General features: G+C 38.1%; 1 protein-coding gene across 2 annotated transcripts; it reads left to right on the top strand.

Annotated features, from left to right (window-relative positions):
- The first annotated feature begins 43,235 nt into the window (after positions 1-43,235).
- On the top strand, positions 43,236-63,270 carry LOC131247983 (probable UDP-arabinose 4-epimerase 3). 2 transcript variants are annotated; one of them, XM_058248008.1, is made up of 11 exons: positions 43,236-43,388; positions 44,941-45,079; positions 46,231-46,355; positions 49,010-49,123; positions 49,657-49,764; positions 49,872-49,963; positions 52,158-52,299; positions 52,747-52,841; positions 60,442-60,571; positions 61,037-61,181; positions 62,770-63,270. In XM_058248008.1, the coding sequence occupies exons 2-11, from the start codon at positions 45,019-45,021 to the stop codon at positions 63,009-63,011; spliced, it is 1,254 nt and encodes a 417-aa protein (XP_058103991.1). In that variant the 5' UTR covers positions 43,236-43,388; positions 44,941-45,018; the 3' UTR covers positions 63,012-63,270. The 2 variants fall into 2 exon arrangements, with proteins under 2 accessions (XP_058103991.1, XP_058103999.1); XM_058248016.1 differs by having other exon boundaries at positions 43,274-43,407.
- The last annotated feature ends 8,819 nt before the right edge of the window (positions 63,271-72,089 follow it).

The following is a 72,089-nucleotide window of genomic DNA, read 5'->3' as shown; positions in this document are numbered from 1 at the left end:
GGTCCTTAGGGTTTTATTTCCTAGACTTGGGCCCATTGGCCTTAAGTTTCAACACTTACCCTTAATGGCCTTGTGGGGGCCCCTTTTTAGCTTTGGGGAAGCCTTATCACCCCCTTGGCCACCAAATTTGGTGTGCAGATGTCTCGTAACCTGATGAGGGGCCATGCAAAATTTGAAGACAAATGGACATGGGATTTTATCATACGGTTCCGATCTTTAAATGGCCCTGTGGGGTCCATTCTAGTGATTGGGGTGGTTCTAATGCCCCCTTGGACACCAAATTTACAAGATAAGTGCCCTATAGCCCGATGAAGGGCTGTACAAAGTTTGAAGGCAAACGAATGCGGAGTTTTACCGTGCGGGGCTAATTTGCGATCAACAGTCACCGTCACATGATCGGGTTCCAAAATTTATGAACGGGCATAGAAAAATACTTTAGGCCCTCACTGTAAATATAGAAGAGATCCGACGGCTGTAAAGCCTGGTATCTCAGTTTCATTTAGAGGTGTTAGATTTAAGTTATGGCTCTTGGGTCAAAGTTGAGTCGCGTTTGGTAAGTGCCGTTGGGACGGCGTGGACAATTAATTTCTAGGTGTCTACTGAGTCCATGGTCTACGATGGACCACAAGCCCAGTGAGATCTACGGTTTCCCTAAATTTTAGATTTTTCTGACTTTCCTGGGCGGTTGCACGGCCCGCACAGGCTGTTGCCAAGCACAAACATGTTATCTGTCTTGACAGGCCGCACACGGTCTGATCACAACCAGACTGGTCCACCCCAATGGATTGTACCTCACACATGAGCGGTTTAAGTGAACGGTCCTGCGATAAATCCTACGTGGATGCCTTGGGACATTGTTCTGGTTGGACAAGACGTTACAGATTCCATCTCGAATCTATTGTCTGACATAATCATGTCGAAGACTGATATGTCTAGACTTACCATTATATGTGCCACTATAGGCTTTAGCTAATATGGTTTCACTATCACAATGTAGTGACACAGCTGATATAGGCTTTACATAGAAAGGAATTTCTAATAGAAGATCCCTTAGCCACTCAGCCTCTTTGCCTGTTGCAGCTAAGGCTATAAATTCAAACTCCATAGTCGAGTACGTTATGCAAATCTATTTTTTATATCCCTAAGATACAGTTGCACCTCCTAGGGTGAATACCCACCCTGTAGTAGAGTTGTTATCCCCTGCACTCGATACCTAGCTCGCATCGGTATATACTTCCAATACGGCAGGAAATTCTGAATAAAATAGTCCTAAGTCTTTAGTTACTTTTAAGTAACCAAGGACTCTACTAATTGCATTCTAATGTTCAGTATTGGGGTTACTAGTAAATCTACTGAGTTTACTCACAGCATATGCGATATCAGGTCTAATGCATTGCATAGTATACATAAGACTCCCTATAGCACTGGCATAAGACTTTTGATATTTTCTTTTAGTATGATACTTGGATCAAATAGGGTTTTTGCTTTCAAATGGTTAAAATTGTTTAGTATCTTCTCAATACAATGAGATTGACACAAAGCATAACCCCCACAATGTTTTTTAACTTTGATACCTAAAATGTATCAACTTGTCCAAGATCCTTCATTTTGAATACAGAAGATAGAAATCTCTTTGTTTCAGTCATACCTTCCGTTTTATTACTTATTATTGACATGTCATCAACATACAGACAAATAAGAATGATACAACTACCATCTACTTTAGAATATATGCATTTGTCAGCTACATTATGCATAAAACCATGAAATAGTATTTTGGAATTAAACTTCTCATGCCATTGTTTTGGTGCTTGTTTTAATCCATACAAAAATTTGACTAATCTACATGCTTTGTTTTCATTTTCCGGTTGAACGAATCCTTCAGGTTGTTCCATGTATACCTCCTCATTGAGGTCACTATTCAGGAATGCGATCTTTACATCCATTTGGTGGATGTGAAAATGATGTATGGAAGCTAGCATAAATAATATCATAATGGATGTTATCTTAGCTACAAGAGAGTATGTGTTAAAGTAATCTATCCCTTCTTTTTGTCTAAAACCCGTAGCTACTAGTAGAGCTTTAAAAGTTTGGATAGCCTCATCATGTGATATTTCTTTCTAAATACCCACTTACAACCTATGGGTCTAGAACCTGGAGGTAAGTTAACTAGTTCCCATGTTTGATTTGACATTATAGATTCCATTTCATCATTTATAGATTCTTTTCAAAAAGCTGAGTCACTAGAGGATACAACCTCTTTAGTCATTACTATTAGTATTTTTCTTATAACATTTTCTCTATCTCCTTCGACAAGATAGAAAATGATGCGTTGTAAGTCTATGTAGTCATCTTCTAGACTCTTCTCTATTCTTGTCCTTTGACTCCTACGAGGTTCAATAGGAGCTTGTACTATTTGTGGAGCTGTGCTATCTGGTTCTCTATTAGGAGTTTGGACTTCATTATCCTTTGACTCTAAGGATAGTGAGTTCTCAAAGAACTCAACGTCTCTTGATTCTATTATTGTATTAGACTCTATGTCCAGAAGTCTATAGGCTTTACTATTTTGTGCATACTCTACGAAGGCGCACTTAATAGCTTTTGGTCCTAACTTAGTTCTTTTTGGTTTAGGGGTTCTGCAATATGTAAGACACCTCCACACTTTTAGATATCCTAGGTTAGGTTTTCTACCTCTCCATGTTTCATATAGAGATATTTTATATTTTTTAGATGGAATTCTGTTTAGTATATGACATGCTGAAAGCAGTGCCTCACCCCATAAACTTAGTGACAACTTTGCTCTTATCAGCATTGAGTTGACCATCTCTACTAATGTTCTATTCTTCCTTTCAGTTATTTCGTTTTGTTGAGGTGTGTATGGCATAGTACATTAATGATTAGTCCATGTTCTTCACAGAAGTTATCGAATTTATTGGAGAAGTATTCTCCTCCTCTATTGTTACGGAGAATTTTTATCTTCTTATTTAGTTGATTCTCTACTTCTGCTTTATATATTTTAAACATGTTTAATATTTCATCTTTGCTCTTTAACAGATAAACATACACATATCTAGAGCAATCATTTATAAAGGTTATGAAGTACCGTTTACCTCCACGAGTAAGAATGTCGTTTAACTCACAAATATCACTGTGCACAAAATCCAATAGTTGAGACGATCTTTCAACACTTGGAAATTATTTTTTCGTTATTTTGGATCATATGCACACTTCACATTTATCGATTTCATTATCTGTGTATGAGATTAAATCATTCTTAGCCATGAACTTCAAAATACTATACCTTATATGGGTAAGTCTATCATGCCACAATCCAGCGGATTTAACCATATACGCAGAAATGCTACTTTCATTTAGAGAAAACTTGACCATCCCGTTACAAGCATATCCCTTTTCGAAAAAAATTTCATTCTTTGATAGAATCAGTTTCCCTGACTCATACACCACTCTTATGCCTGGTTTACCCAGGAGATCCCCAGAAACTAAGTTTCGCCTCATGCCTGGGACGTGTAGTATATTAGTCAGAATCACTTTCTTCCCAGAGGTGAATATCAGTTCGATAGTTCATTTACCGACGACCTTCGATCGGACTTCATTATCCATTTGGACTTCTTGACCATCGGTCAATTCCTCATAGGTTTTGAAGGCTGATTTGTCGTAGCACACATGTACTGTAGCGGCAGTATCATACCACCAACCTGAAACTTTACCTTGGATGGTATTCACCTCAGTGATCATAGCCACAATATTGCCTTCTTCTACTACACTTACCTCTTTTTTAGATTTGCGATATTGGCATACTCGAGCATAATGCCCAGTTTTTTCACAGATATGACATAGGCCTTTGAACTTTTCGTTCTTCTTTTAGGTGTTTTTCTTAAATTTCCCTTTATTGGGTTTCAGGGAATCGTCCTTCACGGGATTCTTGTTATTAGTGTTCTCTACTGCATGTACCTTGAACGAGATATTCCCATGATCATTCTTTCTGTCACAGTTACGGGATTCTTCCTCAATTCTGAGGTGTTTTTGGATTTGGTCTAGTGTGTAATCCTCAGTTTTATCCAACAACTTCTTTCTATAGTCTTTCCACATCGGTGGCAATTTAGCGATTATAGCCCCGACTTGGAATGATTCAGGAAGATCAATTTTGATGGCTTAATTTTGTTACTATTAGCTGCAGTTCTTGGATTTAGGGCAGTAGCGATTTGTTATCTACCATGTTGAAGTCAAAATACCTGGTGATGAGGAATTTGTTGGTACCTTCTTCTTTAGCCTTGTATTTGAACTCTAGAGCGGCCTAGATCTCCTTTGCTGATGACATTTGTTGGTACAGATCATACAGGCGATCGGAGAGCGCGTTCGGAATGTATCCTCGACACAAGAATTCGTCTTCAGCTCGTTTGGTGCGGGCAGCCACCTGTTCAGGTGTGTCTTTGTCAAATGCCTCAAGTAATGCTTGCAGATTTTGATATAATATGTAAAGATCTTTAGCGCCGTCAGAAGAAATTTCAGCTTGTCTTGCCATCTCGTAAAATTAGTTCCATCGAACCGATCAAGACGTATTAAGTCCTGATTCATCAACTTGATGGATGAAACACTGTCGGCTTCCATCGAAAATAACGCTTTAAGATTGTTGGAATTTATACAGATTAATATTATTTCTGTATAATGTGGAAACTGAAAATAAAAAATTATCTGAACTAAGGACAGGCTGAAGCACGTCTGGGACGTTGTCCTTAAAGCGTTATTTGTCCCTACTCATGTGAATTGAGTATGCTGATAGGTTACAGGCAAACCACTTCTAGGATACGACGAGCCTGGTGGGTCTGCGTTCAGCAAACATGAAGGCCCACCAAATGGAACTCTGTTACACTCAGTCTAGCAAAAATACAATAAAAGAGAAAAATTCCAAAAGGAAAAAGAGAGAAGAAGATGTATGTAAATGAGACCACTACACTGGTCTATTCTTCTTGTTCTTCAACTATTGGTTCAATTGAACCGTTCTAGACCACACCACTAATCTATTCTTCAAGCAAAGGTTTAACCCTTACTGTCTTGCTGAAATCACTGGAGTATAGGAGAGGAGTGGTTGGTTGTCTTAGTTCGTATGGGTCTACTGGAGTGGGTTGAGAGATGGTTTGGAAACCTATCTAGGCCCTCTTTTTATAGGCTATGGTGGCTGGGGATTATGGTCCAGGGAAATAAATCCCATGACCGTTTTCTAGTTGTTGGAGAAAACTAGCCGTTTTATGGCTGTTTTCTAACTGTTGTGCATGGGCCATTAAGCTGCTACATGCTGACTGTTATGAGACAGTAGCTAGCCATTTTCTAACTGTTGGGCTTGCCATGCAGCAGTTACTGCTGGACCCTGCACTAATGGCACAGCTGTTACAGATCTACTGCAACTGATCTTTTTTTAGCTCTCTATATATACTAGAGGACTCTCATTCAGTCCTCTAGCCATCCGCCTTAGCCACTTAGTCGCACCGCGACTCGCACATGTCTTGCTCCGGTTCGCGAAGGAGCAACCCTCTGCAACACGATGCAGACGTGCGAAGTACAAAGTACACCATTAGCACCTCTATAGCCACACTACCTCACATGCCCACACCCTCGCACTGAGCCCGAGACCGAGACCGTGACCGTGCTCAAGCCCGAGCGCGAGCGCACACGCGGGTGTTCCAGTGTGCAAGTCCCATGGTCCTCGGACTAGGTAAGCAAATATTATAGTACTCTGACACTTTCATTTAAACCCAAAAAACTTCTCCTCTTTTTCCAATGTGGGACTATTCCCAAAAAACCCACAAAAAAGTGTTTTTCAAACACTTTTTATAATATATATATATATATTATTTATTATTATTAAAATATATATTAAAATCAATATTTTGCAACAATGCATGATCCAAAGAATGAGGCAGATCCAAATCTTGAGTGGACCCACCACAAAAAACAGTGGAAGATTGAATTCCTTTAAAAACTTCAAAGGGCCACATAAGTTTTCTATCAAGTTGATATTTGTGTTTTCCCTTATTCTATGTTTGTGTTAACTTATAAATCGGTTGGATCTCAAATAAACATTTTGGTGGGCCTTAGGAAGGTTTCAACGATGGGCATCACTCTCCCCACTGTTTTATGTGATAGGGTTCAACTCAAGCTTTGGATCCGCCTCATTCTTTGGCTTACGTTATAAAATGATCTCTCTAGGGGGATAGACAGGTGGATGTAGAACACATACATCATAATAGGGCCACAAAACTTGGTGACATTACCTTCGTAGCGAATCTGGCTACTCAACATGTGAGTAGATAATCTGTGTATGCTACAGTGGATTCCCCCTTGACTCGGTCGATGAATTCCTTATTGTGGGGCCACCATGATATATTTGCCTGATATACATGTCGTTCATTGTTTTGACTTCTCATTTTAGGGGCATGATTCCAAAAATGAAGCAGATCTAAATCTTAAAGGGACTGTGTCACATGAAACAGTGGTGATTGAATACCCACCATTAAGAATTTCTTGGGACACCCGAATGTTTATTTGTCATCCAACCTATTGACAAGGTGAGACCTGAATGAAGGGACCATACAAATATTAGCTTGATCCAAAACTTTTTGTGGCCCATAAGAAGTTTTTAATGACTAATCACCACCATTTCCGTGGTTCGGTCCACCTGAGATTTGGATCTACTTTATTTTTTGGTTTATACCCTAAAATGAGCTATCAAAACATATGAACAACATAGATGTAAGGAACATATGTCGTGGTGGACCCCATAGTTGGGGAACCACCAACTTTGATGTTATCCTCTTTTTTTTATTATTATTATCCTAATTTATGAGAATATTGTGACAGATCTAGATTTACTTAATTTGAGATGTGGTCAAATAAACTTAGAAAACATCTTGTTAGCATAACTAGTGGCGGTGATAATCATAAGTCAATGTGGAAATATGATAAGGTAACCATTCATTAAATAATTAATAGTATAATTTAACTCATGAATAACTTAATTTATAATTATTTGTACATCTTCAATAGGTATACATATCATTAAATGCTTACAATAATCATTAAATAGTAGCCATTGTCCACCAATCTAAACAAAGAGATTGTTTGTATTGGTGTAATGTGGGCCTAATTGATCAACGGTCTTGATCTCCCTAAGGGTTAGATATGATGATCAGGCATATTGATGGACCTCACTAAAGTTGTGATTAATCTAAAATCATATAGGGGTGGCACACTATAAATTTGTTACAGGCATAGTATTTTGGTTGGACTAGGAATGTTAAATTAGTTAGAGACTAAAGGGGAGGAGTTTTGATGGGTTTCAAACTCCTCACCCTCAATAATTATAAAAATAAGAATGGGTCCCCAATCCTACATATCTAAGGTTATTTTTCCATCCTTATGCTTCTATAAGGATGTAAGGTATGGAAGACTGCGACAATCGGTTTACAATAATGGCATCTCAACCAGGTACGAATTTCGGGTTTCGATTACTCGATCCCCATATCCGATGCACTGTTCGATCCTCTTTCAAATTTGTAAATTAGTTAACAGCTGGTATCAGAGACAACTATACATCAGCTATGGTGGATCGGTATAGATAATTAACTATATTTAGGAATCCTTAGGGTTGGACCTCTGCGTTCCTTTTTGGCCATTGCGCATGATTATGCACCTTTTCCAGCATCTAGCGATGACAGCGGCATGAACCTTCATTGTTGCTAGGTTTTTTTTTTCTTTAAATATGTCATTGAGCTATTACTGAAAACTGCATCTAGAACCATTTATTGAATGAATTGTGGACAATCAAGGATAGATCTAAACTATTAGTTGTTCAGTTCATTGGTTCTGCCGCACAGACCACCATTAATGACTGCTTTAGGGTCCAATTTTTTTACCCTTTTGGCATTGCTGGAATATGTATGGAAACCCATCACCAATTTTGTCAATCAAAGATTCAAAAAAAAAAAAAAAAACTAGGGTTTTAAAACCCTATTTGGGTGTGGCCTGTACCCCAACCCTCTTGCCGACATCCAAAACCGTCAAAATTCATGGGTTTGCTTAGCTAAGATGGCCATAATGGGCAAAGGATTTCCTTATCGTTGAAAGTTGGAAGTAGTCATTAATGGGAACCTTTTGTAAGGGGATCTGAGATGGGCTTAGCTGTTTTTGAGATTCCACCTCATAGCTGTCAAATCTGGTTATTATCTATCCTTGAAATTTGTCTCGTCAGCATCCCTATTTCACATTGGTGTTGTTGGATTTATCAGGGGAAAAGGTAGAATCGCATTCATTTGGATATTCCTTTCTTTTGTTGTGTGTGGTGGTTAGACTCCATGGTCGATGGTGTTCGACCATAGTTTTTGGGGATTTCTTCTCCAGTTGATAGTCGATGACGTCATTCTTTCCAGCGACATCAACGGCGACATTAACTGTTCTAAAAAAGCAACTCATCCCTTCCATTGCTGGCCACCCATCATGTGGAAGTTGTTAGAGAGAGAGAGAGAGGGCAACGACGGCTATGGGCTAGGGTTAGGGTTCCAAGTTTCCTTTGAAACCCCTTTTGTTGGAATGAGAGGGTAGCCACCTTCCCTGTTGATATGCTATTAGGACATGGAGTGCATCCGGCTTACAGGCCTTGTGCCCGAACTTAGTTCAACATTTTATTTTATTTTTTTATTTGGGTTTTGGGCCCGACTGTGAGCCTATTTGACTATGCATCTATTGGCCTTTTTTGGGGTTGTTTCACTCAGTTTTGGGACTATTTTAGGCCCGTTAGCATGTCTAAAGCCCATGTTGTTACATACCCTTTAAGGTTTAGTTATAGGCCTCCTTTAATTGAGTTTAGGCCAATAGTGAGCTTATTTGCCCATTCTCCTTTGGGTCACCTCATGGACCCACTTTGGTTACTATTGGGCCCAATTAAGGTAATAAGGTTGACTAGATAAATGTCTCTGCTTTTGGCCTATATCCTTTTTTTAATTCAGCCCAATTTTTATGGCATGTTGGATACCTAATTTAAATTTTATGCATGGGTTTTTCCATTTCTAGATTGTTTATGGGATTTTATCATAGATCTGGACTATCTATTCAGTTTACAATGAGTGTTCACTCTGCTACATTCACTAGATGAATGATTAATCATATGGACTTTCTTTACGTGGACCTTTAGTATCACTTTTGACCCGACCATTGCATGGTCCCTAATGTAATAATCAGACCGTCCATCTAACCAGGTTAAAACATTTCATCTGGACTGTCCATCTTGTGAATATTTAGGGCCAGACTTAGGATACTCATTGATGATGTTTAGATCATAAAGAGTCTTAATTGGGCTTAGTTGTGGGCCCATTACCCATACTCTGGAAGTAGACATAGACCGTTGATTTAATAGGAAAAAGGAGAGAAATATAATCATTTGTTTCCTTTTAAGATCTCTTGTGCTTCATCAATCAATGTCAATTACTTTTTTAGCCAAATTAGACTATTTAGTTGAAATTCGTTGAGGGCAGGATTATATTTGCAATCCTAGAGTCTAAGTTCATGGGAACTGAATTGGTTGTGTTAGCCATCACAGTGATCTCAATCAGTGAAAATTTTACAAATTTTAACTCTTAAGAGCAGGATACAATGGTATGATTGCATATAGTTGTGTTTGCAACCAATGTAGATAGTGACGAAAACACAAATGATCACTATTCAACATGGATGTAAGCGGTGTAGAGTAAACAATGATGGTGGTGTAAAGCTGAGAGACTCATTTCACCTGCAGCTGATGATTGTTTTAGATTTACATGATAGACATTGCTTAGCTTCATGTTTAGGAGAGTCACTTGCATGTCATGACTACATCCCATAGGAGTGATGATGGTGTGATTGATTCTCATAAGGATTGACTGGTTGTGCTCATCTTTATCATGGGCAATTCAATTTAAAGTTGCAATCAATTGAATTTATAATTTTACCTGATATTCAATTTTATTCATCAATTTTTTAAGGTAAATATATTGGCTAATGTGAGTATTACATTATAAAATTAGCATTCCAATTCAATGCAATTCGGTTCCCCTTTTAACTGGGTCAAATTATTCCAAAAAAGAAAGAGTCCATAGAGAAAACCTAGGGAGCATGGCAAATGACCTTACCTAAAGAAAGGAGGAAAGGTCTACTAAGAAAGATAAGGTTCATGGTGCTTATCTAGTAACATTGGAACATGGACATTATTGAAAAAGAAAAAGAAAACATAGTTCTATTGAGAGATCTTTAGGTTCTATGGCCAACAATCAACCTAACGATCTGTCGATTAATAAATGAGCTAAGAAGGATAATTGCTTCTTCTGCAAGAAGCTGAGCCATCAGGAGATAGAATGTATTAAGTTCAAGTAGTAGCTCGCAGAGAAGGGTAAAGATCAGGTCTTGGTCTATTTTAAGTCCAATCTTACCAATGTGTTAAAAGATTCTTAGCGGATAGATTATGGTACAACTTTCACATTTGTAATTTCATGTAGAATATGCTACAGACCCAGCCACCAACTGATATAAAGAAATCAGTATATATAGCCAATGGCATTAAAGTGGACGTAAAGGCGGTCAAAGTCTACAAGATTAGGTTAGAGTCGGGACATATATTAGATCTAGTAAATACATTTTATATGCATTCCATAAAGCTTAATCTAATCTCAATTTCTCTTTTAGACAAATATGGTTATATGTATAGATTGGAGAATCAAAAGTTTAATATTTACTATGATTCAAATGTGATTGGTACTAGCACACATGATTAATAACTTGTACTAATTGAATTTGAATGCCTCACACGTTTATAGTGCGAATGCTCAGCATGAAAATAAAGTAAGATATAAGAAAAGACTAAAGTATGAAAATTCCTCTATGTTGTGGAAGAGGCAATTAGACCATATCTCTCATAAAAGATTATAAATGTTAGTGCATGAAGGAATTCTTTATTATCTAGACTTCTCTAATTATAAAGCATGCACAAATTGTATTAAGGGTAAACAGACTATAATAAGCAAGAAAGGTGCAAGTAGGAGTATATGACTTTTAAAAGTGATACATATGGACATTTGTGGTCCATTCCCTATAGCATTTTGGAGTGGACATAAATATTTTATTACTTTTATACATGACTATTCTCATTTTGGGTATCTTTATCTTATAAATGAAAACTTATATGCCCTAGATGCTTTTAAAATATATAAGTTTGAAGTTGAAAATAAACTCGATAAGAAGATTAAAGTCGTCAGGTCTGACCTTTGTGATAAATATTATGACAGATACAACGAATCAGGTTACAATCTAGGACCCTTTGTTAGATACCTACAAGATTGTGGCATTATCACCCAATATACCATGTCTGAAATTCCAAAGCAGAATGGTGTAGCTGAAAGTTACAATTGCATCCTTATGGACATATTACATTGCACAATGAGAGATTCAATATTGTCAAAATCTCCGTGATGTGATGCGATTAAAATTGTACTTCATATCTTTAATAGGGTCTCAACAAATTTGTAATGAAAATCCCTTTTAAGTTGTAGAATTGGAGAAAAATAAGTTTCCGATACCTCCACGTTTGGGAATGTCCTACTAAGGTTAAAGCGTATAATCCGCATGAAAGAAAGCTCGATCCTAAAATCATAAGTTGTTTCTTTATACAATACTCGGAAACGTCAAAAGGTTATCAATTCGACTGTCCTTCCCACTCCATTAGGATTATTGAGACTGGAAATGCCAGATTCATCGAGGACACTGAAAATAGTGGGAGTTGTATTCGAGTAAGAGCAGACTATGACCCTTGTCACGGTCATTCCAAACCACTTGGATATTAGTCTTGCAGTTGAGCCTGTAATCATAGCAGATCACCACATTGAACCTCATATACAACTCATTGAAAAATAAATCAAAATCAAACTTAAGAGGGTGAGCCATCATGAAAATCACGGAGAGAAAGGAGGCATGTGATTCCAGATGACTGCATTTTATACTTGTAGGAGTATGAGTTTGACATAGGGGTGAAAAAAGATCATGAATCCTTTACACATATCTACTTTTGCGCCATGACAATCTCACTCGAATTATGGGGACCTACACATATTAGTACAGTATACTGGGGTCCCCGACCAGAACCACACGTGCAAGTTTCCCTACATGTGGCTCGTCCGTGCTTTCTAAGGCGCTGCCTGTGACTCAACATGGGAGAAGAGAAGGGGGCTGAACTGCAAACTTTCGTGTTCAGAGCATTGTCCAAGTGAGTAGGCAGCGCCTACCAAGCAAAGCTTTCTGGAAGAGGCTGCGCTGGTTCCTTTTCAGCGCCCGCCCGTCTATTTAGATGATGGGGCAAGGCAAGCCCAAGGAAAGTATAGGTTGGCTCCCAGCTCCATCTCGGCTGGCATCCCGCTCTCGAGGGGGTGGGGTCCTGGAGCGAACTACTCTTTAATCAAATCTTGAGTTCAAATATTGATATGATGGATGGTATTCAAGAGAATAGTGACATCGACATGTCAACTCAAGGATAAGGCCCCCCCTCCAGGGGAGGCCAGGTTACCAGCTCTGTTCACCTCCGGGATACTAGGGAAACTGTTGCTTTGCGCGTGTGCGCACACGCGTAACAGCACATTTGTTGAGTTACAACTATTTTTAGAACAAATAAAATGTTGAAAAGCAAGCATAGGGCTTCCCGGAGAGAGAAGCCTGAGCGCAGCGCCTAGTAAGAGCATGTGTAAGTGAGCCGTAGCGAGCGTTAACCAGCGGCCTCTGGGTTTTAAATAAATCCCCTCCGGCCGGCTGGGTTTCCGTAGCTCAGTTCACCGAAGGCACTTCCCAATCATACGCACACGCGGGGGTGTATACATGCGCTCGCGTAGATAGTACGTGCGCATACACGCTCACGCGCCAGTGCACATGCCAACGCGCGTATATAGTACACGCGCCAGTCAACAAAAAAAATTAAAAAAAATTTATTTGTTTTCTTATTTGTTGACAATCAGTCATAACCCACGCAAAAAGTAACTGTTTCCCTAGTAAATTTGTATCCCGTATGGAGCCACGTCGCAGTATAACCGCAGTCGGGAGTCCCACCTAGACCTTGTCCGGCAGATGGTCAACCCCCTAGAACTAGGTATTCTCCGTAGCTTTCGGAATTGCTCTAGCCCATCATAGCCTTTGTGTACAAAAAGTCCCGCGTTTGTATCGGAATTCGTTCCAAGAGGTTAACCGCTCCATGGTAGCCGCCCCAGGGGAGTTCCTCGTACGAAGTTAGATGATCTTAAAATCTCCTTTGCTACTCGAACCCCCTTCAGAATGGTTACTGGACAAGGGTAAGGTTAGCTCAACCTTTCGTACACGGCAGGGTTTCGAAGATTCCCATGCCTGCGGCCGTCGTGGCAATGCAGTACCAGTGCATGCTATCCGTTGGTACGCCGAGTTGGAGATAAAATGCTGAGTTCGAAGCGGTCCAGCTACGCCTCTCTTAGCAACGGAGACACATCCTCTCTAATTACCATTGACTTCTTAGCCAATTCCAGCTAACTATCGAGAAAGGGGGAACATCCTGTGATATTCCCCGCTGTAGTCAGCTTTATTTCACCGGGAGTGAAGTATCCCATCCCTGCTGTAGCTACAGTGTCTTCGAACTCAAGGAACCGGAAACGAGTTCACAGTTCTGGGTTGGATCACCAAACAGTAAGTGTTCTATGATCATATACGATCAAACTTGGATTAAAATCTAGAACCAAATGTAACCTAAAAAGATGAAAATAAATGCATTTAGTGTTTCATTTTCAAGGCATTTAGGAATTCGATGAGGAATTGAGTAAGGGCGGACTCAAGAATCATATCCGAGGGAAGCTCATATCGAAGGAAAGCTAAGATCGAAGGGCAGCTCAGATAAGGAGCCGAAAGCATCTTTGATTTAGGAAAGGTACGGCCTGAAAGGCCACTTTTCTTTAATCAAATCTTGAGTTCAAATATTAATATGATGGATGGTATTCAAGAGAATCTTATCTTAAGATTCTCTTTAGTGATATCGACATGTCAACTCAAGGACAAGGCCCCCCCTCGGGGGGAGGGCGGGTTACCAGCTCTATTCACCTCTGAGATACTAGGGAAACTGTTGCTTTGCGCGTGTGCACACGTGTGTAACAGCGCATTTGTTGAGTTACAATCGTTTTTGGAACAAATAAAATGTTGAGAAGCAAGCGTAGGGCTTCTCGGAGAGAGAAGCCTGAGCACAGCGCCTAACAAGAGCATGTGCAAGTGAGCCATAGCGAGCGCTAACCAATGGCCTTCGGATTTTAAATAAATCCCCTCTGGCTGGCAGGCTTTCTGTAGCTCAGTCCATCGAAGGCACTTCCCAATCATACGTGCGCATGCAGGCGTATACGTGCGCGCGCGTAGATAGTACGCGCTCATACACACTCACGCGTCAGCACACATGCTCGCGCGCATATATAGTTCGCATGCCAGTCAACAAAAAATTTTAAAAAAAAATTATTTGTTTTGTTATTTGTCGACAACCAGTCATAACCCACGCAAAAAACAACCGTTTCCTTGGTAATTTGTATCCCGTATGGAGCCACATTGCAGTATAACCGCTGTCAGGAGTCCCACCTACCCGGCTTTAAGTTTCGGCAAGGCGGTAAACCCTTGACGACTAGGTATTCTCCTTAGCTTTAGGAATTGTGCTAGCCAATCATAGCCGTTTCGTACAAAGAGTCCCTCTGGCTAAATAAAGTGCTAACTCTTCTCGATGGATTGATGTTATAAAGGATGAGTTGAAATCCATGAAGGATAATAAAGTTTGGGATCTTCTTAAACTATCCCTAAGAATAAAGTCGATTGGTTGTAAATGGGTGTTTAAAACCAAATGGGGCTCGAAGGGTAATATCGAAAAATATAATGCCAAACTTATTATCAAGAGTTTTAACCAACATGAATGCATTGATTTTCAGGAGTCTTTGTCATCAATATCTAATAAAGATTCATTCATGATTATAATGAATCTTGCAGCTTATATGGATCTGGAGTTACACCAGATAGACATAAACACTACGTTTCTCAATGGAGATCTGAATGAGAATGTATATATGATTCAACTAGAAAAGTTTTACAGTCAATGACTCAAAATATATGGTGTACAAACTTAAGAAATTCATACATGGGTTGAAACAAGCATCACGACAGTGGTACCTAAAGTTTCATGAAGTTATTTTTTCATAGGTTTTATAAAAAAATATTGCAGATGAGTGTATCTACATTAAGATCAGTGAGGGCAAGTTCGTTGTTTTGGTTTTGTATGTGGATGACATTTTGTTGGCTATCAATGACATTAGGATGATGTGCGATACTAAAAAATTCTTGTCTTAAACATTTGAGATGAAGGATCTTAATGACTCTTCTTTTATCATCGGCATTGAGATATGCCATGATAGATCACGCGAACTGCTTAGTCTATCATAGAGGATCTATATTGATAGGGTACTTGAAAAGTATGGCATGCAAAACTGTGATACTGGACAATCACCTATTGTAAAGGGTAATAAATTCGGCCAGTTCCAGTGTCTTAAAAAAGATTTGGAAAAGAATCGTATCAAGGATTTTCTATATACGTTAGTAGTAAGGAGCATCATGTATACTCAAGTCTGTATGTGACCAGACATTATTTTTATAGCTAAAATGTTAGGCAGGTATCTCTCTAATCCGGGATTACAGTATTGAATAGCTATAAAAAAAGTGTTGCGCTACCTGTAAAGGACAAAGGACTTTGGATTCACATACAGAAGGTCTGACCATTTAGAGTTGGTTGGATGCTCAAACATAGATTATGCTGGCTATGTTGATATAAAGAGGTCCACCTCAGGCTATATCTTTATTAGGGTTTGTGGGGCTAAGTCTTAGAAGAGCGTGGAATAGTCGACGATAGCCTCATCCACCATGGAGTCTAAGTTTATTACTTATCATGAAGCATTAAATCAAGCATTATGGTTAACACGTTTAATCTCATGTTTGCAGGTATTGGAGTAAATCCCAAAACGATTGAAAATCCTTTGTAATAAATCAACTACGGTTTCCTTCTCAAGCAACAATAAGTACTCATCAATGTGAAAGCATATCAACATCAAGTATCTTATTATGAAGGAAAAAGTTCAGAATCATCTAGTGTCTATAGAGTTGATAGGCACTAAGCAAATGATTGCAGATCTTCTCATAAAAGGGCTCCCCATCACATTATTTCAGGAGTATGTAACATCCGTGGGAGTTATTGATCCCACATGTGTATTCATTTATTATGAGTTGAGAGTGATTTATTGTAAGACCCGTATCCTAAAAGATTATTTAAGCACCTAATTTTTAGTATCGACACACTTTGGATAGACCAGATCAACGAGTTCCGATCAGACACTCTGTTTTAATACATTAATGATTCGAGACCTATACCCAATTGACCACACTGACACTTTGATTCCAACACCGCGCGACACGTTCCATTTTGACGATTAGATCGAAGGATGTATGCCCCATTAGAATCAATGCATGGCATGCACCGTACATTTGTGCACACGTGACGTGGGGCCTACTTTGTATAAAATATCTGGAATAATAAAAAGTCACTTTCAAATATAAAAAAAAATATCTAACACATTTACACCTCACCCTTACCACGTCATGCCTATCCCACGTCTCCTCTATATTCAATGATGACCATGTCGTCCTCGTGTATAAAATCATCTCCCGTCCATCTCAATGACTGCGTGAAAGAAATCGAAAGGAAAAAAGAAACAATACAGAGAAAGAAAATATATAATCAAATGAGAGATTATAGGAGATTAGGAAGAAGGAAAGGCAAACGGTTTAAACAAGAGATTATAGGAGATTAGGAAGAAGGAAAGGCAATCTCAACCGTTCATATACATCCAATGTCCAAATCAATCGTTGAGGTGAGTGCATGGGTTGTTTACCCATTATCTTGATGTCGGGCCCATCAAATGGACTCCATCTTGACGTATATGTTAATATTCATGTCATTTTTCCATTTTACCAGAAGGAGGAACCACCTGTCCATATTACCTAGCGTGGCCAACGTGTGGTCCACTTAGATATGCATATTATTTGTATATATGGGTTCCATAGTGGTGGAAGTTCATTCGATGGCTGGAATTTCATGTTTTCTTTTCCCTCTCTATTTATATATTCTTGGGTTTTAATTAGAGTTGTACATGAGTTAAGCCGAGCCGAGTATTGCCCAGCTCGTGCTCGGCTCGCACTACTCGAGTCCCAGCTCATACTCGGCTCGGCTCAGGCTTCGAGCTCGGATGCCCAACTTGTGCTCGTGCTCGGCTCGTCCAAGTTCGAGCCGAGTTTGAGCAGATGTCTAGCCGAGTCGAGTTCGAGTTTTTTCGAGTCGAGTAAGAGCTTTGAGCCGAGTTCGAGTAGAGTTTTTGAGCCGAGTATCGAGTTACGAGTTCGAGCTTTGAGCCGAGTTTGAGTTATAAATTGAGATTCATTTGAATTTCAATTCGATTATCAATTGAAATTCAAAGTTGAACAAAACAATAATATATATAAAATGCATAATTTACGATTAAAAAACTTTAACAATTACATATTTACATTGTTCAAATTTCAAAATAACAATTTACAACTAATAACCTCCATAAGAGGAATGCCTTCTTGTATTATCATCTGATTCATTCGAACTACTATCTATTTTTTCATATACATATTGGTTCACTTCCTTTGAGTCATAAGGTGAAGAGATATTTCCTTTGTGTTCTTTTATACTTTGAACTAGACTTTTCAAACTTTCTTTATGTGAAGAATTATATGTAGTACGCAGTGCCTTATAAAATTCACCGAGATGGGTTAGGAATTTGAATTTGTTACTCTTCTTCTTCTTCTTATTTGTCGTACTCGATCTTGCTTCAACATAGTGTTGTCTTTGACTCGAATATCACTGAAGTCTAGAAACTTCTTCCATACTGTGTTTTAAGGTGAGTTGAAATTGTTCTTTTTCCAAAGTTTTTAATCTGACTTCCTCATCTGCATCTTTTGTGGATGTCATTCATTTACTAGATCAAGAAGCAGAAGGTTTTAATGGAGTGGAAGGTTTTCTATTCGAATCTAACAGGGCCTAAAAAAGAATTTGGACATCCTTAGGGGCATTAGGGCATGGTTTTGCATCATCACCTCGACATGATAAGTGTAACCGAAACTGATTAGTCTTGTTCATAAAATTTTTACCACACAAACCACACTTAATCTTTTATTTTTCCAAACCTTGGTAGTGATTCAACTAGGGAAGTATAATCTCAAATGTTTGTCGATGGGTCAGATGACGACGTCAACATATCTACAGACTACACTTAATTTTTAATATACCAAAAATCAGAATATTGATAAATAATTTGAACTTGATATATGAACAAAATAAAAGCAATATAAATGTATCAAAAATAAAAGTAAATGAACAGGCATATCATATGTAAATAAATATCAAAGATTCAAAGTCTTACAAACACATTCCAACACTTTCATGTTTGAAGTGAAATAATATTACAAATCATTCAACTTTCAACTAAAAAGAATTGAAAAACTGAAAATAATTACTGATCTGTAGGTAGAGACTCGTCACGAATCTTAATCTCTTCTTCTTCATCATCATTTATATCTCCTCCCCATATTGGGCGCAACCAATCTTCCGTACAAATCTACGCCTCAACTGTATTTGGCGAAAGTAAGCTTCGATATTTGCTCACAACCCTACTCCTTGTGCTGAATACGGATTCTGATGTCACTATTAAAATTGGTATTGATAATATGTCTCATGCCATCACAGATAATATATTGTATTTTGATTCACTAATCCTCATCTTCCACCATTCCAACACATCAAATTCGGATCACACTAGGATTGGCTCATTGAGGTAAATTTCTAGATCTGATTCCTTAGTCTTAACTCCCATTCGTTCTTGTGCTGAGTATGATTTATATTCATTTAGCACATCCGGATTACTAGGTACAGAAATATCCGCATCTCTACTTTCTTCAACACTCGCTGCAGGTAAAGTAGTAACATACGAATTATACAAATCTTCAATGGCTTGATGAACTTTGGATGTCTTTGTTGCCGCTCTTTCAGTAGGATAAATCTTCATGAAAATAAACTTAACCAACCCCATATTACAATGAGGATCAAGAACAACTGCCAAGGACATCAACAGATGACATTCGTCTCAGTATTTATCAAACTTCGTTTTCATACTAACTGTTATCTAGAGTATGAAATCTGGACCTGCAATGACATTTTTCTGTAGAGCATCCTTAATCTTCCAAAGAGACGGAAGAAACAGATTCGCGGTTGGATACTAATTCTCAGAAAAAATCTTCGTGCAATTGTAGAAAACTTTGAAAAATGCTTGAACTTGTTTTGCTTTAGCCCAATCATTTGTGCTCAGCAACTAAGAATACGTTTTATCACGCGCCGCATATTCAAAAAATATAAATTGTAATTCCATTGCTATATTTAACATTTCATAAGTCGAGTTCCAATGTGTACACACATCCAACTTCAATATTTTTTTAGATGGCACCTTCAAATGTTGGATGATGTCATTCCATACACTCAGTCTCAATGGCGAATCCCTTATATATTTCACAATTTTTCTTATGTTCTCTATAATATTGTCAATTTCTTTCAGCCCTTCTTGTACAATTAAATTTACAATATGGGCACAACATCTGACTTAGAATATTTTTCCTTCAAAAAATAAATTTCCTGTAGCCTTGAACTAGTTACATAAGTATGAAATAACACTATCATTTGCTGAAGCATTGTCTAAAGTTATTGCTAAAATTTTCTTCTCATTGCCTTAGCCTTCTAGACAACTGTAGATGCAATCTGAAATAAGTAAACCAGTATGTGGAGGAGGAAGGTTGCGAAAGTTCAAAATTCTCTTGCAGAGTTTCCAATCCTTATCGACATAGTGAGTGGTTAATAAAATGTATCCTTTTCTTTAATTAGACGTCGTCCATAAATCAGACGTCAAACCTATTCTGGACACTGAAGCCAAAACTTTTTTAGTTCCATCTTCTCCTTTACGTACATCTTCATGCACTCTCCTACACTGTGATGCGGGAGACATTCTCGGCTCAAGGGCTAAGGAATTGACAGAAAGCCCTAAACCCTTTACTTTCTATTATTCTAAAAGATTTTTCTTCCAGAATCACTAATTAAGCATACCGGTCATTTAGCTTCTCTTTGTCAAACTTATGAGTGAACACTATGCCTTGTGAGTCATTCCCTTCTGACTTTGTAAATGGCAGCAATTGTTGGCCGGTAGGAGGGAGTCTTGGTCTCTTAAGAAACGTCTTCAAATGTCTATTTAGATGTGTCGTAGTTCATCCTGGAATCTTACTATAAACCCATTGCAGTGATTACATTTTATCTTTTATACACCGTTAACTGTCACTTCTTTAAGTCATCCCACATTACTGATCTCTTCTTCTTCCACCTGCAGTTGACGTGTCTCCTTTTTACGATTAGAGGAGATGTGGCTGATGCACCCATTCCGAGGGTATTTGGGCTTTCGTCTTGACTAATCATCTATAAAATAAAGTTCTTGATATGTTATATGGTTATACCTAGACCACTAGATGGGCATACTTACTTAACTGTCCAAATCAGTCACCCATTCAAGGTTGGATAGATTGTAATGCCTTCATTTTTCAATTTAAATTCTATGCCGAAATTCCGGCAACATCTCCCCTTATCTCTATTAATCATGTATTTGATTCACATGTCAATAATCAACACAAAGTGTAGACATTTGACGACGGACATAAATACAGGAAATATATCCGTTTAGAAAAAAGAGAGATGAAACCGGAACAGGCATATGCATTTAAATTGGAATAAATGACGACATTACAATCTATCTAACCCTGAACTGTCCAAAAATGGATAATTTGAGAATTTCTATGCATCCAAGAATACACTGAATCTATGTCTAGCAACGTAGAAATCCTCAAATGGGCAACTGATTATCCTATATTACAAGTAGAACAATAAAAATAATTAATATCTATACAAACAAATGAGCGAGCTGAAAGAATAACTATTAAAAACATTTATAAAAATAAAAGTCATCCATGTTAATTTAAAAACATGTAAAATGAAAAACAAAAGGCATCTTAAAGTGGTAGCATTCAACACTAATGGTGGGATCCAGAAATCACATCCCACACATTAATGAATGTTAAAGGATGGAGCGTTTTGCGAACATACCCTAGTCCTGCATGTGTGCATATGATAATCTAGGGCCATTAATTGTTGGAATTTGGAATCTACTCATATAACATGCACAGGCCCAAAATTCAAACGAGTCCACTCATCAAGTGGTGTGAATATCATGTGTTCTAGGCTTCTAGCCTCATTAGGTTTGCTTGTAGTCCAATAGTTTTTCGGGAAAAAAAACTTGTCCATAGAGAGTGGAGAGGAGAGGGCGGCCAAGTAGGTAGATATGGAATTCTATAAAAAAAAAATCAGATAAATTCAATTTTCTTGAATATCCAAAGTATGTCTAAATGTTACAATTTGGTGTTTAGTGGATGATAATGATGTGATTCAATTTTTTGGGTTTCAATCCATATTTGTATATAAATTTACTTTTGTGTAAAATGTGAGGGAAGATTGGTCAACTTGTAACAAGTTAGATAAAAGAATCAACTTGTAAGATTGGGACAGTGATGATTTTGGATTTAGATAGGTACTTCACAACCTAGTCATGCATCCTGTCATAGTTCATTAGCTGTTCGATCGCGGTGCCAATGATAAGCCATGTCTTAGGGCCTTGTCTGTTCCTTTGGGCCCATCGATGGATCAAAACCCATGATAAAAATAGGTAGACAAGTATATGTGTATATTTATATGTATAATTAGTGCATCTATTAATGTTTGCATATAGGTAGACAAGTATATGTATATTTATATGTATAATTATGATAAAATCTCTCTTGAACCCTTCTCTTTCTACAAAGGACTCCTCTATATATGTATGCACCACTCCATCCACATCTTCGAACATGTGCATTTCTATACAGAAGGATTGGAAATATTTGTAAATAAATATGTATCATGTATATTTTATCACCTAAATGAGTGAAACCAAATAGTTTCATTTTTCATTGTCTATTTCTTTAGGCATGTGTGGCCCACCTTCTAAAATAGGATTTTATCAATTTTCATGTGGGACAGAGCCTGGCCCAACAATTTCTTTTCAAGCTCTAGCCAAACCTGGTCCATTGCCACACCTAATTGTTGGTTTGGTGTAGACCATCTGCACTTTGGACCCGCTCAAATGGATGGTTGACAACTGATGTGCATTGATCACAAATAAAGCATGCTGGGCCACAAGGATCTAGGGTGGTATACGTATTACACAATCTCAAGTGTAAAATAAGCTTTTCACATCCCAAACAATTAGCTGAACAATCCAAATAAAATAGACAATAAAATAAAATAAAAATAAAAAATGAATTGTTGTAATATATGTAATCAAAGGTACTTACCGGGTGAACTGCTGTAGGAACGATCGGCACCGTGCAGGGCAGGGATAAGCGGCAGGGATTACTGGCATTGGACAGGGGAATGAGAGAGAGAGAGAGAGAGAGAGAGAGAGAGGAGAAGAAGAAGAAGAGGGATGGGCCAGACGACTAATGGGAGAGGGGACGGCCAATGGGAGAGAGCCAGAAAGGGGACAACCAATTGCAGAGAACGTTGGACGTCGATCGAGCGCTGAGATGGGGTTTTTGGTTTTGAATGGGTGTTGGGAAGGAAGCGGCTGAAGGGACGTAGGGTTTTTTTAAACGGGTTGGCAGACAGTGACTGCTGAGAGAGGGACAAAGGGTCGCTATCGCTAGTAGGGAGTTAGGGTTTTTTGTTTTGGGGTATATTATATATACCCCTGGTCGAGTATCGAGTCGAGTACGAGTCGAGCTGAGTCGAGTCGATTCTGAGTAGCAATCGAGTCGAGCCGAGTCGAGCAGCGTCAAGCTCGTGCTCGACTCGAACTCAATTCGAGCACCAAAAATCAGGTCATGCTCGGCTCGAACTCATTTCGAGCCGAGTTGAGTCAAGCAAGTAACCGAGTCAACTCTGCTCGTGTACAGCCCTAGTTTTAATGGATATACAAAGCTCAGTAGGCCGACTATGAGCTGGCCAACTTTATAGATGGAGTTGATCACTTACCTGGAACCTAATTATGTATTTACAAAGAATATAAAAAAATAAACCAAGTAGTCACTGTCTAAGACATGCAAAAGGTCTCTACGTCAATAGGGTGAATGAAGTTTTTCACTTGTATCCCCACCTTAAAGCAGATAGTTAATCTAAACCTTTCATCTTCTTTTCCTAATCATTTTATGGCCGAAAGCCAAATATGGGGTAGATTCAGACCTCAAGTGGGACACACCTTAGGAAACGGTGGTGACAGTAATGCACACCATTGAAACCTTCCTAGAGATGTACCATGGGATTTATTTCCATGCTCATATGGTCCCTGTGCATGGTGAAAACACAAAACCAATATAGGTGACCTCACTCATAAGACCCACTTGTTGTATGTGTGGCATCCGAACCATCTATCAGTTTTGCTTGGCCATTTTATGCCTTGCTACCAATAATGGGCCTGACCTTGATCTCGAATGGGCCACACTACAGGATTTAATTAGTACAAGGATGTAAACCGTTGAAAACTAACTACTATGGCATTTATTGCCACATGCTATTTTCATGAGATGATGTAAGCTTGAAAGTGACATCCCAAACAATAGGTGGTCCACTCATGGAACTTATCTGGATATATACGTTTGATCCATACCATCCATACTTTTTACCAGATAACTCTAATCTTAGGAACTGAACTCTTAGACAGATCCCTAGAATAGGCAAACCACACTATAGAAAAATAGTGGTGAGACTGATGGCCACCATCAAAACCTCCCTGGATGTTCAGCTATGCAGTGACTTGCGTGTTTGACCCAAAATTTTCGTGGACTTCACATTTAGTGTCAACTTTGGTGCATCTATACCACCCATCTATTTCTCCATGTTATTTTAGAGTATAGTCCCTAAGCTGAGGCAGATCCAAATCTAAGGTGGGCTACACCACATAACCCAAATAGACAGGAACGTCCACCCTTAAGCCCTTTTTGTCCTTTATGTATATATATAAATGCTAATATAATAGTATATATAGTATATGTTACATAATATATTATTTTATATAAAGTAAAGGGAGAGAGGAATGTCCAGTTCCTTATTTATGCAATGGGATGTGGGACCTGGTTTGGCCCCACCATGATATATATGTTCTTTCCAAGCCGTTCATTCATTTTGGACTGGCCGTCTTAGGCATTGGGATCAAGAATGGGATAGATCCAAGCCTCATATATAGGCCACACCGACAGGAACTGCAATATCTCATATAGGCCACACAAGCAGGAAAGGTAATATTGAAAGTCCATAAGTGCCACCTTGTTCACACAACCCACACATATGAGGTCACACGTGACCTGTAGATGAAAGGAATACACAAATATCATCTTGATACCGTACTCCTATAAGCCCCATGCACCTTTACATCAGTGGCAATTAAATGGCTACGTTGAATATTCTCAAGGGCTGTAGTGTGGTCTGACATCCATCCTGTTCAGTAGGTGACACCGACTTGTATGAGTGGAAATCACATATATTACCACATTTTCAACTGGTGTATGTGTTTCTATCTACATTGATTTACCATGGAACCCATGTAACATGTGTAATATCCACACCGTCCATCCCTTTTGCCCTATCATTGTAAGATTGGAGCCCGAAATTAGAATAGAACCAGATCTTTGGTGGACCACATCAAAGAAAATAGTGGGAACAATGATGTTCACCGTTGAAATTTCCCAAGGGCTCTAAGATGATGATTGATTGTCATTCAACCCGGTGACAAGGTCACCCAGGTATGGACATGACCAAACCCTGAATCCAGGGAAGATCTAAGGCTCTAGTAGAACCTACTCCCTGTTGATAAGTCAGAGAGACCTGTATAGAAGAAAATCACAAAGGTTAGCTTGATTCAAAACATGACCATTGGTCACTGGAATCCACGGTGATGTATACGTTGTTTTTTTTTTAAAATCATACAACTATTTTACCAGCTCATTTTATGCACACATACCCAAGTAGGGTGCCAATGCAAGTCTTAAGTGGGCCACGCCACATGAATATTTAAAATTGTACATCCACGCTCTTTATCTTAAGCTATTTAATGTTAATTATCACATATACTATGCAACCTCCATGAATTAGAATATGTGTTTACCAAAATTTGGTAACATGCTATTATACCTGGCACTGATAAGGTCGACACCAATAATATGCTTACTATAAGGCATATCATGCTCATTCATATGCTACACACATCATCTGTATGTCTATTATGGATTCCGATTAATCATAGCATACGCCTTTCAGATTGATATACTTAGGGGACCTGTATGAGACAAGGTCGCCCGCATGATCATCATATGACTTAATGCATGACTTGAAAGTATGATTCATGCATAACGCATTATGTGTGGCACGTTGCATCTACTTCTTAACGACACCAGGGAAGTAGTTCTGCAATCGGGATATGGCTGGTGTATATAAGTAAGGACACCAGAAACTATTGAGGTTATAGGGCGTCATAAGCATTCCTAGGTGAAAATCCCTAAACCCTATGGTACCAGTAGGATGCTCCAATGTCTAGACCGAGTGGAGTCATGAGCGCATGATGACTGGATACTGGTAAGCCGCGTCTCCCACTGTGTCGAGGTCGATTGGAAGGGGGTTTGACCTTACCCGCCCGAGTGAAAAGGGTTATAAGCTAGGTTGAGTTTGACCAGCTCGTGAAATGGGTTCGCTATCGGCGAGCCAAGTGTGTTTTCGTATACCACTGATGAGGCGGATAGTGAGGTCTCTTGCACTCGCTTGGTCTCCGGCGAGATGGGTGGCAACTAGTGTTGAAAGTGTATTAAACCCCAGTAATGATCCAATTGTAAACTGTTATGAGATGTGGACTAAACATCAGAATTGACAGGTGACATATGGTAACCATACATTCATGTAGCACTTGAGATTGTAGATGTGTAAATATATGTTATAAAATCATGGGCCCTATCCCCAATAGGTATGGGACTATTCGGGATTAAGAGTCTATCATTCTGAAATTACTTTACATGTTAGGTATGGAACTAACATGTGTTATAACCTTGGGTGTGAAGCCCCTACCGACATACGACATTACTCACTATGACTCATTTCTTTATCATGCATTTTTTATATTACATTACTGTATGTGACATTCGGCTCAATAGGCCTTTTACTTTGTATAACCTTGGTATGACCGTTAACATTCATGACTTGGCAGCATAACTCCCCATCATTTCCGCATACTCTGATATCGTTATACTCGTCATATCTATTGTGCACACACTCATGCACTCTCTAAGCTTCATAGTAAGCTTACGCACGTTGTTTATGTGCAGGTTATGCTAGACAACAACAGTAGTGAGGCAAAAGTACATGCCTGACCTTTCGGGGTTTTTATATATGCATTGTATTTCCCATTCCAGTATTATACCTAAATCCTTTTATAATGGATATATGTGATGATGTTTGACTTATGGTACATTCATGGTTATGCTTCTCCTTTAAAAAAAATTTAAAAAAAAAATCACCCCGAAAATCCTCCTTGTGGGATTCTGATTTCGAAACTTAATGTAAACTAAGAATCGAAATTGAGGTGTCATGGAGGCTATTAGCACCAGATTCGGTTTACAGCGAATGAGCGCCGAAAATTGGATCTGGGATGTGACATTTGTTTTCATGGGCATGTATAGAGATCTTGTTTATAAAGTATGATTTTGATATAAAGTTTGTTTCTACTTCTCCTTAAGTATGCATAATTTTTTTTGAGTAAGCAGAACTAAAGTCTTATCTCATTAGATACGTTTGAAAGCTCTAGGACCTCTCCAGGATAGACACATATGAGCACATCATGTATATAATCCTCATACCACACTTCCTAATCCCTGATTTATGTTGTTAAGACTAGTGGTGTTTGTCACGATGCTTAGTCTCACTTTGCAAAGATTAAATGTTTTGTTAGCTACCGGGATCTAATATTAGTAGTCTTGATAGACCAAATTATAAAAGCGTTGGCCATATTATCCAACAATCACATTGGTTAACCATTCAGATAATTTTTAAAATTAAACTTTAGACATTGATCAATGTGGTCCAAGTGGAAGAATGTAAGAATTTCAATAAGGTGAGCTTAATTGATCAACGATCTGGATCTCCCTAAGGGTTGGATATGATGATCAGGCATAATGGTGGACCACACTAAAGTTATAATTAGTCTAAAATTGTGTAGGGGTGGTGCGCTACAAGTGTGTTATACTCATAGTATTTTGGTTGGATTAGGAATGCTAAATTTGTGTGGAGCCTAAATGGGAGGAGTTTTTATGTGTTTCAAACTCTTCACCCTCAATAACTATAAAAACATAGTTGGGTCCCCAATCCTACACACGTCTGAAGCTATTTTTCCATCTTGATGCTTTTGTAAGTGTGTAAGGCGCGAAAGACTATGGCAATCGGTTTACAGCAATGACATCTCAACGAGGTACGAATTTTGGATTTAAATTACTTGATCCCCATCTTTGATGCAACGTTCGATCCTTTTTCAATTCAACAATTCAATTTACAGTTGGTCGATAGTTTATTTGAAGAATGGAAGGGGAGATACTATAGTTACCTCAGTCTTTTACTTATTGGACTCACATGTCTCTATCATATACTTAACGACATGAATTCATTAGAAGATAACAATTAGAATGTGGGAGAGTCGGCCAAAGCAAAGGAATAAAGATAATTGTAATATCTTCATAATGAAGTTCATTGACTTCTTATATATTGATATAGATATGAAATTCACACCAGTTTATTTTGAAGGAATATAGTGGATATCTTATCATATATGTATTATTTGGATGCGTCTAATTAAGTTGTATGTTAATTTGCATAATATTTTTTCTAATTTCAAATAAACTATTTCATTTTATTGTCTCTAAATGTGTAAGATATGGCAATTGGATAAAATAATCAATATGAATGAATAAATTATGAAGAAATCTTTAAAGGAATCTTTGACCCAACTAGTAAAGGAATTGAAGACAAAACCAGTAGATAAACCAAAAAGAAATTCAGTGGATGAATAAAAAATGAAGCTGGTGAAGAAAACGACAAGGGGATAAATTAACAGAAAAGGAAATTGATGAAGTGAGGATTTTTAATGTCTATTGATATTTGTTAATTTTTTTAGATATATTTTTTCTGTAATTCTTTAAATGTATGGGTTGTGGAATATTTTGGATGTATATGAGTTGTGTAAAAACATTAATGTAAAAATTGGATATATATAATGTATGGGTTCTTATGTGGTGTATGATAATATTTTGGATATATGAAAATAATATAAAGGAATGCATTTTTTATGTATTATAACATCGGTGATTGTTTTTGTAATACCTCAAAGATCATGGTTTACAAACAGGAGTGATCGTTGTTTGAAAATAGTGAAGATCGTTGTTTTCAATTAGGGTCAATCGTGATAATTAAGCAGGGGCGATTGTTGTTCGCAAATAGGAGTGATCGTGGTTAGCAAACTTGTGAATTTAAAGGTGGGATAGCTATTGGGATGCTACATTTCTTGATTCAGGAAACCCAACTGGAATCAGAGTCCTATCTTATCCAATTGGAGAGAGAGATGATCAAATCTCTGAACTTTTCATTGATCCAGCCTCAATGGAAGAGAATTGTGGCGATTGGAAGGAATTCCATCACCCAACCATGCCTAGGAGACAATGGCAAACAACAGGATTTACCAATCCCACAATCTTAAATAAGAAAAGAAGATATTTAAAGCTATCGCAGATCTACTGCAATTTGAGTCACAACAAACCATTGAAAACTAAAAATATTCTTTAAAATCAACTAGAAATCAATGATGTTCAACATAGACATAAATCAAAGCAAAATAAACATCTCAATCATGCTACAAGCTTTACCTCTTAGCCCTAGCTAAGAGATTTAGCCAACCATAGACATGATTGAACTAAGAACTCTTAAGAAAAACATAAAAACAACTAAGGAAGAAGAAGAAAGACTCTTGGCGGTGACCCTCCACCCTTTGGCTCCACTCTTCAAACCCTAGATGATCCTTAAGAATGCCCGAAAGGCTCTTATTTGTAGTTGTGAATCCTCAATCTGGTTGTGAAAGGCCTCAACTTACGCAGTTCACAGTTTTTCTGCATTACGCTTCGGTTGGACCGAAGGTGACTTTAGTCGGGCCGAACTTGAATTTGAAGTCGAGTCTGGATTTGGAAAGGATTCTGTTTCAGTAGTTGCTTGATTTCGGTCGGACCGATCTGGGTTCGGTCAGACCGAATTAATCTTTGGTCAAACCGAATTAACTCCAAAATTCATCGTTCTTCACTAGACTATTTTGTGCAAGTTCGGTCGAACCAAACTTGTCTATTTTCTACTACAGATTCTGTGATTTTTCGAGTCATTTCTTCAGCCTTTGTACTTGGTTTCCTCAGATCTTTGGCATATGAATTCTTCATTATTGGTCTTCTAAGATCCAACCTTTGGCTTGGTAATTCTTGAGCATTAATTTCATGCTTTTAACATTCTTTTCAATCCAAGCTCTCAGATTCACCTTGCAACACAAACATGCATAAGATATACTATTAAGCATTATCATGTTCTTAAAACCAAGATATAAATAGGGGAGAATATGCAATATTTGACACTCAACAAAGGTGATAGTGGAAAAACAAGCAGAGGGAAAATGTGAAGGTACTAAAGACAGATAATGGTGGAAAATTCACTTCAACGAAATTCAATCAATATTGCAAGGATGAAGGGATCGTGAGGCACAACATAATGCGTCATACACTAGAGCAAGACGGTGTGGCTAAGCAGATGAATCAGACTATATTGGAGAAGGCCTGATGCACGATTAGTAATGCTAGGTTGGGAAAGGAACTGTTGACTGAGGCCATTAATACAGCTTGTTACTTGGTGAATGGATCCCCTTCTACAGCCATTGAATGTAAAATTTCAGAGGAAGTGTGGAGTGGTCAGTAGGTAGACTATTCGGGACTACCTGTGTTTGGTTGTGACGACTACTCTCATATACTATTAGTTGAGAGAGATAAGCTAGACCAAAGAGCAAATAAGTATATCTTTATCAGCTATGGTGGTGGTTTGAAGGGGTTCAGGTTGTATGATCAGGTCACATAGAAAATTATCCTTAGTTGTGACGTAAAATTCGACGAGGATCCTTGTTCCTTAAGGATGAGTACGAGAAACTAGAAAAGTTAGTTATGGACGTTCAGGTGGACACAAATGATATTCAGGCCATTATAGAGACACAAACAGAGGTACAGGAGAAGGTGAAGCAACCACCTGTGAGAAGAAATCCGCTGTGAGATCACAAATTACCGACGAAATACAGAGATGACTCAAACGTCACTTTTACCTTCATTACGGATGAGGGGGATCCATCTACTCTTCATGAGGTTCTTGATGAGCCGGATGTTAAAAAGTGAAAAGCAGCAATGGACGATGAGATGGACTCCTTATATAAGAATGAGATGTGGGAGCTGGTGGAACTTTCGTCAGCCGTAAAGCGATTGGGTGTAAGTGGATCTTCAAGAAGAAATGTGATAGGTACAAGAAGAGGTTAGTAACGAAGGGATATGCTTAGAGAGAAGACATTGACTTCACTAAGATATTCGCACCTGTAGTGAAACAAGTATCTATAAGATTCATGTTAGTAGTAGTTGCCCAATACCATTTCGAGCTAGAGCAGATAGATGTGAAGACTGCCTTCCGGCATGGGGAATTGGAAGAGTAGATTTACATAAAGTAATTAGAAGGTTACGAAATATAAGGGGCAGAGAACAATGTTTACAGGTTAAAGAGGTCATTGTACGACATGAAATAGTCGCCTAGGCAGTGGTATAAAAAGTTTGATTATTTCATAGTGAGTCAGAGGTTTAACATGAGTAAATATAATCAATGTATCTATTATAAAACACTAAGTGATAGAAAATTCATTATCTTGGTTTTATACATCGATGGCATTCTTATCGCAAGTCATAACATGTCTGAGATTGACTTACTGAAGACTAAGTTATTAAGGAGATTCGAGATGAAAGATTTGGGGGTTGTAAAGAGAGTTCTCGGCATTGACATACACAGAGACAAGAAGAGGAGCAGGCTATGATTATCTCAGGCGGAATACCTTGAGAGGGTATTGATAAAGTATGGGATGCACAAGGGAAAGCCAGTCAGTGTTCCCCACACGTCTCACTTTAAGCTATCTTCAGAACAATGTCCTAAAACTGATGAAGAAAAGCAGAGTATGTCTTGTGTGCCTTATTCAAGAGCAGTTGGAATTTAATGTATGTTGTAGTGCATATAAGACCAGATATTTCATATGCAGTGGGTGTTGTTAGTAGATACATGTCTAACCCCGGCAAGTAATATTGAGAAGCAATGAAATGGCAACTTTGATACATTTAAGGTTCGTAGGACTACGTCTTATCTTTTAAGGATCAAGGATCAAGTTGGTAAGCTATGTGGATTCTGACTACACAGGTAGTGTGGACAATAGAAAGTCGACTTCTGGTTACTAGCTCGTTTGTACTAGCGGATGGAGCGATCAGTTGGATGTCGAAGCTTTAGTCTGTGGTAACTCTTTTCACAACCGAAGCTGAGTATATGGCGATGACAGAAGCGTTCAAGGAAGGTGTTTAGTTGAGAGTGATGATAAATCAGTTGGAGCTTCAACAGGAGGCCGTGTCGGTTAATTGTGACAGTGAAAGCACGATCAATTTGGCTAAAAATTCTATTTATCACTCACGTACTAAACATATTGATTTGTGTCACCATTTTATTTGACAAGTACTTGATGAAGGAGGCATGACTACAGAGAAAATTCACATGAGTTGTGAATTTATCACGCCCCGAACTCAGAAACGGGGCTCACAAAATTCCTGATCGCCGAATCCGGCGCCGACATCCTCCGCAGTATCCCATTCTCGATTCCCGGCACCCATATATCAAGTTCCGATCCTGGGATCCTACAAGGAGGATTTCAAACATGATTTTGATTCTGTATAAGCATAACCATAAACATAACCCACGAACAATAACCACAAGAACACCATCATAAAATTCATTATGATAAAAAACTTTGAGTACAATGCGTTATGAAGGAAAATAGAAGATAATGATAATAATAGAAACTCCAAAAGCTCGACTGCATGCTCCAACTGTGACGAGGCTATGGTTGCGTCTGGGCATCACCTGCACGCATCAATCATGCTTAAGCTTACATAAAGCTTAAAGGGTGGTGTAAGTGTGTGCACAATATGAGCGTGCTCAGAATACAAAGTCAGAGTTGTGCGGAATCATGTTGATGAGTACATGAATGCAATCAGTCGTACCAAGGCTATGCGGTACAAGATATGAATGTTATCGGCCATATCAAGACTATGCGATGCGAGATACAACTCAATCATGCCAATCCTCATCCAAATCCTCATATAGCTCAGCAAATATCAGTAGAGTTCTCATTCTAGATAATCACCGGGGTCTAGTACACTCTACGTCAGCTTACTGCCCCTATCCGAACGCACAACTGGGAGAGTGGAAGAGACCTGACTATCCGCCTGCCAATATCGGGCCCGGCTCGTCAATAGCGGACCCATTCCTCAAGCTGGTCAAACTCAACCTAGAAATTACCCCCTCACTCAGGTGGATAAGGTCACACCCCTTTCCAACCGACCACGACACAGTGGGAGACGCGGCCTACTGGTATACGGCCCTCGCGCACTCATGTATTCACTTGTTTTTGACGTTGGAGTCATCCTCTGGTACCATCGGGTTTAGGGATTTTCACCTAGGGACATCTATGACGCCCTGATGCTAGAAACAGTATTTTCAGTGTCTAATCCAGCCATCCACGATGTGTCTATGGAGGCTAAGGCCCTGATGTTGCTAGGGCATACAATAATCACAATCACATAAAATGCAAGTGCATGAATCGCTCTACCAGACATGCAACAATCCTGCGCATACCGCGTGCTCATGAAGGGCAACTCTGCCTATCAGGGAGCCCATAAACAATCTGCCTGAAGACATATGCTATGATCAGTCACTCCTCCTATCAAGCATACATATGATGCGTATGAGCATGAATCATGGATCTATACTAAACATGTTATATGGTGATGGACTCTGTTCATAACGAAAATGGGCGTAGACGGCCTACACAGTACAAGTATGGGCCTATCAATGGGCCCTAGGGAGAGTGACAATGTGGACATTTAACCAACATCATTCTTACAATGTGGGCATCAAACCATCATTGCTCCCAAGGCACGACCTGCCATGAACATCATTACATAAACCAAGGTGAAATCGCACATTGCAATGGGCCTTATGTATATCCCGTTGGGCCTCAACCCAAGGGCTCCAAATACATTAAATGGGCCGCATCACGTGGGCCTCATATATATCCAGGTGGGCCTTAACATCGGGCCTCATATATCACATCGGGCCTAATCAAATGGGCCGAAACAATGGGCTGAATCAACTAGGCCAAGTCGAATGGGCCGAGTTCAAATAGGCTGAACCCAACTCATCTATTTTTGGAAATATATATATATATATATATATATATATATATATATATATATATATATATATAATAAATAATTAATTAATTAATTAATTGACAACTAGATCATTCAAAGAGGGATGATTTTTCCACTGTTAAATTCCAGTGGGCCCCATCATAGGGTTTATTTCCCATCCAGCCTATCCATAAGGTCACAAAGGCCTAGATCTAGAGGAAAAACAATATCATTTTGGTCCAACCCCTGTAGCCTAAGGGTTCAAATGGTGGACGTTCAAACCCACTATTATCTATAATGTGGTCCACCTGATCCTAGATCTGTCTCATTTTTCCTTTGCCACAAGCTTTAAAATTATCATTCAAAATGGTTGGACGGTTTGGATGCAACACATACATCATGGTGGGTCCCATAGGGATGGACAACATACATAAATCACATACCTCATGGTGGGGGTCCACATTGATGAAAGGTGTGGATACACTACATACAACAGTGGGTCCCATGTGGGGCCCACCATAATGTTTATTTTCCACCCAATTTGTTGAGAAGGTCACACAGACCCGTATGAAGAGGAAAAACAAATTTCATAATGATTCAAAACTTCTGTCAACCCAAAGAGCGTTTCAATGGCAGGCGTTCAATGACACTGTTTCCTATTGTGTGGGCCACCTGACTCCTGCTTACGGTTGATTTTGGAATGGCCCATGGTCCCAGAAGGGGGCTTACCAAATGCATGGTGTTGATGTACGAGACACATCATGGTGAGGCCTACGCATAGGACCCACGTCCCTGCCCTTTCACGCCATAGCAGCGCAGCAGCACCCTGCTGCACGTCCTCTGGAAGTCAGCTGCAGCAGGGCTACTGCATATATATTATTTTATTTTTTTAAATGGTTTTTCTACAGTTTTTCATAGGTGGGGTCTGCATCAGTAAAATTCAACCCAGCCATTGGTTTCTATGGCCTAATACAGACCCATCAAGCCCAATATTCGACATGTTTTGGTGTACTGAAACATCATGGTGGATTTCAACAGTAAAAATACTGTTTTCTATGCTATGGCCTGCCAGATAGTCGGATTGGTTTCATTTTTCGGCTCAACGCCTTAAATGGGCTGAGAAATAGGATAGATGACGTGGATTACATTCATACAACAAGGTGGGGCCTGCATGAGTGGTCCACCCAAGGCTTGTTGAATCAAGTTGGTTAGTGCACTCCACCGTCATTTTCCCATATATGTGAGTTCTACCAGTGTGTTAGAGATAAACTTGTTAGACGTGTCGTTATATGTTGGAATATTTGGTTGAATTAAATAGACTATTAAAAAATCGAGAACCAAAAAAATTTGAGAAAGAAGAACTTATTGAATTGAGTCGAGGCGTGATCGAGTCACTCGGCTTGAAATCGAATTTGCTCCCCTTGGACGGCGTCCCAAGTGCAACAGTTTAGAGCAATCGACCTCCAGGATACAACGACTATGACCCGGTCCCAGCGGTGCACTCACTGTACACGGGCTCGAACCACTTGCAGTTTAATTCGAAAGTGCTGAGTTGACTCAGCGATGAACTCAGTAGAAAATGCTTAAAACCGAATATCAGAGAGCGTTTTATAAGAGAAGAATTTTTCGTATATTAAAACTGGAATCGGATGTCTTTTTATAGACTCCGAAGTGGTGCATAAGCACCCTTTTCAAAAGGTTAGGTCCGTTGGGTTTAAACCCAACCGAGGCGACCAACCGGAAGGGACGCATCTCTCTGGTTTAAAACGAAAAGGCGCAAGTGCGAGTACACTCCCGCACATACAGTCCTGCGAGTACCCATACACACACCCACGCGAGTATACACACACCGCACCCGCACCCGCACCCACGCCCAGCCCGTCCCGTCCCGTCGCGTCGCGTCGCGCACGCGCACGCGCACACGGACTCGGACTCGGACTCGGCTCGGCTCGGCACGGCACGGCACGGCTCGGCTCGGCTCGGCGCGCGCGCGCGTGTGTGGTCAATGGCATAGATTAGAGCTATTGGCATAGCCCCCCACAGGACCAAATTCACATGCCCCCTGAAAGGGGCTCAAGCCCTAAGCAAAAATACTATCTTATATACAAGATAGTTAACTTTGTGAAATCCGATGTGGGACAAAACCCCAAACTCAAAAGTACTACAATTTCAAAAATGGAGGGAAATTACCGAAAATTTGAAAATTCAAATTTTACTACTATTTTAAAACAAAATATAACAATCCCCCACATGTTTTAAAATAAAACCCTTTCGGATTAAAGCGTAATAGTTGTGCAATGGTGCCGGTGTCACCATAGACTTGAACCGACATTAGAGTAAGCAAGACAGGTCTACAGGAATCAGGTGACACCATAGTCTTGAACCTGAATCCTTTTAATGTAAATCGCAAGTACATGCCACTCACACAACTCTTCCTCTGCAAGTGATTCTGCGGTTCGGTGCGTTTTGATCATACACCATTACCTGGATTTCATGAGTGTTCTAGAGAATTCGCCTACATTCTCATTGGAAGCGGCCTTCACCTCCACACCCATATAGGTGAATTTCAACAAGTGTATCCAACAATTGTATACACCACCAAATATATGGCTATGGATTCATTAAGAGTTCTAACAACTCATCCTTCTACGTTGCTGCTCGCACTGTACACCATAGAAGGGGCTCATACAACTCAGTGCAATCGTCTACCTCGTGTCTTGTTGTTTACCCATTGAACCTATCTCATGGGATCTCCACTTGTATAGGTTGGGTTGCCGACACTGGTAGCTCATATATTAGGCTCAGCCCCATTCCCTTCGATGTATCATTGACTAACCTTTTAGATAGTCCTTTGGTCAGAGGATCTGCTAGATTCTTTTCTGACCTCACAAAGTCAATAGATATGACTCCATCACGCAACATATGTTTCACTATGTTGTGTCTGAGTCTAATATGCCTGCTCTTTCCATTATATATTTTACTCTTTGCTTTCGCTATAGCTGCTTGACAGTCACAATGAATAGATACGGCCGATATAGGCTTTGGCCACAATGGTATATCAGCTAAGAGATTTCTAAGCCACTCGGCTTCTGTTCCAGCCTTTTCTAAGGCAATAAACTCGGATTCCATAGTAGACCGAGCGATACATGTCTGCTTGGTAGACTTCCAAGAGACTGCTCCTCCACCCAAAGTGAAGATGTATCCACTTGTAGATTTTGTCTCATCTGAATCACTAATCCAGTTAGCATCACTGTATCCTTCTAATACAGCAGGAAAACCACTATAATGTAAACCATAGGCTATACTGCCTTTTAGGTATCTCAAAATCCTAGACAAAGCATTCCAATGCTCTTTTCCAGGGTTATGTGTATATCTACTTAGCCTTCCTACTGCAAAAGCTATGTCTGGTCTAGTGCAGTTTGTTAGATACATAAGGCTACCAATTATTCTGGAATATTCTAATTAAAAGACACTATTTTCTGTATTCTTCATGAGAGTCACACTATAATCATAAGGAGTACTGACAGGTAAACAGTCAAAATGGTTAAACTTTCTCAATATCTTCTCAATGTAATGAGATTGAGATAATATAATAACACCATTTTTTCTGGTTACTTCAATACCCAAGATTACACTAGCCTCTCCTAAGTCTTTCATGTCAAACTTAGATGACAAGAATTTCTTAGTTGTATTAACTAATTTAATATTAGTTCCAAAAATAAGCATGTCATCAACATAAAGGCATATAATAACATAATCATTTCCAGAAATTTTACTATATACACATCTATCTACATCATTTATATGATAACCATTTGATTTTAAAACACCATCAAATTTTTCATGCCATTGTTTAGGAGCTTGTTTTAAACCATATAATGATTTAATTAGTCTACATACTTTATTTTCTTTTCCTGATATCTTATAACCCTCAGGTTGTTCCATATATATTTTATATATGGAAGCTATCGCTATTAAGACCCCGATAGTTGTAATTCTAGTTTATATATGGAGGCTATCGCTATTAAGAACCTGATAGTTGTAATTCTAGTTACAGGAGAGTATGTATCAAAGTAATCTATTCCTTCTTTTTGTTTAAAGCCTTTTGCTACCAACCTAGCCTTAAACTTATCAATAGTCCCATCTGGTTTTAGTTTCTTTCTAAACACCCATTTACAACCTATTGGTTTATTTCCAGGAGGTAGGTCTACAATTTCCCAAGTGTTATTAGATATAATAGATTCTAATTCATCATTTATTGCTTCCTTCCAAAAGGTTGCATCTGGAGAGTTAATTGCTTCTATATAGGTTGTAGGATCATCTTCTACTAAGAAAGTGAAAAAACCATCTCCTAGGTTAGTTTCTCTTCTAACCCTAGTACTTTTTCTTGGTTGTATCTCTTCTACTACTTTCTCGTATGCATTTTTACTAGTAGATGCAATATCTGATTCTTTGACTTCCTCTATTCCTATAGATTTAGATTTCATAGGGAATATGTTCTCAAAGAACTCTGCATCCCTAGCTTCTATAATTGTATTAGGATCTAGAATATTATCCTTAGTTTTTAAAACTAGAAACCTATAGGCCGCACTGTTTTGTGCGTAACCTATAAATGCACAGTCAGTCGTTTTAGGACCTAACTTTCTTTTCTTAGTTTCAGGTAATCCTACTTTAGCAAGACACCCCCACACTTTAATATATTTGTAACTAGGAACATGATTCTTCCATAGTTCATATGGTGTTTGTTCAGAAGATTTAGAAGGAATCCTATTTAGAATATAACAAGCAGATAGAATTGCTTCTCCCCACATATTTGAGGGTAAGCCAGAACTATTTAACATAACATTCATCATCTCTTTAGAGTTCTATTCTTACGTTCTGCTATTCCATTCTGTTCTGGTGTATAAGGAGCTGTAGTTTCGTGAACTATTCCATTCTTTTCACATAATTCTCTAAATTGAGAAGATTCATATTCACCTCCTCTATCTGTTCTAAGTCTTTTAATTTTTATATTTAACTGATTTTCAACTTCAATTTTGTATTTAGAAAAAGCATCTAAAGCTTCGTCTTTGTTCCTTAACAGATAGACTCTAGTGAACCTAGAGTAATCATCTACAAAAGTTATGTAATATCTTTTTCCACCTCTAGACATGTGATTTCTAAAATCACCTAAATCACTGTGTATTAACTCTAATAGAACAGATGATCTTTCTATTTGTTTAAAGGGTTTTCTAATGAATTTTGATTCGACACATGTTTCACATTTGTCAAATTCTTCATTAGATATATTAGGTAATAAACCTAATCTTTTCATTTTCTTCAAAGATACTACATTCACATGACTTAATCTACTATGCCATAGATAAAAAAGTTCAACGATATAAACAAAACTGGATGTCTTCTTCTTATTATCATTGGATACATTTACAGTGAATAAACCATAATACAGTATCCTTTACCAACAAAAATTTCATTCTTAGTCATTACAAGCTTATCTGAATCAAATACCAACTTGACACCAGTCTTATTGAGGAGTGAACCAGAGACCAAGTTTCTTCTAATGTCAGACACATGTAAGATATCATTCAATATCAGAGTCTTTCCAGAAGTGAGTTTCAGAAGTATTTTCCCTTTCCCTACAACTGGATACGTTTTAGCATTACCCATGAACACATGTTCATCATCTCCCGATACTTGGTAGGAGATAAACATGCTATCATCCTTGCACACGTGCCTAGTTACACCAGTGTCTAGTACCCACTCTAAGTTATCTATAAGGAAGACTTTTGACACCACAACTACTACTATGTCAGACTCATTATCTATTTCTGTAAGATTAGTCTGCGACTTATCTTTATTTTTCTTAAGCCTGTATGTTTTAACGTGATGCCCAAGCTTTCCACAGTTGTAGCAAATTCCATTTTTCTTGAATTGATTGTTTGCATTCTTCTTTTTGAACCTGCATTCATTTGCGTAATGTCCAGGTTTGTCATTGTCATGACGTTTGTCCTTTTTCTTATTATTTTCCTTACTTAATTCCACAAGATTCATCTTTGGATGTATCTCATTTCTATTTTCTTTTTGGTCTCTGATTCTATTGACATCCTCTATTCATATGTGTATGATAGTGGTTTCCAAAGAAACACTGTTTTTTTATGTTTCATTATATTCTTATATTCTTTCCAAGAGAGCAGTAACTTTTCTATTAGCGCTCTAGACAGAAACACTTCATCCAACTTAATTCCTTCAGTTGACAGTTCGTGAACTGGATTTTGAAAATCATGAATCTGATTTGTGACAAGTTTATTGTCTGTCATTTCATAATGAATGAAATTAGCAATTGCATGTTTCTTAGCATCTGCATCTTTAATATGTATTTCTTTTCCAAAGCAGTCCATATGTCTTTAGCAGACACGTAAGAAGTATACACGTCATATAGTTCGTTGGATAAAGAGTTTAGAATATAATTTTTACAATTATTTTCATCTGTTACTTCAGTTTGATTTGCTGGATCTATAGTAAATTATTCAGATAAAATGTATGAAACTTTCAGGGTGGTCAGAGCGAACATCAGTTTCTGTTTCCACCGTTTAAATGATTGTCCAGCGAACGGTTCGATTTTGGCTAACTCAGCAGAAGCATTTACTGTTACTGTAGTCATAGTCTATGTAATTCAACAATTCGATTTCAATATTGTTAGAATATTTGGTTGAATTAAATAGACTATTAAAAATCGAGAAAAAAAAAATTGAGAAAGAAGAACTTATTGAATTAAGTCGAGGCGTGACTGAGTCACTCAGCTTGAAATCGAATTTGCTCCCCTTAGACAGCGACCCAAGTGCAACAGGTTTCCAGAGCAATCGACCTCCAAGATACAACGACTATGACCCGATCCCAGCAGTGCACTCACTGTACACGGGCTCGAACCACTTGCAGTTTAATCCGAAAATGCTGAGTTGACTCAGCAATGAACTCAGCAGAAAATGCTTAAAACCGAATATCAGAGAGTGTTTTATAAGAGAAAGATTTTTCATATCTTTGAAACTGGAATCGGATGTCTTTTTATAGACTCCGAAGTGGTGCATAAGCACCCTTTTCAAAAGGTTAGGTCCGTTGGGTTTAAACCCAACCGAGGCGACCAACCGGAAGGGACATCTCTCTGGTTTAAAACGAAAAGGCGCAAGTGCGAGTACACTCCCGCACATACGATCCTGCGAGTACCCATACACACATACACACACACCGCACCCGCACCCGCACCCGCGCCCACGCGCACGCGCACACGCACATGCACATACACTCAGACTCGGACTCGGCTCGGATCGGCGCGCGCGCGTGTGTGGTCAATGGCATAGATTAGAGCTATTGGCATAGCCCCCCACATGACCACATGCCCCCTGAAAGGGGCTCAAGCCCTAAGCAAAAATACTATCTTATATACAAGATAGTTAACTTTATGAAATCCGATGTGGGACAAAACCCCAAACTCAAAAGTACTACAATTTCAAAAATGGAGGAAAATTACCGAAAATTTGAAAATTCAAATTTTACTACTATTTTTAAAACAAAATATAACATAATATACAGGTACGCCATTTTCTTCTCTCTATGAATACTATCACTTGTTCCCGTGGAAGATTTAGATTAGCTCAAAGCTTTCACTGTACGGGCCAACCAAAACCAGCCTCTCGACAAGAAATAATGAAGGTTCGTGATTGTATTATCTTATCATTGCCATTCAATTCCATGATAAGAATTGCAAGTGTTCACATTGATTTCAATCCATGAGCTGCACATATGAATGGTTTGGAAGAAAATCTACAAGCGGCACATGCACTTTTGGTTGTATAGAAGCATCGATGGCACGATCATATTTCTTAGTTTTTGTAAAAATGCTGCCTGTGGACATTGCACGCACTCAAGCGGAGAGAGGATAGTTTTTGTAAAATGCTGCCTGTGGACATTGCACGTACTCAAGTGGAGAGAGGAAGCCGTTTGCCGGACGTAAGAGATAGAGGCAGACGAGCGATTCTCGAGAGTAAATTGATACTCATGCGCTTGCATTTGGAACTTATACACGTGGCGTACACTATAAAAGTCAAAATTGGAAAACCGGCTGCGATTGGGTAAAAGTCCATTGGCAATGCAAGTTTGAACGAGACGGCACTTGAAGTTGGACAAGCGACAAAACAAGTGATCCAAGCAATTCATTTGGTGGGGTCCACTACTGCCAGTCAATCATGTCCGATAAATTAACCCGTTGAATGCTCTTCCCCACACGCTCCTTTTTTTTTTTTCTAGTCAACATGGAATATTGACTACAACATCCATAGGGAAGCGGATTGCGTCCTACCCCCGCCTGGACGATAATCCGTCTGGGCAGGGCTCTGTGTGGCCCTTCGTGATGTAAGGATTTTATCCAAGCCGTTCATCCATTTTATTAGATAATTTTACGGTATTATACCAAAAATATATTAGTTACACATCTCTGTTAGACCACACCAAAGGAAGCAAGGGGTGATAATGACACCCACCGTTGAAACCGTTCTAGGGGCCAGCGATTCTTTTTTTACCATCTAACCTATTCATAAGGTCATGTAGACCTGGATGAATGAAAACGCATATATAAGGTTGATCCGAAACTTTTGCAGCTCCAAGTTTTGAACGGTGACCGTTCAATCTCCACTTTGTGGTCCAGTTAAGCGTCAGTTCTGCCTTATTTTTAAGTTTATATTCTAAAATGATCTTTAAATATGGATGGACGGCATGGATAAAACGTTTACATCAAGGTGGGCCCAACAGATCCCTGCCTGGACGGATTATCGTCCGGGTGGGGGTAGGACGCAATCCGCTTCCCCATATGCAGCAACCAATTGTATTATAGAGATCTAGTGGAGTTTGACTGGAGGACATGGCCCACCCAAATCATGGCCCATTAAATTAACGATCCGGATCATTCAGGTGGGTCGTAGTCGTACTATTAATGAATTAAAAAAAAAAAAAAAAAAAAGAAGAGTAGAAAAGAGCGGGTTGAGGGGCATGGGAAGAGAGATTCCATCGTTCGTGCATCCAAGTCAATTCTGCATATATGGCACACCTAGAGTAGATCTGAACCGTTCATTTGGCAATAGTGAGTGGGCCGTGGACCTAAAGCCACAATGGGTGGAAGATCCTAGATGTTTAGTTGGTGACAAACTCACCTTTCGTCAACCCGAGCCATCGATCTTGGACAGTTGATGGGGTTGGGCTGTTGAGGTTGTTAGATCGGAGGGCGGCGCGGGGTGCGGTGGGGTGGGTCCACGCCTGGTTTTGTTTTTTTGCGTATAACGTAAGAACGCGGAATAAACGGTGAAATAAGAGAGGACGGAAAAAAGGCAGTGTCGTGATTGGTAGGCCGGTTTTCGTATACGTTCAAACAAGGAACGTGGGAGGGAAGGGCCACCTCATTAGAAATCAAAACTCCCCGCAGGCCTCCTGATCTCTCTCTCTCAAACGCCACCGAGAATCCTAGGACTGATTCCCCCCCTTTCAAGGTGCTTTCTCTCTCATAGGGTTTGTTCCATCTTACCTCGGTTTTTTCTTTCTGTTCATCGCCTTCTTCTTCTCAATCTACGGCAGGAATATGAAATTCCTTGTTGGGTTCTTCTCAAATAGGGATTTTATTTCTGGGTTTTTTATTTGGGCTCCTTTGATCTTGAAACCTCACGTTATTTGTATTTTGCTCTGTTTTATTTTATTTTTTGAAAAAACCTCTCTCTCTCTCTCTCTCTCTCTCTCTCTCTCTGTTATTTCGATCGGATTTGGGCAATTTTCTGCAGAATTCGAAAGATCATTTCGGGTTTTCGGTAATTTGGGTTCCTTAGGATTTTGATCTGGTTTCTTTTGATGTTGAAACTTTCAAATTTTATTCTCTCTCTCTCTGATTCTTCATATTAGGCATTTTTCTAATAACAGCAGGAATCTGAAGATCCTCGTTCTTGTGTTTGGTTTTCTTTTTCTTTTTTTTTCTTTTTTTTAAATTTTTTTTTTTTTTTTTTTAAATTTTATTTGTGTTCTTTTTCGTTCCTTAGAATTTTGATTTCTATTATCTCTAGGATTTCTTTTTATTTTTTTATTTTCACTGCAGGAATTTAAATTTGTTTGGATTCTTCTTAAATCCAGAACCTTTTTCTCTACATCTTTGATTTGGTGTACTTTCTTCTTGAAGATTTTGATTTTTAAGGTTTTGCTACCTTTTCCTGTCTCTTTTCTGATTTTATTTTATTTTTTCCTTTTCTTTTCTTCCTTTCCTTTTTCATTTCTCAAATTACTAGAGGAAATTCAAGCATGGGCTGAAAGTGTGATACATTATTTTCAGGTTTTCAGTGTGTACAAGTAGGCCCTTGGTTCAGTGATCCAGACCATTGATGTGATGGAATGCATCGAGTATGGCCCATGCACCCAAATTCCCCCAGATTTATAGATCTTTGCTATAGAATATTTGGCCTTTTTGTTTGTTGAATGTGAGCTGTTGCTGTATTTTCTATCTTTACTGCTTATTTGTTGGCCATCTGTTGAAGCATTTAGAAAATTTTCCACTGGGAGATTTTTGGTGCATGGGAGATCCATAGTGGGCCCATAGTATCAAAGGTTTAGATCATTGATCCATTGGCTCGCATATACAAACTGAAAGTATTAACAGACGTTCCACCCTAGCATTCTACACTACCTCTTTTATAATTGACTTCTTCATAAAATTATCTTTTTTTTTTCTCTTGATTTTGGTTCTTTTGATTTTATTTTTTTCTTTTCCTTTTATAAGTGTTTTGCTCTCTCTCTCTCTCTCTCTCTCTCTCTCTCTCTCTCTCTCTCTCTCTCTCTCTTTCTCTCTCTCTTTGTTATCTCTTAGTGTTTTTTTTTTTTTTTTGGCCTTGTTTCTGTTTATAGTGGTATTGTCTGAGAATTTAAGGCTCCTTTTTAGAAGTTGACTAAAGCAATTGAAATGCTGCTTTTTTTTTTTATCTGTCCAATGTTGAAATTTTGAATTCTTATGCTTTTGAAATTTGAATTATGATGGTTGATCTTGAGTTGGTATTTAATAATTAGGTTGTCCGACACATTCCTATCTTGTGGTCTCATCAAGACGAATGAGTAGGGATTGATTTCTACGGGCTTTGGTTCCACATGCTGCCTTCCAGTAGGAATAGAGCTCAGCCAAGGGCTAGTAGATCTTGGACTTTTCCAGGTGAGCTTTGTACAGTTGCTTGAACTGGGGATATTTGTTTTGTTTTTTTTTTTCTTGTAATAAAAAACACGATTTTCAATGTTTAGTATCAAGTGATGGATTTATTTATGATGGGGCATTATTAGTACAAGAAGATTTACATTGCTAAATGCATTGGCTCTTATTTTATTTACTTCTTGATCAGGTGAATTTGTGTGTAAATAAATACCCGGTCAAGGGTTGGAGTGCCCATAGGTGGTGAAATTCCACTAGCGTGAGTGTGTGTAAAAAAAAATAAATAAATAAATACCTTTCAAAAAATGTGTAAATGTTTTTTATTTTGATTTTTAATTTTTTATCAAATAGAAAACGCATGACTTTTGGCTTGTAACTGAAAATCCATAAATTTATTGTTCAAGACAATGGTTTTTTCTTTTGGTATTGTTAAATAAAGAAGGGTTATGATGTGGATTTATAGTATTTTTCAATAAAGTCAATTCTTTCTTTATTCATTGGCTTGAACAAAAACAGTTTCTGACTTAGATTTTTTTGCCTGATGAAATGTTTTTTTGTACATCCTTTTTCCCCCCTCTCATAAGAGATAGTGACAATATCGCCTTTTTTTTTTTTGTTTGTATAAATTGGGTATATATTTCTGCCAAGTGTGGAAACTTTTTTTTTTTTTTTTATTATCAAGACAGTCTCTATGCTCACAATTTTGTTATTATTCCCTATTTTTTACCAGTCAAGCATATCTGTAATTTATATCCATGGTAGAACTAATTTTAATCATCAATCTCAAAAGTATGGTGTGTTAGATATGAAGGGCTGCAATCTTTTTCTCATATGTAAATAAACACAACCATTCAGTATTCAAGCTGCCATTCTCTTATATATTGTTATCAGTTTCTTTTTTGAGGGGTGTATGTTAGGAGAATTTAGTTGATTCTTGTGTCATCTATATTGCGTTGGACCATCAAGCTTTCAAAAGTGTATATCCTGCATTGGACCATCAAACATTCTGAAGTGTTTATCATTTAATGGGAACTGATAACCTGATATAAGAGAATGCTAGTTCTGTTGTGTAGTGTTTGTGCATGCATTTATATTGGTCGACTTATCTGTTTTGAACTTCAAATCTTTTCATGGTTCTGACTATATTGTGCATGTAGGAATGGATTATTCAGACTCTAGGCGAAAGCCACAAGTTATTGGTAAAGTTATTTTGGCTGGTATATTGATCTCCCTTTGCGTCATCATGCTGAAGCATTCCTCTGATTTTAGTGGCACGAGTCCGGTAAATCTCCATCCTTGAATTTTCAGTTGGTTTTCATTATTTTTATTGATTTTCAATGGAGTTGATCTCTATGATCAGTATCTCACTATAGCTGCCCATTGATCTTCCAAAAGAAAAAATCCAAAGAAAAATCTCACTATAAGCATAACCCTCAGCATTTCATTTTGTACACGTCTCATACTAATTGTCGAAGGCAGAAGCAGTTTTTGTGTTGTTAGTGGTGTGAGCCAATTTATGCTGGAAGAACTAAGAAGGACATCTGGTTTTGTCCATGGGGTACCCTGAAACATCAAAATTTAAATCATACCACTTGTGTGTCCATCTTGGTACTGAAACTCCACTGAAACCAAGTTGGCTAGCTTGTCCCCGGTCCTTTAGTTATGCTTGGAGTCAATCACCACCTGAAACTGGAACATTTCCATGAGTTAGAATGACCCACAACAGTATTGGTATCAGGTCGAGTATGATTAGTTTGATTCTTTGTCTGTAAGCTCTACTCATGAAAGAATAGTATTCCATTGAGAAAATCAGCTGTTTTCATCATCAAAAGTTGTTTTGAGTTTCATTGGGGGTGACCTGAGAATGTGTGATTTTGTCATCTTGTGAAGAGGATTGCTATTGATTATGTGCCCAGTGTATTGTTGTCCGAGTCTAGGAGGGTGTTTTAGTCTTTTACTTTGTTCTAAATCCAAACCTAAAAGGGGAATGATGGTAGATGACACCATTCCTGTATTTTCTTATATCGTGTCCCTACAAGGAGTCGATCATTGAAAAATGAATCTCTGTTCTTGGAAAGGTATTACATAATGGTATCAGCTAGTATATGTCATATGATCAGGCTGTATCAGCTGATATGGCCTCATAATGACCAAATCTTTTATTTGTGAAAAAATCTAAAAAATTATTGGTAGAATTCTTTAAAAAATAAAAATGTAAGGAATCCCAAAAATGTATTCTTTTTTGGTTTTGTACATGTATTTGATGGTGTAATGAGTCATTCTTTGGTAAGAATGATGTCTGTCAGGCAGTGTCAACTTGACCCACTGAAAGTCAATTAAATAGGCTCTAATTAGGCACAAATCAAGAATTATTTGGTGGATTAGGCCCCCTTACATATAAATTTGACAAAAAAAAAAAGATGGAAAAACGAAAGGAGAAAAAGAAGTGGAAAAATCAGTTATGGTCATCAAAATAGGCTTTAGATCTAGTTTAAAATTATTTTCTAAGTTTCCTTCATGGTTGAAATGAATAAAGAAGTGGAAAAATCAGTCATGGTCATCAAAATAGGCTTTAGATCTAGTTTAAAATTATTTTCTAAGTTTCCTTGATGGTTGAAATGAATAAAGAAGCGGGAAAATCAGTAATGCAAGGAAACAAGGGAGTTGGCTGATAAAATATTCCTAAGTCCCATGATTGAAAAATCTATTCTTATCTTTTATTCCAGATAATGTTTCATTTCTTATGGATTTCTTCCAAACTGTATTTCTCATTTGTTTCTATTACGGTCGAGAGTGAAATGAGAGTAAAAGAAAATAAAAAGCTTTCATAATGGGCCTTTTTTGGCTTTATCGGACTGTAATGGCCATATTGACCCCATAACGGCCCCAATATGGGGAGATACGACCCATTTTTTCATAATAGATTGATTCACCCCCATATTGAGTAATGGGAGTGATGACTGTTTTCTCTATGTAATGGTTGATACAGTCCCAATGTAACCATTATTTATACGTCTAGCATTCGATTGTTTTATTTATTTATTTGATACTGGGTGCAAGACCACAAAGAATGATGAAATTTTGTATGTTTAAAACAGTGCAAAGTTTCCTTCTTGCTTCTTGCTTCTTCTTGCTTCTTCTGCTTCTTCTTCTTCTTCTTCTTCTTCTTCTTCTTTTTTTTGTTGAAGAAATTCTATGATACTATATTAGTGGCCTTGAGGTTTTACAAGAGGGGTAAATGATTCACTGATCTGATGGTCCCACTATGGATGAAGGATGGCTGCCAAAGTGTGTGATGCAAGCATATCCATCTTTGTGTGGATCAGCTTGATCACGTGTCTGGGGTTCGCATGCCTTCATGTATGGAGTCCACATGGATCCACTTGATGGGAGGAGACAGCTTTAGATACTTTGTATTTATTGCTTATTGCTTACTGAATACGGTGGATTTGTCAAATTTTCCCTCACTAGGGCTGGTAGGGGCTAGTGTTTAAGTGAGGGAGTGTAGTAATTTCCATCTTATTGGGGTTTTATTTATTTGTTTATTTTTTGTGTTAAAGTCTTTGAAGCCCATTTTGGCCATGCGATTGCTATTATGGTTGAAGTTTAATAAAAGTTTGAGAATAAGCTTTGTATTTTGTGTGACATGTTGTTTGGTGAATATTAGCATGTATCGCTAACTCCCAACCTTCAACATGTGTTCAGAAATTAGACTCAAGGCATGAAGTCTGTGCAGTAATGTCATTTTATGTCCCTGTAAAGTTAAGAGTGATATACTGTACCATAACTAACAATTTCATGATGTCTATAGATTTTTGTTTTTGAATGGCATTTTTTATGGATTTCTTTGTTTCGAACTTCCAGTATATTTTTTCATTTAAATGTCGTTTGTTATCTCCTATCAAATTTTGATTCTACCTTGCATCTTGTTTCCAGTTCTCCCGCCGCGAACCTGGGGTAATGCATGTCTTAGTGACAGGGGGTGCTGGTTACATTGGCTCACATGCTGCACTTCGACTACTGAAGGACTCATACCGAGTAACTATAGTGGTATCTCCCATCGTATTCTTTCTTGTATCCTTAATTGGATTTACCAAATAGTTGGGACAAGGCTATGATGATATCTCCTAATCAGATTATGACTTTCTAGAGAAATGTGCTTACTACTTGCCAGAGAAGGATCCCAATTTGCAAATCCTGCTTTAATTCTAGTCATTCATCATGTGTTCAGTGTAGGAGTCAGCTCTGGCGAATCAGCCTGTTTGGTCATCAAGTGCTCCACGCCATGTGAAAGAAAAAAGATGGATGGATGGTTGAAAAAGAATTGACGAATAGTCTACATTTGATTTCTACATGTGGCCACTGATGACCATACATTGATGTGCCTGATTTGTGACAGAAGACACTGTTGGCCCCATCTTATAAATGTCCTATATCTCTCCCACATGTGCCAATCAGCGTGTATTCCTCCTAGTAGCTGTGGAAGTGCTCAAATTTCTTTGCGTTTATCTAATTTCCAGTACCATTAATTGTAAGATTTAATAAGTCTTCCTTACACAATAATCTTTCTCCATTTTCGACAGGATAATCTTTCTCGAGGAAACCTCGGTGCTGTTAAGGTTCTTCAGGGGAAATTTCCACAACCTGGGAGACTTCAGTTTATCTATGCTGATTTGGGGGATGCAAAAGCTGTATCCTAATATCATAGATCATAGACAAAACGAACATGTTCATGGCATCATCTTTTTGCATATTGAAATGGACATTAAAACTTGATATTTCCTTAAAGAGTATTCAGGTGAACAAGATATTTGCAGAAAATGCATTTGATGCTGTGATGCATTTTGCAGCTGTTGCTTATGTGGGGGAGAGCACCCTTGAACCTCTTAGGTATGTAGATTGTCTTCCAGAAAGCCTCAATAATTCTTATTAGTTCTACTCTTTTAACCTGAGTTTTGCAAGACAAAAAGCAACTGGGTTTGTCTTGTTTGCAGTTATTTCTTGAATTCTTTTTTGCTTGTTCTTATTTCGTTCCTTTTTCCAATTATGAAAGACAAATCGCATCTTTCGGCTTCAGGTCACTACCATTTGATTTGCACCTTTGACTTCTGGCTGACTGATGTGGGATCAATCTAACAGGTTGATGGTACCGGTTGATTGATTCGACTTCAAATCAAATATATGGGATAGATCACAACTAATTTTTTTCTCCAATAAGGCTGGAAATAATTGATAGACCGAACTTCCCAATCTCCAGCAATTTAAATAATTTCCAGAATGCAGATAAATTTTTTATAACTGGGAATCGATTTTGTGCAACTAGGAATCCTTAGAACTGTCTTCAGCAGTGATATGTCATTTTCCAGCAGCTAGGACAATAATTCAACCTCCAAAATACAAATTCCAGCATTCGACACTATTCCCAACGACTCCAAAACAATTTTCCGGTGATCTCAAAAAGTTCCAGCAGAAAGCGAAAAAAAAAATAAAAAAATGTGAATCCAAGTATAAGCAAGTCAAAAGCATGTCATGTTTGCTCAGGTAGAATATGAGGAAAGTTCAACTTTGATAAGAGACAAGGGTCTAAAATTCCAAATCCCCAAATTGATCCCACATTTTATGTTCTAGAAAGAAAAGACAGCAATCAGTCCACAATAACAAATCCTAATGCTGAATAGCCTTATATATGATAAAGCAAAACGCTAATCTCTTCTTTACTTTTTTTATCCCTTTGTTGGTAGAATCTATAATTTTGTTATTTTAAATCTTATGGTCCAAGTGGGATCCAACTTAAATCCTATCAGGCAAGAATATGATTTTCTGAAAATGGAACGGCCTAGGGTTCCAACCCATGGGTCAGTGGTAAACAGAGTGCATTTCAACATTGAGGTCATGGGTTCAAGTCCATGTTACATTTCAAAAAAAAAAAGAGAAAAAAGGAACAACCTAGGGTTTCAAGATTGTTAGCAGATCTATGTGTTTAGCTGAAAATGGAACTTAAGGGAATTCCAAGAGTGACTACTTCCCAGTATATGAATTTTCTGGTTGTTCTTCATGGTTCGATTCTACATAGAAATACTACGGAATGAAATAAGTTGACAAAAGACCAATGTCAAACGATGAGTACAGTTGATTTGGCTATATCTTATGTTTTCAGAATTTTTTAATAATGTGTACAATTTCATGTTTTGATTCCACTCAGCTCCTTGTGATTCACTTTCTAACTTAATTCTAATGTTTTCTAGAACATCTAGGGTTACTGCATCTTGGTCCCCTCATATCATTGTGTTCGGAATGAACCTATTGATGACAAGTTGCTGACACTCCATGGTCCATATTTCTGTTTCTTTTTGCAATACTATTTCTTTTATCACAGTATTATAAAAGGCTATGTAAATTGGAGATGGGTACATGTTATGGTCTGTGCATGGTAGACCCTGCAGACCTGATACACCACGAAGTACAATGGTAAAAAATCGAATTCCTGCCCTAAACGTGCAACTCCACTTGTCATGCATGCACAATATATCAGAACATGCAACTTGTAGCATACATGACACCAATATGATCTGTCTGAATTGTCAGTCCATTGTGGATCGTAATTGCCTGAAAAATCATACTGAATGGCAATCCGGAAATGTTCAGGGGTCCAAATTCAATGAGTGAAATCAGGAGTTTTAAGATTGTCCAATCTGCATGAATTTTGGGCTATGCTCCATCCAAAATTGTACTGCATTTTGTTCATACGGATTGCCTTGCATGGATGCCGCATGAGTGACTGTATGGTAATGCTCTCTGGCCGCAAGATGTGTGTCTGCACAAGCACACCCGTATGTGTGCTTGTGTGTAATAAGTGTTACTTTTTCATCCAATCAAAATGTCTCTGAAACTCAATTAAATGCTAAAATATTACTGTGTAAACCATGTATCTACAGATTTATTTTTTATTTTTTTATTTGGAATAAATCGATGACTGCACTCCTATTTTCTATTGATTTTTGTATACTGCTGATAAGAGGAAGTCCTCCCCATGCTTTCATATGAAATGCCTTTTTATTGTTGACACTGCCAAATTGTGCCACAGGTATTATCACAATATTACATCAAATACCTTGGTAGTTCTAGAGGCTATGGCGGCACATGGTGTAAATACATTGATTTATTCTAGTACTTGTGCTACTTATGGAGAGCCTGAGAAAATGCCTATTACAGAAGAAACTCCTCAGGTGAGTGCAGAATGCCATTTGATTGTTTGCGACTCTAAGGGCCTGTTTGGGGGAGAAAAATAGGATCACTCCTATTTCATGTCGTCCCAGGGGCAAGTGGGTTCACTTGCTACAGCTCAGTATTTAGTATTTGGGCTGTAGTTCCAACACAGTGCTTGTTGCATTTCCATAGGTGCATTCCTTCAATTATACAGAGGCTACTGTTTTGGAAATGTAAGGGGTGCTGCTGCTGGACAACAGTGGATAGCGAACTGTTGTTGGCAGAGCCACCTGCTTCTGGAACTACAAAAAACAGGAGCGCTTCCTGAACTGGTTCTGAATGAACCCAAAATGTTCTGGCACATTTGCTTTGAATTACTGGGTGTGGATGAAGAAATATTCTGGTATGTAATTCAAGCTGTTTGAAGTTGACATCTTATGACTGATCTCTGTAATTTGCCAATGCAGGTTCCTATTAACCCATATGGAAAAGCCAAGAAAATGGCAGAGGATATCATCTTAGATTTCTCGACGAAATCAGACATGGCTGTCATGATTCTAAGGTTGGTTGTTTAAGATTCCCAAATTTCAGACCTCTTTCTCACAAGATGATTCTTGTTCCTGGTAGATGTTTTACTTCTTGATGACTGCTCTCTCTCTGTTGGCTGTTCTGTTTCCTCCAAAATTCTTCCATTTCTAAGGCGGGGTAAGAAAATGTCTTCTCGAGCAACTTGCTTAGACTAATAAGCTGTACATGTGTATTCCAAATGTTCATATGGCGTGGCTCATGGTGGATAAGAGAGCCAATAATTTCCCGCATCCTGTCTGGTTGGGCACCTGTTATATGTGGATCACTGGTGGTGATTGTCCATTACCATCAGCTGGCTAGGATAATCTTATAGGGAGAAATTTAGTATAGCCCATGCCGTGATAGGCCCACCAAATAAATTGTTTCATTTAGTGAAAAAAAAGATAGGGCCCCATGTGGCATTGCTCGTTTTTTTACAAAATAGGGCTGTTTCTTTGGATCAAGCATCATATTGTACCTCATCTAATGCAAAATTTCTTCAAACCAATGATTTAAATATCGGTATCAATGCATGCATTGCACCTTGGAATATGTAAATATATCTGGTTTTGCATGGTAAATATTGTGTTTTGCGGAATGTATCATTGTTTGAGGGAAACAATGGGAAATGATGAAATTTACAATAAAAACATCAGGATTGGTTGAAAGGGACATGATCAAGGTGTCCCGTATCGGTATCGGTTGGTGTAACGGTGCCTTCCGAAACCGATACGGATACGGAGGCGTAACGGCGATACGGGGGCGTAATGGTCCGTAACGGTACAAATTTTTTTTTTGCCAAAAAATATGAAAAAATATGGATTAAATCCGGAATATTCTAAGCATTCCAAATATGCATTCATTTATAAATTGGAACATGTTTATAGTGGTGTAACGGTCCACTCTTTGGTGAGAAGTTGTATCGGACTGTCTAATGAATTTATGAACCAGATAACCTGAATTTGACTACAAAATTTATATATTTAATTTTCTAAGTATTTAATTTATATACTTAACAACTTGATATCATTTCTCCCAATAGTTCTTTAAAAAAATGAAATTAAATTCAGGTAGATGGCGTTGCCAATTTGGGGCTGACTTGAAGGACCAATCTATACACCAAATCGGCCTCAAATTCATGCAATTTATTGTCATTATCCCACTTATGAATTGGTGAACATTTATTGGATAGTGAATCATGAAAAAAATAATCAAAAGACCCTATTTTAAAAAATAAAAGTCTACAAATTAACAATTAAAACTATTCAAACAATTTGATTTTGGCATTGTGAGTTAGCAATTGCAGTTCATAATTTAATCGCTAAATTTTAAGTTAATATATGTCTCGTGTACAATTTTTTAAGGCTCAAATTAGGCGGGACTCGGATTGTGAAGTATAACACACGTGTCAAAGTTTTTTAGGCCCCACCCGTGATGAATGTGTTATATCCACATCGTCCATCCATTTTGCCAAATAATTTTAGGCCATGAGCCCAAAAATGATGCACATCCAAAGCTCAAGTGGACTGCACCATAAGAAACAACACTAATTAAACGTTTACCATTAAAAATTTATTGGGGGGCTACAAAAGTTTTAGATCAAGCTGACATGTGTGTTTTCTCTTCATCCACGTCAGTGTGACCCAATTAATAGGTTAGATTGAAAATAAACATTACAATGGACCTTAAGAAATTTTTAATGGTGAGCATTCTATAACCACTGTTTCCTATGGTGTGGTCCACATGAGATTTGGATATTATTAATTTTTTAGATCCTGATGTAAAATGACGTGACAAAATGGATGGACGACATGGATAAAATATATACATCATGGTGGGGCCACTCAGGTCTGATCAAATCAGATTGGATGGAAAATAAACGTTACCGTGGGCCCTAAGAATTGTTTTACGGTGAAAATATTATCTCCGCTGCTATTTTTGGTGCGGTCCAAATGATCCTTGGATATAATTCATTTTTTGGGTAGTGCTCTAAAATGATCTCTGAAAATAGATGAACGGTGTAGATGTAATAAATACATCACTGTGGAGCCCATATAACTTTGATCTCCTTTGAACCGTTCGTACAACTCGGAGCTCGAGGAGTGTCAGCGCTCGTCTTAGCGTGACACGTACCCTAGCTGGTGCGCGGTACGCCTGAAAAAAAAAAAAGAGAGAGGGAAACCGAAAAGAAAAGAGGGAAAGAAGAGAGAAGAAAAAAGAGGGAAAGAGGGAAAGAAGAGAGAGAGAGAGAGAGAGAGAGAGAGAGAGAGAGAGAAGAAGAAGAAGAAGAAGAAGAAGAAGAGGAAGAAGGCCGCAGCCGGGGCCGCAGCCGTAGCCTCAGTTGCAGCCTCAAACTCAGCCCGGGCCGCAGCCGCAGCCGCAGAAGAAGAAGAAGAAGAGGAAGAAGAAGAAGAAGAAAGAGAAGAAGAAGAAGAAAATAAAGGAAAACAGGTATTTTTATTTTTATTTTTTATTTTTTGAAGGCCCGTAACAGCCGTTACGTGTATAGAATATGGACTCGGCCGATACGACCCCGAAACGGGGTACCACCGTTACCGTTACGTATCGGCCGTTACGGCCGATACGTAACCGTTTTGGGACACCTTGGACATGATTAAACACTTGGACTAGTGTAGTATCGGTATCATTACATATCGCTAACTGCGGATATGAAAACATGTACCAATATCACCGATACCAGTAAATGCATCACTGACTGAGAGAAACATAGGAAAAAAGATGGATTTTTTCAGTGAAACATTGGGAGATGCTAAAATACATATATGATAACGGATGGGCAGCTAGAATAACAAGTTGATGCAGACTGATGCCAACAGGTATCTAGAAACCTAATAATAGCAGATGGAAGAATTCGGGCTAGAAAAAGCTCTATTTGTTTCCCTAGCCCTTCTCTCTCTCTCTATATATATAAAACCCTAAGCACCCCTCTTTATTTCTTCTTTCCCTTAAACCCTAGATCTGATATCACCGATACCAGTAAATGCATCACTGACTGAGGGAAACATAGGAAAAAAGGTGGAATTTTTCAGTGAAACATTGGGAAATGCTAAAATACACATATGATAACGGATGGGCAGCTAGAATAACAAAGTTGATGCATATTGATGCCAACAGGTAACTAGAAACCTAATAATAGGGGATGGAAGAATTTGGGACTGAATAATAAAGATAAAAGAAATCTGAAAATTTAGGAAGCAACAGATCTAGGGTTTAAGGTAAAGAAGAAATGGAGAGGGGTGCTTAGGGTTTATATATATAGAGAGAGAAGGGCTAGGGAAACAAATAGAGCTTTTTCTAGCCCTGTGGAGTTGGGAAAACCCAACCTCCATATTAGGGTATGGATGTGAATGGGATTTGAATAGTCCAGGGATTTGAAGGTTCACAACTTTAAAAATCTTGGATGGGACCTTTAGATGATCTTTGAGGGTCAATGGGTTTGTCTAAATTCAGAAATAAAGAAAAACAAATGACATTCAATGGTTGAAATAGAAGATGTGAAAGTAAGAAGAGAAGAAGATTATAGAAGATTAGAGGGAAAGAGATATGTTTCACCATGGAATCAAAACCAATGATGATCTTGGAATCAACACCAAGACGAAGGAGAGGAATTGACACCTCTACCAGCCATACACCCAAAGAAAGCTCTTTTCTTTTCTTCAAAAACCAAATTACAATGTCCTCTTCCCCAAAGAAAAAAAAAAAAAACTAAATAAAGACTACTAGGCTGATTTACAGAAAATACGTATTACTAAAATACCCCGGCCATCAACTTTTCTTAACGAAAAGCACATGTGTGATGCTGGGCTCAAGGGGGCCCAACCACACCACTCATTTTAGCTTTTAAAAGTGGTCAGTTGACTTGTGGGCCCCACCCTAGCCTTATTTCTCCTTTTATAGGCTTTAAGGCCTCAATCAACATATTTACATATTTAGGAAAAAAAATTGCAAAAAAAGAATCATACATAATAAATTTCCATTTAATAGGGGGCTAAAGCACGTGCTGTTGTAAAAAAATCAGTGCAATAATAACCAACATAAGTTATTTTCCCAATAATATTATTAGGAGCACAATAATCACTTAAGAAAAAGTCATCCATCCATGCATGTGTACATACATTCATAAATCCATGCATGTCTACCCATACATACACACATTAATAATCCATCCATGCATACATATGCTAATAAGTCCATCCACCCATTTAATTCATGCATGCATACATGCATCTCTAGCCATCCTATCCATCCATCTTTCCATACATGCATGAATCCATCCATACATACACGAAAAAAAAAATATCTTTAAAAAAATACAATTATACATCCTCCCATCATTGCATGCATGCATACATACATCCATGCATCCATCCATCCATTCATACACCAATACATTCATCAATCCATCCATGCATACGTACATTAATACATCCATCATTCATGCATACATACACTAATACATTCATCCATGCATACAAATACATATACATGATCCACATCCATCTATCCAACCATCCAGCCTTCCGTCCATCCAACTATCCATCCATCCATCCGTCCATCCAACCACCCATCCATCCATCCGTCCATCCATCCATTCATGCATACATACACTAATGCATCCTTCCATGCATGCATACATACATACATCCATGCATGCATGCATGCATACACTAACATGCACACATGATCCATCCATATTCCATACATTCATAACACATCCATCCATACATGCATACAAACATGCATACATGATCCATGCATGCATGTATACATGATTATGAAATAAAATAATTATTTTTTAAAAGTATAGAATTTTTATTTTTTCATTATTCTTCAAGTTCCGGAAAATAATTTTTTATTAAAAATGCAAGAAATCACTTGTCAACGTTCATCCATAAAGAAAAAAATTAATACTTTTTTCATGAAATAGTGCCATTTAAAAAAAAAAAAAAACAGTTTATGTTTTATTTTTGCATTTTTGCATTTTTGAAATTTTAAATAATTAAAATTTTTTCTTTCTAAAAATTTGAAGTGGTCGAAATCCACTCCCCAACCAAATCCCCATTTAAAAACTTGCCCTGTACATACAACATTGGCCACATTTGACATCGATAGCATCTGCAGATATATTGGCCTTTACTATCGTTATTTAAATCACTGATTCAAACCACATTTGTATATTTTTGCACAGCCAACTTATCTAGTCAGAGGTTGAAGGATGGTTAATCCTGTTGGATTAAATGACACTAGAAGTCTTAAAATCTGGGACTTCTTTACCTCATACATTAGTTCTTTCTTGTGATCCTTGTTTCCTGATAAGTGATGATCAGTAGAGGCAGAAAAGGAGTTGATTAATTTTGGGAAATGATTCATCAGCCCAAAAACACTCAATAAACCAATAATGCATGCTAAGAAATACAACAGGGACTTGCAAGTTGGAACTTGCAAATGGACTTGCTGCCACCTGTAGACAACGTGCAAAGACTCAAGCTATACATCAGGCTGGTCAAACCAGATGCCCTGGCTGAAACTCAGGCTGGAAGTTCATCTGGTGTGCAACACATCCACATTGAAGGTAGACTATTGGTCAATGCTTTTAATCTTCCTTTTCTTTTCAACACCCACGGCCATAGTGGCCTGATTTTGGGCCAGGGCATCAACGTAGTGGCATCCGCCTGATGAGAGGCTTCAATCTAGTGAATTTGTGAACCTTGAGTCCCTTGGCAAGTTCAGATTTTTTGCAAATTCCATTGGCTTTTTGGCCATTGCCATGAGATGGTTTACAGCATATACTCATGTTGTTAAGGTCATGATGACATGGGAGCAATACTGTTTCTTTTCTTTTCTTTTCTTTCTTTCATTTTTTTCTTTTTTCTTTTTATTTTTATTTTTTGAAATGGCAATTTAATAAATCAGCCTTGTTAAATGATTTTAGCCTATAAATAAAGCATTGTCATCATCATCCGCAGGCAGGCATAGGCTGAAAGAAAATAAGCTGGATCATCTTAATGCCGGATCTCTTCTATGAAATACTTCCATACTGCCCAAGCAAGGGTGCAAATGAGTGGGCTGGCCCTCTTTAGGCTGAGTTTGGTGTGAGCTAAAGGTCTGTTGGCTAGTCCTGGCAAGGGGCTCATCACAGCCCTAACTTGTCCATGCATTTGTACCCTTAACCCCATCAGGTTGGTAACTACATCAGGTCGGTTGCTAACCTGACGGGGAGGGAGTCCAATCCATTGATCTAGGCTGTTCATTAGGTTCAGTGCACATTTCATGGCTAACATGCTGGAATGGAATATCCAATCAATGTGATTTTTTTTTTTCCCATGGTAGGCCATGTGTTCTGATTGTCGTGAACTTAATTGGCAGTTAGGCCTGTACATGAGTCAAGCTAGCTCGAAAAACTCGCTCGACTCGGCTCGACTCAGCTCAGATTGACTCGGCTTGAAAGGCCAATTCAAGGCGAGTCAAGCTTGTTTACTAAAGCTCGAGTTGAGTTCAAGCCAAGTTCGACCATGGTGTATTTCAACTCGACTCGAGTAATATTTTTTAATAATATATATTATATATATTATATTAATATTAAATATATATAATCTATATACTTAAGTTTTTTTTTTAAAAAAGTTAAAACTAAAAAGTTTTTACTAAAAAACCCTACCCGACCCTACCCGTCCCCATTCCCTCTTTTTCTTTCCCTTACCCTACCGAGGTAAACTCGACTCGACTCGAACCACTAGCTCGACTCGAAAGCTTTGGCAAACAAGCCAAGCTTCAATGTTGAGCTCGAGGGCGAGCTCGAGCTCGATCTCGAACTCGAGTATAGCATGGACTAGTCAAGCTGAGCTTGGCCCACCTCGACTCGGCTCAGCTTGATGTACAGCCCTATTGGCAGTTCAGATTGATCTATTGGACTGTCCAAGTGAGCCAATTAAACTAGGAGCACTATAACTTACAATGATCTGAGAGCACTGGATCATTTCTCCTTTAGTTACACATGCACTATTGCTGATACTGGTACCCTGAGCATATACACATTTTGTACCCTATCATCAAAAGATTTCATGAAAGCTCTCTGTCAAATGTCAAGCATGAACCCTGCTGATGGGACTTGCATGAGTGAGATGGTGAAGGGGCATCGTCAGATACACATGGACATTGCATGTCTGAGGTCAGGGCCATTCATTAGGTAAGGACCACTCGCCACTTAGAACATGTCCTGGCCTGGAAAGTTGGTCCAATCATTAGGCGCGCCATCAGTGTGCATTGAATGCAGACTGTTAACAGTTTTTATTTTTCTGAATTTCTCATATCGTTTGGCCCACCTGATGAGTGTACTACCCTGATTTCTGGGCCAGGGCATTTGACCTGATAAATGGCCTGTCTTGCACATGTGCCTTGCCACCTCATGTGAGGTCCCCTTCACCATCTCACTTGCACATGTCACACTGGCATTTCTCTTCCTGTTTTGAATAAAGTTTGTGCAATAATTTGTTTTATTTGGATTTTATATTGAGCAAAACTACTCATCAGAGATGCAGGTCATAAACTGATACTTGTTTTATGCGTATTGGCAGATATTTCAATGTAATTGGATCAGATCCAGAAGGAGCATTAGGGGAAGCTCCCAGACCTGAATTGCGTGAACATGGCCGGATATCTGGTGCATGTTTTGATGCTGCGTTGGGGGTTATTCCTGGGCTTAAGGTATTGATTGCTGACCACCTTCCCATGTTTATTCATACGCAAAAGGTATCTGGTTCCTTGACAGGTTAGCCTGTACAAGTTGGCCCATGATTCATTGATCCAGGATGTTGATCTGATGGAAGCATGATGGTTGGGGCATATACTCTACAAAAGTCTTCCATACTGAGAGATCTTAGCCCTCTATTCTTTGACCTCTTATTACTTTTCCCCCCTATTAACTTCTGTTTGTATACGACTGATGGGATAGTTTGGGGCATCCCCCATTCATGGTGGGGTTCATGATATCAACAGTCCCTACCGCCAGACCATGGACTTACTTGTGTGGACTGGGCTTCAGGATGCTGTTGAACATCCTGATGCCTTGAATACTCCAACATGGAACCCATGTTATCTTCTCTGCTGGCTAATCTCTCTCCTTTGTTTTATTTTGTTTTGGTAAATCTAATTTCTTTTGGCAAATTGTAGGTTAAAGGAACAGATTACCACACAGCTGATGGAACTTGTATAAGAGACTACATTGATGTCACAGATCTAGTTGATGCTCACGTTAAAGCTCTTCGCAAGGCGAAACCCAAGAAAGTTGGCATATACAATGTCGGCACAGGAAAAGGTCATCAAAATAGCTCTTTCATCATTCACAGCTCTCACTTTTCTGATCTTTCTACCCTGTTTTTCTTTGATCATGGGTGTGCATAGAGATAGCATATAGGCTCTTGGTTTTTTTTTTTATTTATTTAATTTTTATTAGAAGCATACAGCAATTGGGCAAGAAAATGGCTTTCTTGCTCAACCGACAACCAAGGTAGGGGCCCGCCCAGCTTTATGTAATCCAGACCAGTGTTTTAAATAACGGTAAGTAGTGTCTTGCGTAGCGTTCAGCCCTCTGTAGTGTGTAGAAGTTTACACGATACTTCTATTTTTTAATTTAAAAATAGGAAAAATATGATGCATACACTGCAGCGCTATGCTACGCGCGTACACTACATACGCTATGTACACTACAGGGGATTTGCGCTATTTGCTAATGCTACGTAACCTCGTAGCTACCCTACGGATGCTATTTAAAACACTAATCCAGACCATTCGTGTGGTGGGCATCCATCATTGATGGGTCAAGCCACAAAAATTTCTCCACCGGAAACTCTTGAACTGGTGGATTTTGTCCCATGGGCAAGGTATTCCGTAATGGTAATTGTGGGTATAATGGCCACCACTGTTACCTTTACAATTTGGGTTGTAATGGCTGTTACAATCCCTGTAACGGCCGTTATGTTCAGCTTTTTTATTGGAAAAAAAAAAAAAAAAAACTCGAAATATCTATATCTGCCCTATAATGTTGAAAAAAAAAATAAAAAAAAATCCAACAAACATGTCTGCCCTGTAACAGGCCATTATGGGGCTATTACGGCCTTTACATTGACATAACGGGTCGTTCATGGTGGTAACTAGTAATTTTTTTCCATAACAGTTGTTACGGCCGTTACGACCCCGTAACGTGTAACAGTTGCCACCGTTACCTTTACGTAACGGCCTTTACGGCATGCCATTCCCATGGGCCGTTGTGTGGACTGCCCAGTTGCAGGCCATCAACCAACAGAGGACGATTCCTTGAAGGTTTCCCATGGTCTTTTACTGCAAGAAATATCCCGTGGTTTCTCTTCTTAAATTTTGACGAAGTCCTCTCTAACGTCTAGGATAAACGCATGGCTTTGTCCATTCTTGTAGAGATGGCAATATCATGGCTGTTGTCCTGGCTAGAGGATCTTCCTCATCAGTGTGTTTTTTTTTTTTTTTGTTGGAATTCATTCTCCCTCCAAGTTTTTATTCTCCTTTTTAAAATTAAATTCATTAGTTCTAAGGAAAAATATATATATATATATATATATATATATAGTATTTTCGATGGAGGTGACTTTTTTCATCCAGACCATTGATGATTAGTCCCGCCAAATGATGGCGGTCTGGACAACAGAAAGGTGGATCCCCACATGTTATTCCCTCCGAATTCAGTCTGGTCTCCCGCTCGTTAGATGAGCTGGTAGAGACAATGTAGTAGTGTAAGTGATCCAGGGTTCAATCCCTGGTAGTGTTACCTTAAAAAAACAATTCAGTATCTTTTGTCCTCAAGAGAGTAGAGCTTTATGGAGCTACCTAAATTCTGGTGAAAAATCTAAAGATTGTTTGTCTGTGGTGATCAGGTAGATCAGTGAAAGAATTTGTGGAAGCGTGTAAGAAAGCCACCGGGGTCGAAATTCAAGTTGACTACCTCAGCCGCCGGCCTGGCGACTACGCTGAAGTCTACAGCAACCCCTCCAAGATTAACCGTGAGCTGAACTGGTCAGCCCAGTACACGGACCTCCAAGAGAGTCTGCGGATTGCATGGAGATGGCAGAAGTCGCACAGGAATGGGTATGGGCCACCCTTGGCGATGGTTTCTTAATACAGACAACCCCATGATGGTAGCACAAAAGTAGACAGGATCCACGTCATGCGAGTGAAGTACTGGTACTTACTATTTCCTTTCACGTTAAGAGAAAAGAGGGGTGATTTTGTGGTGGGTTAGGAGTAAAGAGGAAGGAGGTCTTTTTGAGATGGAAATAGTGGGAGGTAGGAGCAAAGGCCATTTGTTATTATTATATTAAACAGATGAAGGTAAGCCCAATAAATGCATGCAGCAGTGAGTTCTTTCCCTTCTGATACATGTATCTCATGGCTGTTCTGTCTTATTTTGTTGCTCAATATCTCATGCTAGGAGGTTTGCTAAGTCTACACACCTGCGGAACGCTGCCCATATACACTCACGCTGCTACTGTGTAATGTTTGCATTTTCCGTCGGGTGGACCACCACTGTTTGGATATTCTGGCTTGAAGTTGGGCCTTTTGCAGCTCTTGGGTAGGACTCACCTGATGGATAGCTCGGGTCTTGCACATGTGTGCTGAGTGTGGATAGGCAGGGTCTAACATGAGTGTGGGCTTACTAGACCTCATCCCTATTCTTGGCGCGAGACTTTTTTAGTATGTGGAATTGGGTCCTGGTGTGAGCCGTTGATAAGTTCGTCCTCTCCATGTTGCCCTTTGGATGCCATTGATGTATTTCTTTCATAATAGTCTCTTTGCTGGCCATTACCTGAAAAGAGTGTTAGGATATGTCTCTGAGATCTTCGGTTCATGGGCTATCTTGAGAGGTCAAATTATATTAACAAGATAGTTAACTGGCTGCTCAGTAGACTTGGACAACCTGAAAACCCTAACCTAAGCATGAGGTAGAAACTGTTGTATTTGGAATTTCGCAAAAGAATGTTTCAATTTGGCTAGCTTGCATTGTGTTAACGCCTCTGCATGTGTAAGATAAGTGGACCTCAGTTTAAGTCAATCCGAGACTGTTGGAATTGAGTGGTCCACCTTGGATAGCTGATGCTTGGCAATCAATCCTGATCTGGCAATCCTTGTCTTCTGATACATGGCTTTTTTTAAACCAGTGAATGCGGACCATTATATATATATATATATATATATATATATATATATATATATATATATATATATATATATATATATATATATATGGGAAAAGGTACTATGCGCTCAACCTCACGATAAGCTCCCATGAGGTCGAGCTGTGTGGGGCCACCGTGATGCGTGTCGACCATCAACACCGTGCATTTGATGGGTCCCCTTTAAATTATGGGATATCCAAAAAATCAGCCGTATACGGAACTCAGGTGGGCCATACCTTCTAAATTCATGTGAAGACACCGTTAAAACATATAAAAGCACTTGGTGGGGCACCCTGAGTTTTGAATGCTGCTGAAACTTGGTCTGAACCCTCATCCAAGTGGGACACACATAATGGATGGTCTGGATTTGCAAACCACATCTCGGTGGGCCCAAAAAATGATTATGAATGTTTTAATGGTGCACGGCCCCTCCCCACTTCTGTATGTGGTGTGGCCCACACAAGTCACGGATTGATTTGATTTTTGAGATCCAGACCCACGATGGAATGGTGCATCTGACTGATGGGGTAGATGTTCGAAACGCATCACGGTGGGCCCCACACAGCTCAACCTCATGGGAGGGTCTTGTCAGCTCGAGCGCATAGTACCTTTTCCATATATATATAAGCACCAGTTTGCATGAGTTGGTGCCAACTTTTTTAAGAACTCATCATATGTGATGTGACTCTAAAATCTGAGCGGTCCATGTGAAGCAGCACCTCATGAAACCCCTTAGGCCCAAATTTTACTTTGATCCAGAGCTTTGGTGGGCCATGAAAAGAGAAAACAGTTTACTCCTTTGATTTTCATTTCTCTTTTTTATGGCCCACCAGAATCTTATATTAGCGTGAAAATTTGTCCCTCAGAATTTCATAGGATTCCGCATCACATGGACCGTTCAGATTAGACACTCATGACATGTGTGCAAAGGTGTGCACGTGTATATATATCTATATAGAGAAGGGGGTGGAGGGGTTGCTCACCCTCCCACCGGTTCTCACAGGAACTTTTTCAGAACTCATTACAACGTGATGCGGGCCCAAAATCTGAACCGTCCATGTGATGCAACACCTCATGAAACATCTCAAGCCTGACTTTCACTCTCATCCAAAAATTTGGTAGGCCATGGAAAAAGGAAAAAGTTTCCTCCCTTAATTTGTCTCTCTTTTGCCATTGGATCGGAGTAAAATTCGAGTTCCGGAGTTCCATGGGATACTACGACACATGTACAGTTCAATTTTTGGATCCACGTTACGTTTGATGAATTCTGAAAAAGTTCTCATGTGGGTGTCTGTGTGTGTGTGTGTATATATATATATATATATATATATAAAATTGTGAAGGCCCAACTTTTACCCTGACATGGAAAAGGAAATGGTACAACGAGGTCGACCTTATGGAGGCTCCCATGAAGTCAAGCTGTGGGCCCCACCTTGATGTGTATCGAACATCAGCATTATGCATTTGATGGGTCACCTTTAGGTTAAGGGATATCTTAAAAATCAGCCGTATATGGAAGTCTCCTTTAGGTTAAGGGATATCTCTAAAACCATGTGAAGACATGCCTAAAATATATAAAAGATGGTGGGGCCCGCTTGGGTTTTGGATGTGGCTGAAACTTGGTCTGACTCCTCATCCAAGTGGGACACGCACAATGGGTGGGCTGGATTTGTTAACCACATCTCGGTGAGCCCAATAAATGAAAGGAATGTTTTAATGGAAGGGTAACCCCTCTCAACTGTTGTATGTGGTGTGGCACACCCAATTCATGGATTGACTTGAGCTTTAAGCCTGTGGCCCACCATGAAATGGTGCATCTGACTGATAGGGTAGATGTTCGACACACATCATGGTGGGGCCCACACATTGTGAAAGCATTGTGCAACAATTTAGGTGAACGTATTTCTCTTAAAGGCAGTTAGGCAGCCTAGATTTGAGGGTATTACGTATCCAAAACCCACCTTTTCCAATGCATTCTAAACCCTCTAAAATGTAAGGATTTGAAATAAAAACAAAGTATTAAGATTCCAGCCTTATCATATTCTCTTCAATCACTGGAGACCTTTGACACTACGATGGATGGACAATCTCACGTGCATAGGAATCAACAGAGCGCACATAGGCTCCACCATAATATTTATATGAAATTCATTCTGACCAATAGATCCTTCACCCTTCACCCATGTTAGGCTCATGTCCCAAAAATCAGCCCCATTGATGATTTAGATGAACCATGAGATTGGAAATAGTGTACAAGCAAGGTGGACCCTCCAAACTATTTTCTTTGGTGTCGCCCACCTCAATCACATATCAGCTTGATTTTTGAGATCTAGGCCTCAATTTTTGTGTGCCATCTAATGGATGGAGTGGATTTCATATAACTTTCACGGTAGCCTTCTAAAAATTAAGGATGGACATTTCTCTCCCGATGTTTCTGTTGTTGCGGCCCACCTAAATCACAGATCAGTCTCAATTTTTGCCTTTAATTGTAACAGATCAGTCTCAATTTTTGGCTCTAAGTGTAACATTGGATGAACCATCTAACGGTGAGAGTGGATTTCATGTACACATCATCATGACCTTTAGATGAATTGTCTTTGACCTGGAACTTATTTAACTTATTGAAGAGTAGATGATTGCCTGAGGCTTGAAATTACCTCAATTTTAACTAAAATGTATTCTTTGATGGCCCTGTTACAGTGACTATGTAGATGTACACCATTTTGGAATGTTGTAAATGATTTAGTTAATTATATTCAAGCTTTTGCGAATATAATATGGATTCTAAGGCTTTTTTAATGCAGGTTATTAAACAAAAACTTTGGATTTCAGTGCATTCCAATCACAGGACGCCAAACACAATTGAGGATTCTAACACATTAGATACCAATGTATTTGGGATTTAAAATCTAATGCATTCCAAATATAAGCAACGAAATGAGCCCTTAGCATTGAAAGACATCAAGAGTGAATCAAATCTATATTTCCAAATCATAGTTTAAAATGCATATGGATTCCTACTCATCATGACTGGAAGTAGAGATGTGTGCATAGATTTTAAGGCATAGTCTTGCCATACGGTCTTTCATTCCTTACATTTAACCCATATTTCATCTATTCTACTTTATACTATGTGAAAAAAAAAAAAAACATGTATTTGTTTATTTGTTTATTTTTTAGTTTTTTATGCTGTTAATTCGTAGCATAAGACAAAAAGAAGAAGTGGAGGTGTATTCCTTGTTAGCTTTTACCGCAATGAAATTTAGTGATAATTAGTGAATGTTAGAGACACTCACAATGGACATAATTTTGTGTCTATAATATTTATGTAGCATTTGAATTGTGCATCCAGTGTGTCCTCTCCCAAACATGGGATATCTAAAAAAAATTGGCATTATTTGGAACTCTAGTGAGCCACACCATCTGGAATATTGCAAAATCTGTGGCCCTCCCAAATATGTGTATGTATGTATACTACTACAGTAGTTACCGGTAATGGGTTCAAAATGGAGTCCATTTGGTGTGTGCATAACATCCAAACTATCCAAAAAGTATGCCAAAAAATAGGCCATTCCAACACTTAGGTGGGCCATTCCATAGAAATCAATTAAATTTTTTTATTAAGAAGGCATAAATATAGAAATTTGGGTGTTTCATCATCATAGTAGGGATACTTGATGCATGGGTGTTGACAGTGTACACACACTATGGTGTCTCGACCCCCCACTTAGGTGGGCCATTCCATAAAAATCAATTAAATTTTTTTATTAAGAAGGCATAAACATAGAAATTTGGGTGTTTCATCATTATAGTAGGGATACTTGATGCATGGGTGTTGACAGTGTACACACACTATAGTGTCTCGATCCCCCACTTAGGTGGGTCATTCCATAAAAATCAATTAAAATTTTTTAATTAAGAAGGCATAAACATATAAATTTGGGTGTTTCATCATCATAATAGGGATACTTGATGCATGGGTGTTGACAGTGTACACACACTATGGTGTCTCGACCCCCCACTTAGGTGGGTCTTCTCGTTTATATATATATATATATATATATATATATATATATATATATATATATATATATCCCACCTGATGATTGGCTAAGCTTTATAAAATAATAATAATAATAATAATAAGTTCAAAATCATTTGAGTATAAAAAGAAAAAGTTTATGAGAAATAATTACATTTTCTTTAATTTCTTAGGAAGAAAGTCCTCATTAATATTATCATTTTCTAAAATTGTAAAAGTAGAAAATGACAACATGACTTGTTACATTGAATTGCAGTTACAACCCATTATGACAACCCCAAGTGCAGGGCTGCGATGTAGTAATAACTCGGTGAAACCGAGGTCGTACATATGAGAACTTGCTCTTGTGCAATTTCTAAAATATGTTAGAACTAAAATTTGGTTTAAGAGAATAATTGTGAAAGAAACTATCAAAGATAAAATGCTAAAGTACCAAGGATCCACTTATAGCTTCCTTAATATTACTTGATTCAATCAAATCACACAACTAAAATTGAAGTCCTATCCTATCAAGTCGGATAATAGAGCAGTTAAATCATCATTCAGATATTCCAAAACAGATCTGAATATCATTGAATTGGTTCCATAAAGCATCAACATATTGATCGCAGGAAATTTAAAACATCTATCATGCCCGGAGTTAATGATAGATCAATGGATTTAACAGATCAAACAATTGCAAAACATGTAAGATAATATGAATAGTCTTCTTAAGCATTCAAAGTGCCCGAAGTCGATAATGGATCAAAGTAAACTAAAAAATACTTCTTCATTCAATCCAAAAATAATAAATTGTTCAACATAAAAACCAAATAACTTGAATCAAAATAAAATAAACTTTAATAAGAACTATAAGCTTCACCTCTTAGCTCTAGCTAAGAGATTAGTCAACCATATACATGATTGAACTAAAACTCAAGTAGAAAAATATAAAAACTAACTAGAACTGAAGGATTGAAGAGAATAGAGAAATTCTTAAAGCACCACAACTCCTTGATCTACTCCTTCAACCATAATTTGTCCTTAGAAACTCTTAAGACATCCCTTTATATAGGCTTCATTCGCACCGACTTAATTTTACACAACTATTGCAACTTTGATAGTATTGAGCTCCAATCGAAGAGTCTGGATGAAATTGAAAAATTGTCCAGCAACAAAATTTTGATTTTGTATATTTTCTTAATGGGATCGAACTTGCTTCGATAGCATCCAACATCGCCTTAATGGAATCGAAGAATACTCAAATATGTCCAACAATAAAATTAGATTTTTCTTTAGTTTTGTGATGGATCAAAGTGGCTTCGATGACATTGACATTTACTTCGATGACATCAAACCATCGATTTCTACACTTCTGATTTTCTGCACTTTGTCTTCTCGATTTTCTTCTATCTTCACTTAACTTCCTTAGATGTTAGATCCGTGAATTCTTCAATCTTAACTTCCATAAATCCAATCCGTCACTTGGTAATTCTTTGAGCATTAAATCCATGCTTTAAGCATCATTTTCTCATTGACTTTCAAAATCACATCATAAGAAAAAAATATGTGTAATTGGATCAATTAAGCACATTCATGTTCATAAAACCAATGCATAATAAGGAAAAAATATACAATATTTCACTCTCAATACAACCCAGTCATAAAATATGTCCCATGCATGTAAGTTAGTTTTAATTGTCTAAAACATGACTACTTTATATTGGAAGCTTGACTCAATAAGTATAAATCCTTAACATTCAATTGTTGGGTTATTAATTAAAGAGTTAATTAAAAGAAAAATTGCTCAACTAAAATTCAATGTGCGAAGTCTAATGGTTATGATAGTTTGGTCAGCCATTTTGGGCTATACTCCATATACAATACAATGTTGCTTAGAAAAAATAAGGATGAAATGTGACAAATTTGCTAGGAGTCATGACTTTTACACCACCTACTACGTTTGATTTGTTTAGAGTCATAAACAATACACTTTTAAAAAAAAATGTTTATATTATGTTTTGTGATAAGCTTTAGTAGTCTTACAGTAGCATCAAACAAGATTTATTGTGGTATCATTCCTTAAAGAATTAATAAGAAATGAAATAATTGTTGAAAAACTTCCCTTCCTAGTTTTTTTTGATTTTTAAATTCACTTCAAGTTCGATACTAAGCAATATTATTTTATTAGGACAATCAAAGTCTAATACGAAATATCTCATTATTATCGATGCTACCTTCATATAATACACTTCTATGTTCTTACATAGTTTAAGGCTTGCATGTTTTATTCCCATCATTGTTGTGAACAAGCTGATATGTCTCTCTTTGAAGTCACTATCGGTTGGGATAATTATAAATTTTGTGAGTGGGTTATCTTTGTTGGCAACCCATACCATCATTTCGATATTGTAGATTTCTTATACCACATTTCAACTCTATGATTTGGAATTGTCGGGATTAATATCACTCCCTCTCAGGTCTTAAATCATTAGATTCTTATCATCATGGGCTATGTTAAGTCTAGAATAACCAGTATATAAGATTTTTCAGTTGGCAAACCAAACTATTTACTTAATTATTTAAAACTTTCTTATACCATTTCCAACGCAGATATTCTTACTACAAAATTAGCCACTTAGTTGATTTTTTCTATAGATAACATGTCCTATTGTTAGCTTAATCATTTGTAGTTTTCTTATACCAGTGTACCACATTCTAATATATATATTTTTGGAATTGCTAAGACTGCTAAGATTCTCTGAGGTCATAGATCATTCGATTTATATAAACTATCAGTTCTCATGACAAATTCTTTCCCATGATTGCCCATATTAGCATTGTATTTCTATTCTATTCATGCATGTGTAATTCATAGAATTGTTAGGATTGAGAAAATTTGATTATGAGTTTTACCAATAAAAATTAGGACTTATAGTATTTGCTCAAAGTTTCTTATACTATATTCTGATGCGGTGCCTCTTGGAATGGATATGGATTGTTCTTGGATTATAAATCGGTAGATTCTTATTATTGTGGGATGGAGAAGATTTGAATGAGGCCATAAACAAATTTTTTCCATTGGTAGCCCACACTACTATTTTATTTTATCATATTCTTAAATAACAGTTCTTAGTATTTCTAAGATTAATAAACGATAATTCTAATTTTTTTTGTTGATAGGAATCGGGACTTTATAGTGCTTCTCCTATATTTTCCATCCAAACAAATGAATTAGAACCTTCCAATTTTTGAATCATTAGGCCTTGTATAATAGTGACTTGTTCATGAGAAAGTAATTTTAAAGAAGTGAGAAAATCTCCGACCACACTAAGCTTAAGTCAAGAAAACAAGATAGCTACCATGTGGACATTGAACTCGAATTCTTTAGCCGTTGACTAGATGATTCAATTGAAATTAAACTAAAACAATATACCCAATATCAATGATAAATTGAATGAACTGCCCAATCTCATAAAAAAATTTGCATGAGTTGTGAATTATGCGGTCATGATGAAGTTAAATAAGAGCATATATGGGTCTACCAATCATATTTCTTAATACATCCCTTGGTAATACGAATTCAAGTGGAGTATCTATTTACTACTACACGAGATGAATGATTTTTTGCAACAGTTGAATGGATATATACTAATATGTATTAGTACAGTTAGGAGAAACAAATATGATATTTCTTTTTTTTAGTAAAGAAGGCTCATTTTTTATTACCATCAATGAATTTTTTTTTAAAAAATAAAAAATACATGTCACGATTGGCTTTCGACAATGTTATACTTAAGAATGTTCATTCTATTTATAATTGTATAATTAATTATAGCTTCTCAGAAGGTGAATAAACTATCATTTCCTAACAACGAGAGCTTTGTTTTCTATTATGCTTGGCCTCAATAATTCGTTTTTCTTTTCCAGCCCACCTTCCATGTGAGGGCCACCACTAATGTAGATATTTCAATTGGTGGGCTCAATTATGGATGCATGT

This window comes from Magnolia sinica, chromosome 1 (assembly GCF_029962835.1).
Source record: "Magnolia sinica isolate HGM2019 chromosome 1, MsV1, whole genome shotgun sequence".
Taxonomy (NCBI): domain Eukaryota; kingdom Viridiplantae; phylum Streptophyta; class Magnoliopsida; order Magnoliales; family Magnoliaceae; genus Magnolia; species Magnolia sinica.
This window is presented reverse-complemented; position numbering and strand designations above follow the sequence as displayed.

Excerpts from the sequence above, each read along its gene's own strand:
- LOC131247983 (XM_058248008.1), top strand. The coding sequence starts at position 45,019 with ATGCTGCCTTCCAGTAGGAATAGAGCTCAGCCAAGGGCTAGTAGATCT. Across the intron at positions 49,124-49,656 it reads CATACCGAGTAACTATAGTG|GATAATCTTTCTCGAGGAAA; the intron begins GTATCTCCCATC and ends CATTTTCGACAG. Across the intron at positions 60,572-61,036 it reads GGGTTATTCCTGGGCTTAAG|GTTAAAGGAACAGATTACCA; the intron begins GTATTGATTGCT and ends GGCAAATTGTAG.